This window comes from Pecten maximus, chromosome 12, assembly GCF_902652985.1.
Source record: "Pecten maximus chromosome 12, xPecMax1.1, whole genome shotgun sequence".
NCBI classification, from domain to species: domain Eukaryota; kingdom Metazoa; phylum Mollusca; class Bivalvia; order Pectinida; family Pectinidae; genus Pecten; species Pecten maximus.
Window position 1 is genome coordinate 35,352,753 of NC_047026.1, and position 55,979 is coordinate 35,408,731.

At 36.9% G+C, this 55,979-nt stretch overlaps 2 protein-coding genes across 5 annotated transcripts; one reads left to right on the plus strand and one right to left on the minus strand.

The window, feature by feature from the left end:
• The first annotated feature begins 3,094 nt into the window (after positions 1–3,094).
• LOC117339377 (solute carrier family 23 member 2-like) lies at positions 3,095–33,391 on the plus strand. Of its 4 annotated transcripts, none has more exons than XM_033900935.1 (12): positions 3,095–3,374; positions 20,283–20,489; positions 20,950–21,107; positions 21,680–21,801; positions 22,248–22,327; positions 22,772–22,953; positions 23,376–23,496; positions 25,329–25,485; positions 27,879–28,132; positions 28,570–28,843; positions 31,834–31,929; positions 32,367–33,391. In XM_033900935.1, the coding sequence occupies exons 1-12, from the start codon at positions 3,279–3,281 to the stop codon at positions 32,609–32,611; spliced, it is 1,992 nt and encodes a 663-aa protein (XP_033756826.1). In that variant the 5' UTR covers positions 3,095–3,278; the 3' UTR covers positions 32,612–33,391. The 4 variants fall into 4 exon arrangements, with proteins under 4 accessions (XP_033756826.1, XP_033756829.1, XP_033756827.1 ...); XM_033900938.1 differs by lacking the exon at positions 3,095–3,374 and adding an exon at positions 18,084–18,731 and having other exon boundaries at positions 32,367–32,771; XM_033900936.1 differs by lacking the exon at positions 3,095–3,374 and adding an exon at positions 18,836–19,271 and having other exon boundaries at positions 32,367–32,771.
• A 6,955-nt stretch (positions 33,392–40,346) lies between these two features.
• On the minus strand, positions 40,347–45,447 carry LOC117339864 (leucine-rich repeat-containing protein 57-like). Its single transcript, XM_033901572.1, has 3 exons — positions 45,302–45,447; positions 43,123–43,858; positions 40,347–42,119 (listed from the first exon to the last, which is right to left on the minus strand). Exons 2-3 carry the CDS (start codon positions 43,852–43,854, stop codon positions 41,796–41,798), a joined length of 1,056 nt encoding a protein of 351 aa, XP_033757463.1. The 5' UTR covers positions 43,855–43,858; positions 45,302–45,447; the 3' UTR covers positions 40,347–41,795.
• Positions 45,448–55,979: the final 10,532 nt, after the last annotated feature.

Genomic DNA, 55,979 nt, shown 5'->3' on the forward strand with positions numbered 1-55,979 from the left:
GTATATCTAACAATTCCACCACTGGTACCAGTGTTACGTTTGTATACCTAACACCTCCACCACTGGTACCAGTGTGACGTTTATATATCTAACAATTCCACCACTGGTACCAGTGTTTCGTTTGTATATCTAACACCTCCACCACTGGTACCAGTGTGACGTTTGTATATCTAACAATTCCACCACTGGTACCAGTGTTACGTTTGTATATCTAACACCTCCACCACTGGTACCAGTGTTACGTTTCTATATCTCACAGTTTGTATATCTAACACCTCCACCACTGGTACCAGTGTGACGTTTGTAAATCTAACACCTCCACCACTGGTACCAGTGTGACGTTTGTATATCTAACACCTCCACCGCTGGTACCAGTGTGACGTTTGTATATCTAACACCTCCACCACTGGTACCAGTGTTACGTTTGTATATCTAACACCTCCACCACTGGTACCAGTGTGACGTGTCTATATCTAACACCTCCACCACTGGTACCAGTGTGACGTTTCTATATCTCACAGTTTGTATATCTAACAATTCCACCACTGGTACCAGTGTTACGTTTCTATATCTAACACCTCCACCACTGGTACCAGTGTTACGTTTCTATATCTCACAGTTTGTATATCTAACAATTCCACCACTGGTACCAGTGTTACGTTTCTATATCTCACAGTTGTATTACACCGCTGCCACCCGTTCAAAATTAATTGAACAACAAGTTATGTAAGATTATATTTACACTTAATTTACAACATCATAACTCATGTAAATTCCTCAATTAATATCCAAGCACTCAACACCAGTCTCCAATCTTTCTATGACTTATTGTAAAAAGAATTTATATAAAAAATATATCATGAAATGAATATTGTTGGTTAATTTGTATAAAAATCAGCAGAAGACAGACATGAGGGATACACAGATGTACAGCTCATAGCGATGGGCTTAGAAGTGTTGTCGTCCAGCCAGACAGATCGTGTGTTAGTGTGTCCGTCGTAGACTGGCTAAACTGTCATATAGAGGTATAAAAACTGTCAATATGGATGTTTGTGATAACCAAAGTAGCTCAAAATAGCCATGTACGAGACAGCCATACAATGCAGAAAAAAGCAAGAGACCAAAGGTCACAGGACTCTCGAGTCATTCCCCGCAGAATTAGCTTTGTATTTCTATTAGATTTACGATTTATTCATTTGCGATATCAACTCTAAATTGTGTGGGTTATAAATATATATAGCCTGTTTCGATTTTCCCTGGACAAAATGATGTCGCAACTGAGTAAGAATCAACTTTAACATGAAACACTGTATTTTCAAATATCGGGGTTTAGCGGAAACAATACAACATTCTTACATGTACGTAGCTATGACATAAACGCGAGATGAAATTAAATACTCGAGATTTAACTGGAGAGGCTGAGAGACGGGACATGTTATTCCCTTCTTAGTGGATTAGCTGCAGGTAACTAGTGTATAAAGCAGTTATCAATCGCTTAATTTGGGTTAGAAAAAAAATACAATTCTCCAAAAGTTGATGTGCACGCATTGCTATTACTTGCCAGATGCTGAATTCTACGGGTTATAATTTTGCGGGAAATGTTACCACAAATTTCAAGTGTCTATAACTATCACATGTCTATAGGCTATAGGCCTGTGTGAAACCAAACAAAACACCAAATTAAATTTCAATGATCTGTTGAATTTTGCGGTATATAAATCTAAATATAGATTTAAACGATCATAATCAGCACACAAAGATAAGTGTAATAAATGACTTTAATATACGAGTAATACAAATAATGTTCTGATCACAATTCATTAGTTTATAGCTAAACCGCACCTTGCAGTTCTGTGAAATCTATCATTGAACCCGAACCGATTTTCTTTTATGCGTTATTTTATTATTAGAAGAAAAGAATGTATGTATACAGAAAATGTATATTACTAAGACCCACGTACATTTCCTTCTGATTCCGAGAGTTTCATTGGTAGTTACAGATCGGAAATAGCATTTTTGTACGTCCTATTAACAGCCAGGGTCATTTAAGGACGTACCTGGTTTTAGAGGTGGAGGAAAGCCGGAGTATCCGGAGAAAAATGCAGGATTATATCAACAGTTACATGCAAATAGGTATCAAGATGGAACCTATTACAGCTCATTTCGTTTTTTCAACTTAATTGTGGGAATAAATCCCATTTGTCAGTTTTCGTTAAATTATGAGGTTGATGCAACCGACCGTACCTCCTCTCATCCCTCTCACTTCTCATATACCTCTCACTCCTCTCGTCCCCCTCATTCTTCTGATCTCTCTCATTCCTCTCACCCCTCACACTCCTCTAAATCCTCTCATTCCTCTCACCCCTCACACTCCTCTAAATCCTCTCACTCCTCTCACCCCTCACACTCCTCTAAATCCTCTCACTCCTCTCACCCTCACACTCCTCTAAATCCTCTCACTCCTCTCACCCTCACACTCCTCTAAATCCTCTCATTCCTATCACCCCTCTCACCTCTTTCACCCCTCACACTCCTCTCACCTCTCACACTCATCTCACTCATCTAACCCCTCTCACTCCTCTCTCCCCTCATCCCTCTCAATCCTCTTACCCCTCTACCCTCCATCCCACTCATCCCTCTCACTCCTCTAATCCTAAGATTGTCAGCAATATCAATGAGTGTAGTAGGACTCGAGCACCATTTGCTAAAGCGTTGATTGTTTATCAACATCTGGATATCGCGAATATTGTAAGTTTTTCTTATTTCAATTTCCTAACGTCAATTTGTTATGTCCTTGGAAAGGTAATAATGGATTTTTGATTTGTCTCGGTAGTGATTATACTTACCAAATGATTTTATATAGTCCCACAGCATATTGTCTATGTATTGTCGTTATAGAGGAGGGGGAACAATATTAATCCATATTTCATAGATTAGAAATGATATTCACATTTTGTTTTTACTGAAGCTGAAGACGTTTACCCTTTCGGAACGCCTGGCATCCGTAAACCGTTTTTACTTTCAAGTGACTTAATATATTGAAGTGCATTTGTCACCTAGTGTTTGTTGTGTATTGGCTCAAGTGGCCAATCACTTAGCCCAAGTCTTCATATACCTTATGTCTGAACTATACACGCGAGCAGTTCATTACCTCCGGCGTAAGCTTCCCTTGACGCTCCAGAAGAAAATACCATCGCCAGGTATCACCGATCAGTTGACATACAAATACAGACAGACCTAGCTTTGTGCATACTAGTCTTCTGGAAACGTACTTGATAATGGAGCTAAGTGGACAAGAAGATATTAAAAAGGACAGTGACGATACTCGGATAGTTGGGAAGACAAATGAAGGCTTCGATAGCGATGTTGTTAAGGTAAGCGCATGCAGGGAATGTTAGGCCTTGTCACCACGCAATTTGTAATAACGACGCAATTTGTAATAAAAATCTCAAAGTCTTTTTGTCGTTATTACAAATTGCGTGGTGACAAGGCCTAGATAACCCAGGACTGTGTGCATCTGTAATGGGTTTTTTAGCAATCATTATAGTATGTTTCTTTTTTATATATATAAAGCTGTGCTTTCTAAACACTTTTGTGTTTATACCTGTTTTAGCGTGACAAGTATTTTGTTACGTAATGACCGTCTGGCCGAGTCGCGGCATAAGCGGTCACTATATCTGGTACCAATTGAGAAGTAACCATTTTTTTTTATAAAATGAACGAAATAAAACATATTAATGTATTATCGGATTTAGGAATGATCTGTAATTAGGTAATATATCGATAATACTGCTACTGATACAGCCAACAGTGAATATGAAAGTCCACTACACACATACATGGTATTTACTATGACCTGATTGAGCGAAAACGAACGTATGACAGGTCCTGTGTATGCATATGAATGAGGTAATATAAGGGGTTCCACACAAGGTACTTGTCTTATGAATATTATCTCGGGACTGTCGGGATAATATTGAGGGGAAATGGTGAACATCCTGTTGTGCTTAAATGTATGCTCATCCTCGCATAACAGCACATGTCTTGATACCAAACACACATGCATAATTGACCCATGTTTTAGTAGTTTCATATTATCTTGGCTGATCTTAATCGATCATTTGTAACTTAGAACAGTTATGATAACATCATGACATATTGACAGCTACCATGAGGTATGACGATTAATTGATTTGAAAAGTACTGCCGAGTTAACATGGGGTATGACGATTAATTGATTTGAGTAGTACTTCTGAGTTAACATGGGGTATGAAGTCTGGTTGATTAGAGTAATACCTCTGAGTTAACATGGAGTATGACGACTGATTGATTTGAGAACTTCAGAGTTACCATTGGGTATGAAGTCTAATTGATGTGAGCGGTACTTCAGAGTTACCACGGTGTATGACGTCTGATTGATTAGAGAAGTATTTCTGAGTTATCAGGGAGTATGACGGTGAATTGATATGAGCGGTACTTCTGTGTTACCTTGGGGTATGACGGTGAATTGATGTGAGCGGTACTTCTGAGTTACCTTGGGGTATGACGGTTAATTGATGTGAGCGGTACTTCTGAGTTACCTTGGGGTATGACGGTGAATTGATGTGAGCGGTACTTCTGAGTTACCTTGGGGTATGACGGTTAATTGATGTGAGCGGTACTTCTAGTTACCTTGGGGTATGACGGTTAATTGATGTGAGCGGTACTTCTGAGTTACCATGGGGTATGACGGTGAATTGATGTGAGCGGTACTTCTGAGTTACCTTGGGGTATGACGGTTAATTGATGTGAGCGGTACTTCTGAGTTACCTTGGGGTATGACGGTGAATTGATGTGAGCGGTACTTCTGAGTTACCATGGGGTATGACGGTGAATTGATGTGAGCGGTACTTCTGAGTTACCTTGGGGTATGACGGTGACTTGATGTGAGCGGTACTTCTGAGTTACCATGGGGTATGACGGTGAATTGATGTGAGCGGTACTTCTGAGTTATCATGGGGTATGACGGTTAATTGATATGAGCGGTACTTCTGGATGGGGTATGACGGTTAATTGATATGAGCGGTACTTTTGAGTTACCATGGGGTATGACGGTTAATTGATGTGAGCGGTACTTCTGAGTTACCTTGGGGTATGACGGTTAATTGATGTGAGCGGTACTTCTGAGTTACCTTGGGGTATGACGGTGAATTGATGTGAGCGGTTCTTCTGAGTTACCTTGGAGTATGACGGTTAATTGATGTGAGCGGTACTTCTGAGTTACCATGGGGTATGACGGTGAATTGATGTGAGCGGTACTTCTGAGTTACCTTGGGGTATGACGGTTAATTGATGTGAGCGGTACTTCTGGATGGGGTATGACGGTGAATTGATGTGAGCGGTACTTCTGAGTTACCTTGGGGAATGACGGTGAATTGATGTGAGCGGTACTTCTGAGTTACCTTGGGGTATGACGGTTAATTGATGTGAGCGGTACTTCTGTGTTACCATGGGGTATGACGGTGAATTGATGTGAGCGGTACTTCTGAGTTATCATGGGGTGTGACTGTTAATTGATGTGAGCGGTACTTCTGAGTTACCTTGGGGTATGACGGTTAATTGATATGAGTGGTACTTTTGAGTTACCTTGGGGTATGACGGTTAATTGATATGAGCGGTACTTCTGAGTTATCATGGGGTGTGACGGTTAATTGATATGAGCGGTACTTCTGGATGGTGTATGACGGTTAATTGATATGAGCGGTACTTTTGAGTTACCTTGGGGTATGATGGTTAATTGATTTGAGAAATATTTCTGAGTTATCATGGGGTGTGACGGTTAATTGATATGAGTGGTACTTCTGAGTTACCACGCAACGGTTGTATACACATCTAACATGGGGTTTTATGGCTAATTTATTTGGGTAGTATATGACGGCAACTTGACTTTATTCAAATTGTACACATGTAATATATCTACAGTACGATTTATTTTCTACATGTCAAAAAAATGTATCATAACTTTTGTTATTGCTGGTTTTATTTCGTTCGTTCTGAACTAATGTTCTTTAAACAAATGAATTACATTAACTGTGTCTGTGTAGACCTATATAACGACCGTTATATAATCATTATCCATGAATCCGAGGTTGGATCTCATTAATAAGTTGAAAATGCTGTTCTAGTAAAAGTCAATATGAACCTGTTTGTTCAAAGCATATATGCTTTGACGCAAGGTGATGTTTTAAAAAGTAATACATGTATGTAAATAGATTCACCTTAAAAAATATCTCTTAACCCTCAATTTGAATTAAAGATATTTGAATTTGAAAATACATATGTCACTAAATGGTTTGACGTCATACAAGCTTGTTCTGGGTGCATGTGATGCGGACATTTGTAAAATGAGACATGTTTACAATACTTTAAAATTGCTGTCAAAATGTCAAGTACAATTTTTAAGTTACACCTTGGTACGATGTCACGTGATTACAACAGGAACATTTCATTTTTTTTAAATAGTTGTCATTCAGGTTAATGTTAGTGTGATGTATACACGCAAATGATTGATTATTCCTTTCTTTTTATCGTTTGTTACTTTTATTATCCAACGTCTTCAGTATTTTATGATAATTTACATTTATATAAGATTTACTGATTTAAAAAGGTTGATTAAGTATTGCTTCTCTACGGAAGCGTATTAGGGCCACTATAAAAAAAAATTCGTACGTACGAATTAGTAATCCGTACGTACGAATTAGTATTCCGTACGTACGATTTAATATTTTTTTTGATATTGGCCCTAATACGCTGCCGTACTTCTCTGACACGTAATATTGATATAATATATCTATCATTCAATGTATGCTTTTTTGCATTTTCATATTCATATTCAAATATTTGATTGAACCAGAACGTGGGCCCATGAGGAGGCAGGTATACAGAGGATTGTACAAAACAACCATACATAACAAAAACATGTATACAATGTAAACAAAATGGATCTGACAACCTAGATATTATGCATACGCCATTCGGAGATATCCTCTAGTAGTGGACGCTCTGTTTGATGATGTTTATATGCATATAAAGAAATCGTCCTATAGCTTATCGGGGTCAAAACTGGGTGTATATAATTATAAGGGTACTGAAAGAGTGCAAGTTGTAAATTCTAGTAAAAATGCCTCATGGACTGGCTAAACGTTTTCTCTTTGAATTTATTTCTTTTGTCAAATGCATTAAAGGGGCATTTCTTCGTTCGGACATCAGAAACATGCACAATTTCTGTTGATGAAATATATGTCCGAACGATGTTAATATAAGTGTTTGTACCTACATATAATGAAATGTACGGGGAAAAGGCATTTCGTATACAAATACCGAATATCTTTGCGGTAATTAGTGATACTTCGGGTCGAATTAAGAATTTTCAGGACTTCATACTCGAAGAACTTTGGTTTATCTTGAGAGTAAAACTGCCGTATTAATGTAAAGATTATAACTTTTACTACCTGGAAAAATACACATTTTCCAGTAAGTTTAATTTTGACGATCTACACGTTATGCAAACGAAGCAATGTCCCTTTAATAATATACTTAGCAAAAGTTGTTAAAATAGTTTTATCTTCATTTGTGACCAGCCAGATAAAGTTAGAATCATCTAGAAAAGTAACTAGATTTGGATATCTTTTGAACAATGGCTGCATGAGGTCATTTCTAAGTTTCTAAGTCATAATATATACAGCTTGTTACGAAGTGGTGTTCATCTTTAACTAAGTTTGTAGAGCAGAGTATACCTAATCGCTTTGATCTTTCCAATAAGGGCTCTGTGTGCCGCCCTGTTTAAACCCTGAGGCAATATGTCAAAACCCTTAATTTACATAATGCCTGTATGTGTATGAAAATTTTAAATTTCAGGTAGGATTCCATTTTAAATAAATTGTAGGTATCAAGTTTGCCACTTTTGGAATCAATGTTATTTTTCTTGGTGGCACTCATGAACTCCGGAGTAATGTGATGTGAATGTGTTTGTTTAGCCTTTGGGCTGAGGATATGGTTTTTCGGCACGTTAAGCTGGTTTAATAGATAATAAACCGAGGAATACCGTGTTTGTATATGGTTATTATGTAACTGTCTGTTACAGGTATATGTATCATACAACAGACCCTCTGTGAGCTCCTCAAGTCTTTGATAATAGTTAATTATGAATAGAATTATAGTGAGATAAAGAGGAGAGTGGCTAGTTCCTGACATCACTGCGATATTACTCGTTTTGATTTATCTACACGTACTCCTATGCATATCAAATATTTGATATGCGATGCTTCTGAATTTGTTTTTCTGGAGATATTTTCACCAATAAAGTTGTTAGCTCCAGCACACGCAGCAGAATTTGTTTTGAACATTTGGACTCTAATGATATGACATTTTTGTCCTTTTTAAGTGACACAGCTTCGCTTCATAGTGTAATATGGCCTGGTTTCCTGCAAAACTACGACATAAATTTGTTTTACTATTTCGACTGTAAATTCCATACCGAGGCATCTCCCGTGTTTATGTTTTCTGCACCTCCTACACTCTTATGTATATTTTAATTATATGTATACAGTGCTAAAATAAATTATTCATCGCCGTTACAGGTGTTATGAAATAATTAGAATGATCATTTCAACCGGTATACTGACACCGTCCTCGGGATTATTAAAATGATTTTGATGTCATTATAGTGCGGACTATTGATACATGTATATACTTTACTGTCTGACAAATCGTGTAAGGTTCACATCAGGGAACTACAATGTAAACAAATAATGCATTATAAACGACAACACAGTTATAAAGATATCGGTTACATATGTAAATGTATGCTATGTCAAACATCGTATTAAAACAGAGACGTATATACCAACTAGCTCGTAATCCATTAAAATAATACTGTGCACGTACATACACTTGATCCATCAAGCGTGACGATCTCTTGTTAGCATAAGGTAATTTGAAATCATCAGTTACGTTGGTTAAAGTGAAGAGTATGGTAACAAACTGTCATATCATTCTACTATGCATGGTTGTATTTAGAAATAAAACTGTATTTAGATATCACAGAACAGTTACTTGTTAACTGGGGTCTAATTTGTGCGTGTCCTCATCCTACATCAATCAACTCATATTCCTAAATAATGCACCAATAAAATGGTAACGTAGTTACAGAACCTGCATAGCAAAGGTATCTGAATGGTATAGGGGCGAGTACCTGTATATGTACGTACATATGTGTACAATATAATTAAAATCTTGATGGTCATTCTCACTACGTTACATGAACATCTAACAACATTCCATAAGGGGTCATGTCGGGGTGACTTTTTGGATTAACCAATCAAATTACTACTTACAGAATCTTGGAAGTAAATTTTATATGTCCGAATTAGCATGACTAGCGTGCATAGCTTGCATACTCTGTCAATTTGTTTCAAGTCATTTCGTCCCACATAGCATATAGCTATATTTCAGATGCATGCTGTGACGAAATGTTTGCTTCGAGGACATCGACAAATTGACAATTCAACCTGAAAGTGAAATACACACATCTCTGAGGTCATCAGAACGTGACCCCTTATGGGATGTTGTTAGATGTTCAGGTAACGTAGTCAGACTGACCATTTAGATTTTAATTAGATTGATATGTGTAGGAAGTAGATGCAGAGACATATATACAGAGAGATTAGTAACATCGCTATTTCCCCGTACACATAGTGGCTCCCTTTATTCGTGACCACTCAAGCATATCCCTTATCGAGAGCGTCCTGTCTCCTATCAAACACACGCGAGCGCAGGTAAATCGGGCTATGCGCATGTGTGTATCGTAGTATTGGAACTTATTCGACATGTTCTGGTTAATCCGCCATTACGTCAGACCAAAACATCGTCATTTTAAATACACACAGAAAGCACATCGTTTTATTTTGGCCACTACAAAAGTTACCACATTAACCAAAAACTATCATACTTATGGGATATAGTCTTATTGATCATGCACATTGTTGCCATTTATCCGTATTTTCTAAAATCCATTGGGTCCTATTCGACATGTCCAAGTTTGTAAATAGCCGCCATTACGTCAGACCAAAACATCGTCAATTTTAAACGCACACAAAAAGCACATCGTTTTATTTTGGCCACTACAAAAGTTACCACATTAACCAAAAACTATCATACTTATGGGATATAGTCTTATTGATCATGCACATTGTTGCCATTTATCCGTATTTTCTAAAATCCATTGGGTCCTATTCGACATGTCCAAGTTTTGTAATTAAGCAGCCATTACGTCCGACCAAAACATCGTCAATTTTAAACGCACACAAAAAGCACATTGTTTTATCTAGGCCACTACAAAAGTTACCACATTAACCAAAAAAAAACTATCATACTTATGGAATGTGGTCTTGATTATCATGCACATTGTTGTCATTTATCCGTATTCTCGAAAACCCCATAGGGACTTTTCGAAAATTGGAGATTCCCGCCGATCTTTCCTGCGTTGTGCTTGACTTTCATACTCAAAATACAAACACTTGGACAGCAAATTGTGATATATTTCATATTGATGACACTTCTGCACTTTGATATTAATAAAATTAAAGCACATAATTGGATCTTGGTGATGATTTCAAATAGAAATTATCGATAATTATGTGTCTGGTTTTCAAGTTTTCTCCAATATGGCGTCTAGTGAAGACTGAACCGAGCGACCGCAAAGGATTGTGGGAAGGTCAGGGGCCACTATGTAAACACAAGGGCAAATAGAGAGCTACCAATCTCTCTGTATATATATATGTCTCTGGTAGATGGTAGGAAATCAGTGTCTTCCATACACAGTAACGAATGTCTATGGATGAAGGAAGTATAGTTAACACTTTTTCAATATGACCCTCTTTATGATTTTATCGCCTGGCCTCCGCCGTGATATACACCTCTCGTTGTGTAAATAAGTGTTTCTAATAGTAAACATATTAGTTCCTATCAACCTTGTTATAGTGAGAGTAGGGGCTAATATTGTTTCTATAAATACTAACCATAAGCAGACGCCTGTGATTGAATGAAAGTATCGTTCTGATAATTCAATACTAAAACCAGAGACATATATACATGTACGGACACGTGTAAACGAACTGAACGCGTTAAATATTCATTTAGGTATATTTTATATGTTTATACTATATCTTATTTTATTTCATAGTTACACTTTTAACAATATACATTATTTTTACACTAACTTTGACCCTATGGAGCCCGACCACGTGTATGTCCTATGTTAAATAGTTTAACATTACGGGCAAGATATTTAAAATGCAAATATATTAGTTTAATTTATTTTATCTATATTAAATAGCTAAAACATATTAAATAATGTATTTATATTATTTTAAGTTAAATTAACTTACCTTGAAGCACTGTGGCCGTAAAGCACACAGGCTTATACGTGATTCATTTTTAAATTATACACATTATTTACATTTAAATTCCGTTGAGTTAAAACAATAAACATTCGTATCACAAATAAAATAATTAGCCTAAGTTTGAACATTCACATACCCACGATGTTGAAACTTTACTTTAAGCATTTATTTCATGTACGAATTCCATTTTAAACTTATATTTTTAGAAGTGTTGTAATCGAAATCGTTATTGGTATGCAACGAAACCCGTGTCCTCGTAATAAAGGCTATGGACAGGGTGATGTAAGTCGTTACACGTTATATATGTTGTATACGGCCCGTAATAAAAGAAAAGTAGTAAGTTACATGTTATATAGGCCCGTTGAAATAGAACATTATTCAAATGTTACATGTTGTATACGGCCCTTTACACCAGTATAGTAGAAAATTAGTAAGAAGTTAAATAAATGTTATATGCGACTCGTTACAATAGAAAATCAGTGAGATGTAACATGGTGTATACGGCCCGTTACAATAGCAAATTGGCATGTTATAAACGGTCCGTTCAAGCAGAAAAATAGAATATTATATAAATGTTACATGTTATATATGGCCCGTTATAATAGACATTCAGTGAGATGTTACATGTTGTATACGGCCCGTTATAAAAGAAAATTACAGTGAAACCTCACTATTAAGAACACCTGGGGGTCCGGGTCAAAGTGCCGAGGTGGACCAATTTGAGCTAGACCATCAGGAACCGTAACTCTTAATTGACTGAACTCAGGTGCAAGTTGTATAGATTTGGCTAAATACATGCCATAGTCTTAACTTTAAATAAAAAGAAAGACAATTGTTTTTGTCTATCATTTCCTTTATTTTCTTCATAACCTTCTAAAACTGTCTTTCTTTTCAAGATGCTCTGACCTGTGTTTTGCCGACCCCAAACTGTTCAGCAAGTTGTCGTTGGCTACGACCATTGCTACATTGAATCAGTTCAATTTTCTTTTTTAGTGATAACTCGTTACGTTTACGTGATGTGGCCATCATGAGCAAATTATAATAACACCTATCTACAGACCCTATTCGGCATTGATACAAAAACATCGAGATCGCTGAAAAAACTTGCGCTTGACCAGAAAAAAAATCAAACGTTACTATGTTTATTTTACTCGCTTGTATGTAATCGGGTCTTAAAACCACCAACAGCCACAAATCAATTATTTGAATACCATAGTTAATAAGCAAATGTACGGTTATTACAATTTTCAAGGCAAGATAGATAATCTGATCACTTGTGTATTTGATCCGTCACAGCGCCACCAAGGAAGGGCGATCACCCGTAACGGTAAACAAAGGACTACAAACTAAAACCCGGCACATGTTGGCTTGTTACGAACAATGAAAGACTGGATGTTTATTTTACCTTCCGGTCAGTGCGAAGATTTCAAAAAGATTAATAGCCATTCTACTCACCTGTCAATATACTGGTCAGTAAACAAAAGATCGATAATTACGTATACACACGTCAATGGCCAGTTTGACACGCATTACCGTAAGCTGTTCACGGTTCGCTACACACCAGGTAATTTTTTAGACACGACCAACTGGTCGTAATTGTGGGGGTAATAAGCGTTAATTAGTATTCGTTGGGACTGCCCAAGGTGGTCGTAATACGGAATAGCAAAGTGGTCGTAATAGTGAAGCGACCAATACCAAGATATATAGAGAAAAAAATCGGGACTGAAAAAAAAGTGCCCGTAATAGCGGGGTGGTCGTAATTTTGAGGTGGTCGTAAGGTGAGGTACGTAGTAAGAAGTTACATGTTATAAACGGCCCGTTAAAATAGAACATTATATAATTGTGACATGTTATATAGGGCCCGTTTTAATAGAAAATTAGTGAGATGTTACATGTTGTATACGGCCCGTTATGATAGAACATTATTCAAATGTTACATGCTGTATACTGCCCGATATAATAGAAATTTAGTAAGAGGTTACATCAGCATCACATGTTATATACGGCCCGTTAAAACAGAACATTATATATGGTGACATGTTATATACGGCCCGTTATAATAGAAAATTAGTGAAATGTTACAAGTTGTTTACGGCCCGTTATATTAGAAATTTAGTGAGATGTTACATATTGTATACGGCCCGTTATAATAGAATATTGCTCAAATTTTACATGTTATATACAGGATGTTAAAACAGAACATAATATAATTGTGACATGTTGTATATGGCCCGTTATAATAGAAAATTAGTAAGAAGCTACTTGCTATATATGGCCCGTTAAAATAGAACATTATCAAGTGTCATATGTCATATACGGCCCATTATGAAAGAAAATTAGTAAGAATATGTATGTTATATACGGCCCGTTAAAACAGAACATAATATAATTGTGACATGTTGTATACGGCCCGTATAATAGAAAATTAGTAAGAAGTTACATGTTATATATCGCCCGTTAAAATAGATCATTATTCAAATGCCATATGCCATATGCGGTCCATTATAAAAGAAAATTAGTAAGAAGATACATGTTATATACAGCCCGTTAACACAGAACATTATATAATTATAACATGTTGTATACGGCCCGTTATAATAGAACATTATACCAAATGTTACATTTGCATTATCGTTGTCTTATTCGCATTAATTGCAGGCACGTGTTTACATTTGTTTATATATATTTCCTAAAAAGCGGTCTGATCCCGTTGAACCTGTGATATCACGATCTTGTATTGCTAATGTATATGTCTTTGTATATGTTGTAAAATCAGATTGGCTGAAACGCCAAAGGAATAAATGAATTAAATTTACCTAGAGTTAAGGATCCACTTCTTGGCATTGGGAGTCCTTTTATATCATCATTATCAAAACAAACTGCCCTACAGGTAAATTCAACATGTTAGAGATACACCTGTTAATTAAGATGTGGTATTTACCGGGCTATTATCTTAACGGTGTGTTCCCTGAACGCCTACATATTTAGAACAATAGGCAGAGACATCAAAGGGAGGGTAATTATAGTCTGTTTCATACATGTTCTATATTTACCAAGATATTTTACCTGTAGAAATCATTTGACAACTAAAGAAAACCAAAACACAAGCATATAAATTTAAAAAATTCTATAATATAGTATTAATCACATTGATATAGATAAGCTATACAAAAAGTAAGAACATTAGAATTCTGCAAGTTAATATATCTTTTCATAATTTGAAAACAACATTATCAGAATCTTTATTATAAATTGAGAACTACAATTATACACGTTAATGTAAATTTACACATTTTGATAGGAATAACATCATTAGAATCTTAATTATATAGAGCACTAGAAATGTACATGTATGCTAATTTAAAGATACACAGTTTGAAATATCAGTATTATAATCATAGAATATTACGTGTTAATATAATATCACATATTTTGGTAGGACTATTAGAATCTTACATTATGTTTATATCATATAATGTTATACAACGGACAAAATTGAAATCAATGAATATACACAGAAAACTGTAACAGGCATGCAAATACATGTATACATGTACACAGTTGGAACAAATCTACAAATTTATTATCACAGTGTAGTAAAATACAAATACGATAAAGCACTGTCCATGTTACATCAGTACAACCTTGTCCATGTTACATCAGTACAACCTTGTCCATGTTACATCAGTATAACCTTGTCCATGTTACATCAGTACAACCTTGTCCATGTTACATCAGTACAACCTTGTCCATGTTACGTCAGTACAACCTTGTCCATGTTACATCAGTACAACCTTGTCCATGTTACATCAGTACAACCTTGTCCATGTTACACCAGTACAACCTTGTCCATGTTACATCAGTACAACCTTGTCCATGTTACATCAGTACAACCTAAGTGAAGAAATTCAGAGGCTGCGTCGGTGTAGGATATTATATGGTTCTCCAGTCTCTGTTTCTGAAGGACAAGGCGAGTGTCAATGTTTCTGTATTTCCTGGGTCGAGGTCCAGCGCAACGTTGAAGTCTAGTTAAATCATTAGTAGCCTGGCTGTATGTCCTCGAATGTCCGTATAATTGTGAAGATGTTAGGATGTGTATGGTGTACAATCTTTTTGAGTTTCCTGTGCCAGGCTTCTAATTATAAGTGGTTGGTCGTCCTTCAGGTCCATGGTTGTCGTAGTGGTTCCCAACTGTCTCCCTCTATCCACTGGTCAACAACGTAGTCTGTGAATGGCGTAACGTCAATGTGTAGGTCAGCTTCCTGGATGTCCTCTTACGTCTTCTACTTGGTGTAGTGGTACAAGTGGCAATACAGCTGCGCGGCGAACCAGTCTCCTATAGTGTCGTCGTTGCGTTGGGTTAAATGGAAAAGCATCCCTTGATGTTGGTTTACCGGGAAGGCGGTGAAGAGGTCTGTCCTGATGTTAATGGTGTACATCTGTCTCATAACCTATTCCTAATAAAGTTAAAGTCTAACTGAGTATTAGCCAAAGATGGTAATAACGGTATGAGTGCAAACAGTGGAATGATAAGTCCTGATGATAATTTTGAAGTTTATATACTAGATACATTTACATACATGTACATGTAGCTTTGGTTTTAATATCCAAGTGTCACGCCATCCGCAGCCTGGGTTACATTAACACAGCTCATCATTTTTACTGATCTCAGTAAAGTGAGCGGTTTTTACTTAACAACATCATTATCTTCAGATATCAGGTATCAGAGAGGCGTTCAAATGAGAAAAAAAAACATTTTGATTATAACTTGTATTAAGGAAAAAAAGCAAAGTATTTGATATAATTTTTAGTTTGATGAAATTGATAGAATTATCAAAAGGTATTTTATGATATCAATTTCATTGAATTATTAATAAATATTAATTTCAATGAATTATCAATTAATATCAATTTCAACGAATCATTTATAAATACTAATTTGATAATTATTGATATTTAATAATTTGATAATTATCAAATTGTTTAAATAAGTATTGACAATTATCATGTGCATAGTTAATTCCAATATATTGTATTTTTGTGCAGTATATTCATTGAATATTGACATTTGATTTTGATGAGAAATTAAATGAAAATTACAGGTAACATACACAGGTAAAACACAGGTAACATAAGTGACTTCACCAGAACAGACTATAATTACTGTACAAACATAGCCAGTAGGGTGTTATTTCAAAATGTAGGCGTTCAGGGAATCAGCCATCTTAACACGCCTCTGTGACCGCGGCTTGCCGGTCTCTGGCCTTTGTGGTGTTGGCCACTCGACGGTTATAAAACGGACTCGGATGTATCTCAGTTCGTGTTTCTACGTGTAGATATTCATATAACATTATCATGACCAGTCCTAGGACAGGACTTTTTTTTATTGTTTATTCCACAGATCAACCGATTCCCGTCTCTGATATCGAAGGTGCATTGAGACTTTCCTATCTCCAATAATTTAGCTCGAGCTCTCCAACAAATGAAATGTAACCCAAAACCGATGAGTGGATGAGTCGGAACAGAATATCACAAATCGTGCAACATCGTTGCCTAAAATATTAGCATCTCTAGAATAAACTTTTAATAGACTATTAATGCAATGACTCAAATACGGTCTCTGGGCGAACCTCACACGTGAGGTCACTGTGCGGAATATATCCCTATATAGGCTATTAGAACCGGTAGATAATCAGTTTTGACGGTATGTATCGATACAGTTTTTGATAATGTTTCTCAATATTTATTTAACGGGTTTTACGTCTACTATTACAACTGACGACAAAACATGTGCACGTACGCTGACTTGTCGATCATTCTCACCAACCAATGGAATTAACGGACGCCTTTCTACAGTGTTTGATTGACAGAGTCAGAGATCACTGGAGTGTAACAAGCTTTAGTGTCTTGTCAATCATTCTCACTAACCAATGAAACTCACGGATGCCGTCAGATACCCCGTTTGATTGACAGACAGCTAAAACAGAATCATCTGCGTATGACGAGCTGCCGAGAAAATCAGCGGTTATGGCTGCCATGTTTATGCAAAACACCGCATAAAAAGTGTTGCATTCAATGAGTAATTTATGACTTAAAATATGATTGAATACAAATCATTGAAATCACAGTGGTGATAGAAACAGAAACCATAATTGGACCTGAATGCAAAGCACTCAATATACATGATAAATATAAAGACATTAAATGGTTATCATAAATCGGTACATTTAGGGAATGTATATAAACATTGTACATGTAAATTATATTGCAGAAAGGGCCGTTGTAATGTTTTAATTACATTCTGAATCCATTCTGCTTTTGATGCAATAATGTAATGTTTAATTCCTTTTTGTGTTTTCCGTTTAGATACCACATTAACGATATTACATGTATACAAGATACCCAGATAGGCAGTTATTAACAGCTCTTTTGTGTGTACACTTTAAAATAGATATACAAATAGTTGTCACAACATTCGATATTCCGCATATTTTAATATGGTCGGAGTCTGATAACATGATAAAACCGATGCTTAAAAGATAACGGAATAAGGATTCAAATGCCGAAGTTTAGATATTTTGATGAGATTTGGAAAAGCTGTTCTTATGTCGCAGTGGTATTTTCTATTTTCCCCAATTCAATGTCGTGTAATGAATGCAATATTTCTAAAATAAATGAATATTTTTTAAAAACGTGAATACGTCAATGGAGAATGCTGGATGGATGAAACAGCTTATGTTAAGTTACATTAAATATTAACGGCGCTTAATATATTGAGATTGTTTTTTAATGTTTATAATATGGCCATAATAACGCTATTGATGGACCAAGGGTCTAAAGCTTTAAATAAAACTTGAAATGTTCTTCAATTTCATCCGAATCATAAAGGCTTATCTACACCGCCAACATGAAACCATGCATAATTCTGATAAACGATACCGATACCACTACCGCTACCGAAAGACGAAGGGATATAACTCGTGTAGATCAGAAATGAACAGCAAACAACTTGTACCCACTGTATATCGTGGATCGACATGGACCACGGGCTTTAAAATGAAATGCATGTCCACCACGTATCGTGGATCGTCGTGGAACACGGTGTCTCGAGTTGAACTATGCCCACCACTAATCGCGGATCGTCACATACCGTGATGCCGAGTGGATACCGTATCAGTCAGCTGATGTCCACGATATATGACGGACCGTCGCGGAATGCCATATCCGGTGGGCGAGTGGGGTCCGCGCTGCCCACGTCCGTGACGGACGCGTGGAAACCGCAAAGTCCACGTAAGCTGTAGTGTACATACACGTGTATATATGTCAGAGACTGCTAAAACGATTCATTTGCATAATTACATAATTGTTATCTTTATTTGATTCCTAAAAATGAAACGTGGTTTGTCAAGTTGGTATTTCTTATAATCATAGGTTAAAAGTTATTGCAGAAAAGAGTTATGCAATTTTATAACAGTATTAGGAAAATTATGTACATGTATGCATTATACAGTATCATAATAATTGTGTCCTTGCCATTGGCGGAGTGCCTATTTATCGGATATAAGACAAAGTTTGAGATGATATTGAGATATCTGCAGTATTTTGTAACTAGGATAAGTACATGGTCAAACACATACCACGGGGAGGCGGTATTAGGACCAGTGTTTCACTCGTTATCACGATAATATTGACCTCTGTATGGACAGAGTCCGGTCCGTATTACGGGTGAGATTGTAAATACATTAGACATTTCCCACCCTAAACACGACCAGCATGGCGGAGTCTGACGAACTAACAGAAAATAAGGAAGCTCTGTTAGGAGAAGTAGCTGTAAGTGAACTCCTAATTGCTCTCTATATATTTAATGGTACCTCAGAACTGGTAGCTACTTATTTGATCGTTTATATACAAAGTAAAGCAATATTTGCTCACATCCAATTATTATATTGATATATATGCATTCAAGCATACCTTTGCCTCCTTGTCGTTATTTCGTTCCTCCTATATTTAGTTATATGCCGATGTTTCCAATGATATACATATATTGACATAAAGACCTTGTTTGGATGTATCTATACGATAGATAGTCGAGAAACTCCGTGCCCATAACGAGATTTGCACATGAGCATTTTTGCTTTTATATTTCACGTGCACGCTTTGCATACGAGTAATGAGCTGATGGATGGAGTTTCAAAATATCTACTTTTAAAATGAAGCGAAGATGATCATGATTGCATTATTTAATAGCTTTAATCATACAATATGTATTATAGATTTATAGATTTTTGCTAAATTGTTTAACAAAACACATTTATTTATGTGATGGTTAAATATATGTTCCACCGCATGTCCACTGTAGACATCGCACCATACTTACTTCTCTCGTCTATCGTGTCCCCTTCAGCAATACGTATATACAATTTTTGTATATCGTTATATCTGCTTGTTCCGACACTGGACTACTGCTATAAATTGTTGTTATTCTATGCTGTACAACTTGTGTAATGTGATTATGTATATCATGCATGCTCCAGGATGGAAATGGTCCTACTAATGCACGTGTTATCTAGAATAACCACCAAAATGCACAGTATGCACACGTGTCTTTCCCGCAGTTTGTTAATGGCCATACAAACGGAAACTCGACCTACATTTACAAAAGATTTCATACTTCATTTGCCTCCTCAGCCGTAAGTTACATGAGGTGTTATGGAGTTGATGGCTTCCCGTGTCATGAGTTAGTGATGGTAAGTCGATGTTAGCTTGTATATATGTTGAATTAGGAGTTGGACAGATCATTGATATATTCAACAATCATTGGCACTATCAATATCATTACAGGAGCTATCTCACCAAGATAAAACTCACGTCAATGGTCAATCAGGACGAAGACGAGTATCATATGCCTCCGACAAGAATCGGAAAGCGTCCCAGGAAAATGACCTCCCTAGTGTTGATTTAAAAGAAGAGGATGAAACGGCTCAGCCCTTTTTGTTTACCGTCAGTGAAACACCCCCATTACACATGCTCCTTCTAATAGGATTCCAGGTGAGATATTCACATTATTCATACAAATCGTTTGATGTGAGACGTCATACACACCTATGCTTTATTGAGGTGTCTCGTAATGGCTGTTTCTGTATGTTACAATGTCTATGTTTGTTCTGTAATGTATTTTATCTCTTGACGTGTTAAACATTACATCATTGTATATTTTGTAATTTATTTCAATGTCACCTTATAGGAGAGGCGCCCTGGTGTTGGCCGTAGATAAGTGACCTGCTCTTTACATCTTTGTAACCTATCATAACTAAAAAAAAAAAAAAAAAAAAGGTCGCACATTTTGTTTTTCGGTCGACCTGGACAATGCATTTTCTCTGTGGTAGCTGCTTTTTGATGTCTACAAATTATAGACCGTTGAAGATATATTTTTGTTATGCATTTGTGTTTATGATTTAATGTCTCGTAAGCGTTCAGAATGTTGAAGAAATTATTGATCAAATTACAGCATGCTCTACTCTCATTGTCCGGGTCACTCGCCGTCGTCCTTATCGCCGCTGACGTCATTTGTGCTAAAGATGACCCGGAGTTTATATCACAAATGCTAAGCTCCACGCTTTTCGTAAATGGTGTATCCACGATTCTGATGGTGACCATTGGAGCCAGGCAAGTACATTGTAACTGGGTTGTATGCAACGTTCTCAGATTGGTGGTATTTATAACGGGCCTGAATGAAGCGTCTGTTACAGGAGGGTTGACAACGGCGTATTGCCATTTTTGTATCATATATATAATTAGTGGGGTCCGGCTTGTGTTGATGTTTTTAGAGTAATGTGTCATTTACAACAAGCGAAGAATCTACAGAGTATTCAATAACAGTAATCAGTATAGTAGAATAATATAGCAGCACTCTGAAAAAACGAACAAACAATATCGGTTCCTCCTTTCATTAAATCATAATGGTAACAAAAAGAACTAGAAAATGCAATTAATGTTATGTTTTTTATATAGGTTACCATTGCACCAGACAAATAAATAATGTTATGTTTTATATATAGGTTACCATTGTGCCAGACAAACAATAATGTTATGTTTTATATAGGTTACCATTGTGCCAGACAAACAATAATGTTATGTTTTATATATAGGTTACCATTGTGCCAGACAAACAATAATGTTATGTTTTATATATAGGTTACCATTGTGCCAGACAAACAATAATGTTATGTTTTATATAGGTTACCATTGTACCAGGGAGCGTATGGAGGATACATAATTCCCTTACTCACACTAATGCAGATTGACCCTAATCGCTGTTCTATTACACGTCCGGCAGACACACCACTAAACTCCAGTTTAGGTAAGACGGATATAGTAGTAGCTTGTCGATAGAACGAATATTCATACCCTGCCTACACTGCTCTCCGACGACCATCTGTCAGAAATTGTCCGTCCGTTGTCCAGAGCTACGTTATCGCAGCTAGCTTGTCGATTGTTACGTACATATTCTACTGTAACTACATGTACAAATGTAGATTCACAGTTTTAAGTTTTTCCCCTTTTTTTCTTCTTGATTTCTGAACGTATTATTGAATTGACGAGATTGAAATTAAAATTGACGAGGCGTATGAGATATAAATGCAGAAATAACTTCAATATATTCATTTCACTGTTAAGGTATTATGTACAATTTTAAATAGTTTTGTAATAACGTTATTGATAGTTAACAATGATCAGGCATCGTTCATAAGTAGTTTTTCAAATGTTACCATTACATGCTGTGATTATAAGTTTAAACGTTTTCAGGGTTTAACTCCACAACCACACCGATATCGTTCAATGAAGAACAAGCAAAGAAAGATCTCATCATGTCATATTTCAACGAGGTAGATATAGTTATCTAAGACCATAATCGTGGCTTGGAAAATACAAACAGCAAAGCTATATGTGGTGTTTGGTCATTAAAATGAAGCTGGTATTCTTAATAGTTTCATAAATACTGCAGACTGGTTAACGTTGTATGTTCAAATGGCCATTCTGTACATCTCAACGGTGACGAGATGATGTAAGAATTGTTTACGTGTTAGATTTTAAGAGCATGGTAGCGATGTTATTGCTGTGGATCTCATTGAATTTGCTGTTGCTCGGCACCATACGTAAGGTCAAACTATCATCACGTTTATTGCGAGCATGTTGCAAAAAGTTGCATACTGTATAACATGAAATTTTCGTTAGTTATTTCCAAAATATTTTCTGAAAAATCGCAACCACAGACAGCGTCTGCATTGCTTATATACCCTTAATTATGTTTCATTTTGTATAATTTTTAGATACAAGGTTGCCTTATGATCGTTGGCGCTATTCACTTCCTGGTTGGCAGTACTGGCCTCGTGGGCGTATTGCTAAGATACGTTGGGCCAATCACTATTGTCCCCAGTATACTACTGCTGGGAATATACGTGGCCGAACCTGTCATGAGCTTTGTTGTCCCACACTGGGGGATGTCACTTCTGTAGGTTTTTCTCTGTACTTCTGTAATATGTTCACAAATCAAAAACAAACAAAAACGCACACTCGCTTTGTGACTATCCTTGACACTTACATGTATACGTTTAACTCAAGTTAATCTTAAAAATGGAATACATTTGTTCAAACTATTGCTTGCGTGCTGGATTTAGATCAGTGTTTAATATCGAATTTGGCTGGGGTGTTCGTTTAGATATGTTGTTAAGATAGGCTGCACCGTATGAAGTCAAACAAGGGGAACATTACAGACAATTAATCACACAATTTACAAACTATTTCATATTGAAAATGTCTGAGGGATGATCATATTTTTTTTCTGGTGAATCATTGTAATACAATGTACATATATTTTGATTTGTTAAAACATTGTTGTTTTTTTGTTTTACTTTTTTTTATGTTCATAAACAGGACATGCGCTATAGGATTTATTCTGGCTTTTTACCTGGCTAACTGGAAGATGCCTATAGCAATATGGACTAGAACAAAGGGTTTCCATATCATCCGCTACCCTTTTCATCAGATATACGCCGTGAGTGTAGCTACATTTCATGTTTGCTGTTTTATATTAGCCGGTCACGATTTCCACACTTGCAGCCTCTAACACTTATGAACAAGAACAAAAAAAATGAATGGCAAAGAATATATCAAATTAAACCCTAAATATCAAATCCAAATTCAAATATTTATTGAACCAGAAAGAGGGCCGACGAAGAGGCAAGTATACAAAGGATTGTACCAAACACACATATAACAAATATACAATGCAAACAAAATGGATCTGACAACCTAAATATCATACATGTACATACGCCATTCGGAGATACCCTCTAGTAGTGGATGCTCCTTGATCATGTTTATATTGCATTACGTATGGAATATATAAAAAACGCTTTGAAGTACAGCCTTACTAGGGTCAAAATCCTTTATTTACATAATGCCTGTCGGTGTCTGAAATATTTTTATTTCAGGTAAGGTTCCAATTAAAAACATTTTTATAATAAAATAGGTATCAAGTGGGTTGATGATATGGCTTTCCGCACGTTAAGCTGGTTTAATAGATAATAAACCGAGGAATACCGTGTTTGTATATGGTTATTATGTAACTGTCTGTTACAGGTATATGTATCATACAACAGACCCTCTGTGAGCTCCTCAAGTCTTTGATAATAATACATCAAGGATAAAATCATAGAGAAATATATCAGAAAGCGACCAGTTTCGGACATCACTATTACTCCTTTTGGTTTGTTTACTCGTGGAATGTATTTCAAATATTTGATATGCGATTTTACTTTATAAAAGCATCAACATCAATTCTCTTTTGATTTTGAAATACAAAGGCGGTTGTGATAATATAAAACAATTATGAGTTAAAGGGGGAATTTCAATCATCAAAAATGCCCTTATTAGACATGATGAAGAACCCTGGGCATAATATTGTATTTTTTTCAGTTCTTGGTTCCTGACTCAGTTTTCATGGTATAATACACTGACAATGTCAAGACACCTATCCTCTGACATCACTAAATAATTATGATAAAACAAGCAGGTATCATTTTGCTTCAAAATTACATCGTGTGTGACCAATACAGTCAATGTCGTGTATAAGCAGTTCATGTAAGTACATCAGGATCAATACCCTGTTAAAGTTTCTTTATTCTCACACTATTTTTACGTCTAAAACACTGTCATTGCACTAAATTATGATTACTCTAATAGGAAATTTTGAATATTGTTTGCTATTTATATACGTTGTGGATGTGATTATTTATTGATTTGCTAGTCTGCTGAGCGGGCTGAATATGTACGTTATCCCTATTACAGACATATTTTTCTGTTTTTAAGTTCTTTTATATAAACATTTCAACTGTGACATACATTGATTATATATTTGCAGGATAAAGAAAGATACAAAGGGAACTTGTATAGATACATGCTCTAAAGCATCGAATATTGATGTTAGGGTCATGTTGTGTTTACTTTCATTGTAGTACATGTATATTGTTATTAGTCCCCTGCCGTTTGAAAAATGGGGGGGGGGGGGGGGGGGGGGGGCTATAGGTTTACCCTCCGTCCGTCTGTCCGTCTGTCTGTCTGTCTGTCACGCAATAGTTGTCCGGACAACTCCTCCTAAAGTACTACTCCGATCTTAACGAAACTTGGTATACATGATCAGTATAACATGTAGTTGTGCATCCCACATTTGTTTTTTTCGAAAAACCATTTTTCAAAAATAAAATGGGAAATGAATAGGTGTACTTCTAGCTCAGGCAGGGGACTTTGTATTGCTGTTGCAATACTATCCATCCTTGTTTACTGTATATTCTGTATACCTTTTGACCCTGCTTTGTTTTTCCACAGATCCTAATAGCGATCGTCATCTCCTGGTTAATCAGCTTTATCATAACAGTGGCCGGTGGTTTTACGGACGATCCGACAGACAAAGGCTACCAGGCTAGAACGGACGCCAGACTTGACTCAGTCACTAATGCGAAATGGTTCTTCTTCCCTTATCCCGGTCAGTGTCTGTCAAACCTATATATAGCGAGTGATAGAATTGTTTCGTATTTTGTTTAATAGTGTTACATGATGATGACTTTATCAACAAATGTGATACAAATGGGTACCTGGTTGATACCGATTTAGTGCCTGTATGTAACTACAGTTTCAATAAGATCCACAAACTTAGACTGAAATGTAAATCTCGACACCATAAAACATCAGTGTATATATTTAACCAATGAATAGTGGTAGTAATGTTGTTATGGCAGCAAGATATATGGTGGCCGAATACCATTGGAGCCCGTTAGGGTTTCCATGCTGCATTTGCCCACCATACATCTTGCTACCATATCGACTGTAACAACATTAAAACCACTGTCCAATGCTTTTATTTACATTGCCTTTTTAAAACTGAACCAACAAACAAATTACGGCCTGTTTTTCTTTAAATGTCAAATAAAAAAGAGGCCCATGGGCCTTAACGGTCACCTGAGTTTTGAAGTATTTAAGTTAATTTGATTGATCCTTTTTGGCCCTTCAGCCCAGGGGGTCAGTCAGGACTAATATATCCATACCACCGAGCTGTCATCCCTTGCTGATAATGTTCACAAAGTTATAATGTATTCCAATAGAAATCAAATAAATGATAGTCAAAATTGTGATTTTCCAAAATAAACTATAGTAAAGTTTACCCCCTCCCTCCCTAGGGGCAAACATGAGACCCCAGGGTCACGAAATTCCCAAGTTGGTAAAGCACCTTAAGACCCTTCAATCTATAAAGAGTATTTTATTCTACCTTATTTACATGTAGGTCTTGAGAAGAAGATTTTTGAAATTTTCAGTCAATTTGACCCTTTTTAGCCCCGCCCATCAGCCCCTTGGGTTCAGTCAGGGCCAACATGTGCATACCATTAAATTGTCATCCCATGCTGATAATGTTAACCAAATTAGAATGAATTCCAATACAAATCTAACAATTAATAGTCAAAAATATGATTTCCTTATATAAACTATAGTAAAGTTTACCCCCTCCCCAGGGGCAAACGTGAGACCCCAGGGTCAAGAAATTTGGTAAAGCACCTTAAGACTCTTCCGTCTATGAAGAGTGTTTGATTCCACCATATCTGAGAATAGAGAGGACGATTTTGAAGTTTTAGTCAATTTAACCTATTTTGGCCCCCGTTCCTCCGGTCCCATGGGGGTGGGGACCATATAAGTCACCATTTTGGTTGACTTTTAGCCATAGAAGCTTCCTGCAAAATTTCATTGAATTTGGTTCAGCGGTTCTTGAGAAGAAGTCGAAAATGTAAATTGTTTACGGACGGACGACGGACAACGGACGACGCACGACGACCGACAAAAGTCGATTAGTATAGGTCACTTGAGCAAAGCACTGGTGACCTAAAATCAGCTGAAAAAAAAGTGCTTTGAAGATGAACATCAATACCAATACTTTTTGTTTCTTTTAACGTTTAGTTTCTTATATTTGACGATTGTGAAATGCCTATTTGCGTGACGTCATATTCGCGGAAAGCATAAGTGATGCTGACTGTAAAGTTGCATCATCTGGCTATTTGCAAACGGTCGTTTTTCCCCCGCTTTCAAATCATTTTTGACATAGAGAGCATGGGAAGAGTAACTTTTACATTTTTTTTTAATTTTGTGTACAAAAAGACAACTGAAATCCTATTCTTAACAAGTTGTCCTCTTATGGCATTATGCGCTGGTATCAAAAATTTGAAGAAAAAAACGTAGTTGATGAAATCATTTCAATTAAGCATTTACTGGACCGACTTTAACTGATAACATAAATATCACATTTCAATAAGTCTGCATAGTTCATATGGTAGAACCACCGCTTAGCAACCCGAATGTTCGGAGTTCAAATCTCCAAAATGTATCTTTTCATATTTTGCTATGTTTCCTTAATACCATTTATTTTTTCTTGGTCGTACATAAAAGATATTTTCAACATTAAATGCATATTGGATATAAAGTATTAAGTATAAAAGAAAATGTGGAGATTGAAAATTTTCAGTTGGATAAAAGAAAGAGTAAAATGGCTCATTTACCTTGTTCGTATCATTCAAAGCAAAATGTAAATGAACTGCAGCGTCGACAATAGACATACATGGATGGGTAGTGTAAAATTCCTAATTAATATGTCAGTTTACTTTATTTCATACTACATAATATTGATTGACTACATAATCCGTTCAGAACGCACAGCGCACCAATCACTGATGAAGAATCACTGGGATCACGAGGCATTTTACCTGTATTTTTAGCCAAGACTATCCCTGTATGTGGCCTGGGTCTTTTGTACTTTTATATATAGCATATATCACAATTCAAGTGATTCATTGGGATTTTAACTGAATTGGCAATAAGAATGTATTTTCACTGTAGGATTATATGGGAATCCATCCTTCAGCTCAACTGTCTTCGTCGGCTTTCTCATTGCGACCTTCATCTCTATCCTCGACTCTATCGGAGATTACTACGCATGCGCAGCCACATGTCGTGTTCCACCCCCGCCATCGTTTGCCGTTAATAGAGGCATAGCTGTTGAAGGGTTTTGTACCGTGCTGTCTGGGTTACTGGGCTGTCCCCAAGCAACAACCACATATGGAGCAAACATAGGGGCCATCGGCATCACGAGGGTATGTAAAAAAGCAATAGCAGCTGAAGTGATTTCCACTCGCATAAAATGTTAATTCCTAGTAAGCATGTACAATATCTGGTCATCTTTTAAAGATCTTGTACGTATTCACGCCTACCAATTAAAGCATGTTTTCATAACATTAATAACATCTTGTCATACTTAGATATCATGTCCAGTTTCATGGATGAAAGTGGGTCTTCATAACAGTAACACGACATCCTTTAGAGATCATGTTCATGTTTAGATATGTAGCGGAACTGGACCGGGTCGATCGTCGGCGACCAGGTAGCTCAATCGGTAGAGCATCCGGCTAGTGTTAGGAGGTCCCGGGTTCGAACCCCGGTATGGCCGTGCATTTTCCCACTCCTATTACAGATACATGTACACCTGTTAATCACGATTGATAAAATGCTATTTTGTTTTCTTCCGTCATAGGTATCCAGTCGCAGTGCTTTTATTATAACCGGTATAATCTACATCATCTTTGGGATAATAGGGAAGATCTCTGCCGTTTTTGTCACTATCCCCTACCCTGTCTTGGGAGGAGCACTAATCATCATGATGGGCATGTTTAACGGGGTTGTGTTATCCAATTTGGTCTCCGTGGATTTAACCTCTTCCAGGAATCTTGCTATAATGGGAGTCTCTATTCTGATGGGCCTTCTCGTCCCTCTCTGGGTAAAAAAATACCCGAATGACATTAGCACAGGTAAGACTTATACCCGAACGACATCAACACTCGTACACAAACGACATCAACACAGGTAAACTCATACCCGAACGACATCAACACAGGTAAGAATCATACCCGAACGACATCAACACAGGTAAGAATCATACCCGAACGACATCAACACAGGTAAGAATCATACCCGAACGACATCAACACAGGTAAGAATCATACCCGAACGACATCAACACAGGTAAAACTCATACCCGAACGACATCAACACAGGTAAAACTCATACCCGAACGACATCAACACAGGTAAAACTTATACCCGAACGACATCAACACAGGTAAAACTTATACCCGAACGACATCAACACAGGTAAAAACTCGTACACGAACGACATCAACACAGGTAAAACTCGTACCCAAACGACATAAACACAGGTAAAACTCATACCCGAACGACATCAACAAAGGTAAAACTTATACCCGAACGACATAAACACAAGTAAAAACTAATACCCGAACGACATCAACACAGGTAAAACTCACACCCGAACGACATCAACACAGGTAAAACTCATACCCGAATGACATCAACACAGGTAAGACTAAGGGAGGCGTTCATTTTTTTTATATTAATGATTTATACATTTTGGACCATTTTTAGCTCACCTGGTCCGAAGGACCAAGGTGAGCTTATGCCATACCGTGGCGTCCGCCGTCCGTCGTCCGTCGTCTGTCGTCCGTCGTACGTCCGTCCGTCAACAATTGACTTCTTCTTCATAACCACTGATCAGAATTTGACCAAATTTGGTCAGAAGCATCCCTATGGGTAGGGGACTCAAAATTGTACAAATGATGGGGCTGGCCCCCCAGGGGTCTGAGGGGCGGGGCCAAAAGGGGTCAATTTGGCTACATTGATATAAACGACTTCTCTGAAACCGAGCAAAGGATATTGCTCCAATTTGTCTGGAAGTATCACTATGGGGTGGGGATTCAAAATTGTACAAATGGTGGTGCTGACCCCCAGCGGCCTGAGGGGCGGGGCCAAAAGGGGTCAATTTGGCTATATTGATATAAACGACTTCTTCTCTGAAACCGAGCAAAGGATATTGCTCCTATTTGTCTGGAAGCATCACTATGGAGTGGGGATTCAAAATTGTACAAATGGTGGTGCTGACCCCCTAGGGGCCTGAGGGGCGAGGCAAAAATGGGTCAATATAGCTATATTGATATTAACGACTTCTTCTCTGGAACCGAGCAATGGATATCACTCATATTTGCCTGGTAGCATCACTTTGGGGTGGGGATTCAAAATTGTACAAATGATGGGACTGACCCCCTAGGGGCCTGAGGGGCGGGGCCAAAATGGGTCAATATAGCTATATTGATGATACCGACTTCTTCTCTGAAACCGAGCAATGGATATCGCTCATATTTGCCTGGTAGCATAACTTTGGGGTGGGGATTCAAAATTGTACAAATGATGGGGCTGACCCCCAGGGGCCGGAAGGGCGGGGCCAAATGTGGTCATTTGGGCTATATTTATAAAAACAACTTCTTCTCTGAAACCGAACAAACGATATTGCTCATATTTGCCTGGTAGCAACACTATGGGATGGGGATTCAAAATTGTACAAATGGTGTGGCTGACCCCCGGGGGGCCTGAGGGGCGGGGCCAAGAGGGGTCAATTTGGCTAAATTGATATGAACAACTTCTCATCTGAAACTAAGCAATATATATTGCTCAATTTTGACTGTGAGAATCCCTTTGGGGTTGGGTTTCAAAATTGTACAAATGGTGGGGTCTACCTCCCTGGGGGCTGTGGGGCGGGACCAAAAGGGGTCAATTTGGCTAAATTGATATAAACAACTTCTTCTCTGAAACTAAGCAATGGATATCACTCATATTTGCCTGGTAGCAACCCCCTAGAGTAGGGATTCAAAATTGTACAAATGACAGGACTGACCCCCAAGGGGCCTGAGGGGCGGCGTCAAAAGGGGTAAATTTGGCTGTATTGATATAAGCGACTTCTTCTCTGAAACCGAGCAAAGGATATTGCTCCTATTTGCCTGGAAGCAATCACTATGGGGTGGGGATTCAAAGTTGTACAAATAGTGGTTCTGACCCCCTAGGGGCCTGAGAGGCGAGGCAAAAATGGGTCAATATAGCTATATTGATATTAACGACTTTTTCTCTGAAACTAAGCAATGGATATCACTCATATTTGCCTGGTAGCAACCCCCTAGGGTAGGGATTCAAAATTGTACAAATGACAGGGCTGACCCCAGGGGACCTAAGAGGCGGGGCCAAAAGGGGTTATTTTGGCAAAATTGATATAAACAACGTTTTCTCTGAAAATAAGCAATGGATATCTTTAATATGTGACTGGTAGCATTCACTTTGGTTAAGGATTCAAAATTGTACAAATGATGGGGCCGACCCCCTGGAGGCTGAGGGGCTGGGCCAAAAGGGGTCAATTTGGCTAAATTGATATGAACAACTTCTCTGAAACAGCTCATATTTGAATATTAGCATCCTATTGGGGTAGAGATTCAAAATTGTATAAAGGAAGGAGCTATCTGACCCCCAGGGGGCAGAGGGCAGGGTCAAAAGGGGCCAATTGGTCTAAACAAGATCTTCTCTGAAACTAGGCAATGGATATCACTCACATTTGTGTGGTAGCATCCCTATGGGGTCGCGCCAAAAGTCAATTTCATTTCATGGATTAATGTACCTTTTGGCATTTTTAGTATTAAAATAAAACCAATGTACATGTACCCATATAAAATGCTTATGATATATATTGACATAGCAATACCAGCGACAAATATGCTTAAGCATCATTCTTGTTTCATATCTCATGAAACCAGGTGAGCGATACAGGCCCTCTGGGCCTCTTGTTTCGATATTTTCATATTTCATCTCCGCTCAAATTGATGATGTCAGGCTCATCTAAGACGAAAATATTGTGACTGTTTAATGACATAATCTAAAAATGTGCATTTTCTTGTTATCCACAGGGAACACTGAAGTGGATTTTATTTTGAAGGGACTTTTAGGAAATCCTAATTTTTCGGGAGCGATACTAGCTTGTTTTCTGGATAATACCGTACCAGGTATAGTAGCCTAGGATGTAACTAAATGGCGTATGGTATAGTTTACTACTGGAAAAGAAAACAATGTTGACCTGCAGGGCAGTGTGACTTTAACACTTGTGATTGCCATCAATTTTACAAAGTCAATATTCTGTCCTAGTTCTCTGTTACATCAAGAGTCACAATTATGAAACATTGCTGATAGAAATTAACTTTGGCCTTTAGCACCACTCACTAGTCCTAGAAAGACGAAACAGCTATATGATGCAGTTTAATTCGTGTTTTGCTATAGGGTATCCAGTTTATAATTTGTATTGAAATGTATATTAGACCTTTTCGTGTCTACTGAAAATTTCTTTCAGAAACGGTGTATTTGCTATTAAAGGATAATTCATGTAATCAGCATATTATCATAATTCATCATTTAGATTCAACGGTATTTTTCTGGTATGTAACAGGAACACTGGAGGAGCGAGGGATTGCCGCCTGGCAGAACCAGGGAGGGGACGAATCTGGGGCGACAATCGACTATGTAGAAGGGGAAGAACTGTATGAAACCTGGTTACCTAGGGCAATAAAAGAATGGAAAGGTCTTGAATACATCCCGTTTATGCCTACACCAAAGAAACGAAAACAGAGTCTGTCTGGACAGTGGGCACGCAGGAAGTCACTCATCGCTGGTGTATCTGATGTGATGGTTTAATCCTTAAAGTATACATACCATATGTACCGGAAAATCTTCGACACAAAGTAACAGACATACAGTTCCTGGTGTAATAAACTGAATCTCCTATATATACCAAGGGTTTACAACTATCTCAGTAGTAAGTGTATAGCAATTAATAAAGGTAATCAGTCTGTAATCCTGAAGTTTGTTAGTCGATTTACTAAATAAAACAAGGTTAATTTTGTAACCAGTATTATAATCTTCACTCTGTCAATTAGAATTATGTATTTTATAGAATACCGGTATTAGGAGTTTCGTTATATAATCAAAGTCACAAAAAATATGGTAATTTTACATGATATGAACCTTGTGTTAACTGCGCGAGAAACTCTTTTGCGAGGAAAGAAACATGTTGACTCTCGTTATTTACTACAAAACTCAATTATCAGTTCTAATCACTATTGATTCCATCACACAAAAATATTTTACATGAAGTCGGTCACGTGTTACTCACCTACATATGTAGTAGTACCAGTGCGAAACTCCTCTAGAATGCCCCCCTCCCCCGAAAAAAGGCATTCATTCTTAAACTATCAAATACTAAAGATAACAATGTGTTTTGATGTTGGTACATGTAGTTTCGATAGTAAAACCATATATGGTATTTCATTCAATAATCGTAATCGAGAAAATATTGTGAAGACACCGTAGATTTTGTATTTTTTAGAAGCTTGTCTTCTCAATCTAGAAACATATCATATGGATTTTGTGTAAAACTGTTAATGAAAATGTTTTACATTAAAAATGTTATGTTTATTATGATGTTGTTGTTGTTCTATTCTGTATACTAATTATGACACCATTTCAAAATCAATTGCATGGACACATTCACAACAAACAAGTGATATATCGTGGTAGTAAATTGATGGATAGTTAAAAGCTTTGATATCAAGTATTCAAACGCATAGGTAGGTGTTGATGTATAGAAAGACAGACAGACGCAGGCCGATTCTTTATTTTCTTCAAACTTTTATCTTTAATCCGAGTGTCAAGCTGGTTTCTTTTTTTTAAACGACCAGATGTCCGGACGCCAGGGGTTTAGGTGTCGGTATAGGAGGTACCGTAGCCGGAGGTTAGTAATTTTGTCCATTTGGGGTTGCATGAGGGTCAAACTCTGGATGACGTCGACAGGCGATGTCCCGGATACCAGATGTTGGGGAAGGGTGATCAACATAAGATGATTGACAAGGTAGACTTTGTACGGTTCTTGTAATCAACACAGCGTGACAGCGGGTAGTGTAGGACTCGAACTCTTACAGGGAGGTTTGGCTTCCTCGCGGACGATGACGTTTCGGACTTTAGTAGCGGGGAACCCCGTACGATAAGCGCGCTGGTGGTGTACAATAACTGGGATATGCTTCCCGAGGAATGTCTTGCTGTGGTAGCAGTGTACAGTAAAAATGCCAAATTCTGAAAAATATGGCACATGTTTTAGATATGTAAACATTGCCAGTTAACCTTACATATAACCTCTTATAAAGTATATATATTTGTAATCTGTACAACGTTTGCAATTTTAATAGAGCTCTGAAGGATAAGTAAACTGATATTTTCTGTGATTTTTAGAGCTGTGAATACCATGGTAACAGCTTAAAAAATTCTCAAAAATTGCAAAATATTATGATATTTGACCCAAAATGGCACAATTCTCTACAATTTTTTTTTTTCTGAAACCTATTTAAAATTAAATATCTCTATCCCAAAGACAGAATTAATCTTGTTTGGACATATGTTGTAAATTAAGTTTTCCCGCTATCTTACCTTTTCTGTGGGCTTCCATTTTTCGCTATAGGCAAAACTAAATTTCCTGTGTAAACACACGTTCGGAAAATCCGGATATTTAAAATCCGGAACCAATTTATTAATTTTTGTTTTAATAAATGTGAAGCCTGTATGTACTACTTCATACTGAATATACCAATTATAGTGTACATTTATTTATTCATTTTTTTATGCATATCATAATACAGGGGTTATTTGCTTAACAAAACAAATTGCCATGGCCAGGCTGTCTTACTGTGGTGTGCTACCTGTGTAAGGTAAAACGGCCAGATGTGTCAAAATCCGAACAACATATTGATCAAACTGGCGAACTTCAAAATCAACTCACTGTAAGAGGTGAGAGAAGCTTGGCGTATTTAGACCAACGTTCACTGTATCGCATGTGACGATTCCGTATCACCTCCTCGCGAACAGCCAGAGTATCTAGCCAAGTGATGCGTGGTTTGTTCCGACCATGTGGCATATACAAATTATCTATCTGTATAAAGTCTCGTGTAGGAAGACTGAACACACACGTAGCAGGAGATATATCTGTGTCTGTCAGGTTTGTTAAGATACTGGAGAATGTCTAGTGTTGCGTGTTCAGGCGCTTCACCGTCTCGACTCCCATTCTAACGGCAGTTACTAAGTGGAAAAGCTTCAGATGAGTCTAAGTCGAACTCCCTACTCCCAAGTTCCTCAGGAATCGACGTGTGGCCTCAGAGTCAACTCGAGTCCACCATCTGATGCTAGTTCATCAGGGATGCTTAAAGTTACAGACAGTCTGTCAAGCCATTGGAGCCATCGAATGCTTTCTCCACTATCGATCGTTTATAATAACTTAGAATAACGATCAACTCTAAACAGTGTAAAAACCATATATTGGATTGTTTATTCAAGAGTGATCAATGGCGTCGGTGATACACTTGGGCAAGACGGAGAAATGCAGTTGCTGTGGTTGTAAGAGGCGGGTACGGAGGTAATAGCAGGCGTTATACCAGGCTAGATTGACGCGCCAGGTGTTGGAGTCATAGATGTCACTCCTTGGTATGCCAAATTTAGAGAGGCAGGGCTTTCTTACCGATATGATGATGGCTATTCTGTCTTTCTAAAGTACCATACCATCAACCGTTTGTCATCGCGGAATGGGAAATATTCTTGTACGAGCCTCAGCAGCTCATGACGGGTTTTTGGCATACCGGCCTCTATCAAAGCGATTAAAACCTGCATGTTGTCGTCGTTGATAATGACAGTAACACCTCCCAGGTGATGCATCGTAAATTGATCGTATTCAGTGTTGAAGAGGCTGACGCAACGACATCTTACTCTACAAATGCTAGTCAACTCTCATTAGACCAAAGTTGGCGATGCCAACGGTGGAAGAGCATTGTACTACGATGTCGTCCTCGAGAGCAAGTTACTCGGGCTCAAAAATAACGTATGCAAGGCATGTGTAGCATTCGAAACCGGTAACGTAGTTTTTTCTCCTTACCGAATTCTTACACACAAAAGAATGTTGTTGTTATTGTCATTGCAGTAAATGCCATATGACAGTGTCCAATGGGATTGAGTATATTATAGGACAAGTGTTCATTTCTTTGCATCCCACTTTTAACTTCTAAGTTCTAAAACAAATTCTGGAAAATTTGTAAAAAATAATTTATTTGGAATTACAGGTGCATGTACTTGACCACGTGCCTTAACGGTCACCCTGAGTTTTTATACATTTTGGCATAATTAATTCCAGTGACCTGAATTTGAGGTCAACGCCTCAGCATGCTAAAAGCCCAATATCAGGACTCTAGGTATCTTGCTTAGAGAGAAGATTTTGTTGAAAGATCATGGAATGAAAGGTCATGGTCATTAATTTGAAGGATCTTGTAAGCATTTCACCCAAGCATGATACAGGCCCAAAATGAGGTATCTAGGGCTCTAGGTTAGTGAGAAGTTGTTTAAAGATTTTTTGCATATTTATCCCTGTGACCTTGATTGAAAGGTCAAGGTCATTCATTTGAACAGTCTTGATAGTTATTCATCCCAGCATGCTACAGACACAAAGAAGAAGATTTTAGCATATTTAACCCCTGTAACCTTTATTAAAGGCTAAAGTCATTCATTTGAACTATCGCCTTAGTCCTTCACCCAAGCATGCTACAGACTTGGTATCAAGTCTCCAGGCCTCTTGGTTAGTGGGAAGAGAGGGGTGATGGACGACGCAAAACAGACAACTACGGACAAAAGGCTATTGAAATAGGTCACTTCGTTTCAGGTGACCTAAAAAGACAACCATTCAAACACAGTTTCACGCATATCAATATATAAACAGCACTGTTGATTATTACAAATGCACATATTTTGAGATTTCAGATTTTAGCAATTTGCAAGCTCAAATTTTAGTGTTTTGTGAGCTCATGTTTTAGTGTTTTGCGAGCTTGGATTTTAACCCACCATATCATGTAACAAAGGATCAACAAAAAGATCAAATAGTGCCACTCATGCACGCTGAAACACAACTATAGCTAAATTATGTACATTCAAAGTATTACAATTCGCTGACCTATTTCTATAAAAACAAGGGCCCAATGGGCCCGAATCGCTCACCTGCAATGCAGTGATCTTTTCATATATGGATCTTTCAGTTATTTGAAGGCATGCTACAGGGCCAATATAATGTCTCTCGGCACTTTGGCTATTCAGAAGTCATTTAAAGATTTAAGCATACTTGACCGACGTGACCTTGAATGTGAGTCAGGGTCATTCATTTGAACAAACTTGTAAGCCCTTCACCCCAGCATGCTACAGACCCAATATCAACTCGCTGGGACTCTTGGCTATTGAGAAGTCGTTTAAAGAGTTTAGCCTTTTTGACTCCTATGAAGGTCAAGGTCATTCATTTGAACAAACGTCGGTATCCTTCACCCCAGCATGCCACATGCCAAATATTAGGTCTCTGGGACTCTTGGTTATTGAGAAGAAGTCGTTAAAGGGTTTTAGCTTTTTTGTCGCCTGTGACCTTGAATGAAGGTCAAGGGCATTCATTTGAACAAACTTGGTAGCCCTTCACCCGAGCATGCTACAGACCAAATATCAACTCCCTGGAACTCTTGGTTATTGAGAAGAAGTCGTTTAAAGATTTCAACCTATTCGATCGCTATGACCTTGACTTTCTTTCAAGGTCATTCATTTGAACACACTTGGAAGCACTTCACCCCAGCATGCTACAGTCCAAATATCAACTCCCTGGGACTATTGGTTATTAAGAGGAAGTAATTTAAAGATTTCAGCCTATTTGATCCCTATGACCTTGAATGAAAGTCAAGGTCATTCATTTGAACAAACTTGGTAGCCCTTCATCCCAGTAGCTACAGCCCCAATATCAACTCCCTGGGACTCTTGATTATTGAGAAGTCGTTTAAAGGTTTTAGCCTGTTAAACCCTGTGACCTTGAATGAAGGTCAATGTCATTCATTTGAACAAACTTGGTAGTCCTTTGCCCGAGCATGCTACAGACACAATATCAACTCCCTGAGACTCTTGTAAATTGAGAAGTCGTTTAAAGTTTTCAGCCTATTCGATCCCTATGACCTTAAATGAAGGTCAAGGTCATTCATTTGAACAAGCTTGGTAGCAATTCACCCCAGCATGCTACAGACTAAATATCAACTCCCTGGTAGGACTTGGTTATTAAGAAGAAGTCGTTTAAAGATTTAAGCCTATTTGATCCCTGTGAACTTGAATGAAGGTCAAGGTCATTCATTTGAACAAACTTGGAAGCCCTTTATGCCAGCATGCTTCCAACCTAATATCAACTCCCTGGGACACTCGGTTATTGAGAAGAAGTCGTTTAAAGGTTTTAGCCTTTTTGTCCCCTGTGACTTTGAATGAAGGTCAAGGTCATTCATTTGAACAAACTTGGTAGTCCTTTGCCCCAGCATGCTACAGACACAATATCAACGTCTGAGACTCTTGTAAATTGAGAAGAAGTCGTTTAAAAGTTTTCAGCCTATACGATCCCTATGACCTTAAATGAAGGTCAAGGTCATTCATTTGAACAAGCTTGGTAGCAATTCACCCCAGCATGCTACAGACTAAATATCAACTCCCTGGTAGGACTTGGTTATTAAGAAGAAGTCGTTTAAAGATTTAAGCCTATTTGATCCCTGTGAACTTGAATGAAGGTCAAGGTCATTCATTTGAACAAACTTGGTAGCCCCTTATGTCAGCATGCTTCCAACCTAATATCAACTCCCTGGGACACTCGGTTATTGAGAAGAAGTCGTTTAAAGGTTTTAGCCTTTTTGTCCGCTGTGACCTTGAATGAAGGTCAAAGTCATTCATTTGAACAAACTTGGTAGCACTTCATCCCAGCTTGCTACATCCCCAATATCAACCCCCTGGGTCTCTTGGTTATTGAGAAGAAGTCGTTTAAAGATTTTAGCATTTTTTAACCATGTGACCTTGAAGGTCATTCATTTGAACAAGCTTGGTAGCACTTCACCCGAGCATGCTACAGACCCAATATCAACTCCCTAGGACTCTTGGTTATTGAGAAGAAGTAACTTTAAAATGTCAGCCTATTTGATCCGTGACCTTGAATAAAGGTCAAGGTCATTCATTTGAACAAACTTAGTAGCCCTTCATCCAAGCATGCTACAGCCCCAATATCAACCCCGTGGGCCTCTTGGTTATTGAGAAGAAGTCGTTTTAAGATCTTAGCATTTTTTAACTGTGACCTTGAATGAAGGTCAAGGTCATTCATTTGAAGAAATTTAGGATCCCTTTATCCCAGCATGCTACAGACCAAATATTAGGTCTCTGTGACTGTTGGTTATTGAGAAGAAATTGTTTGAAGATTTAAGCCTTTTTGACCCTTGTGACCTTGAATGAAGGTCAACTTTGTTCATTTGAACAAACTTGGTAGCCCTTTACCCCAGCATGCCACAGGCCCAATATTAGGTCTCTGGGCCTTTTGGTTATTGAGAAGAAGTTGTTTAAATGGAAAAGTTGAAGCCGGACGGTCGGCTGGACTGACCCTGGACGCCGCGCCACGACATAAGCTCACTTACCCTTCGGTTAAGTGAGCTAAAAATTCATGTATCATACATCCCCCACAAAATACTGTTTTAAAACATGCCAAGTAATGCATTCATTTAATCATATACACTGATATAAAATACTGAAGGCAAATCATTTCAAGTCACACATGTCATCTGAGCATCTTAGTACTGCTATCACTTTTTTACACATACACAAGGCACTTCTCATTATGATAAGAAAAGGACAGGGGAAATTATATATCAACTTATAATCGTAAGTATGTATAGTTGATGACAGATAAAATCCATCAATCATAAGCATAATCATTTTGCAGTCTTAATTATACTTGTATATTGTACTCATTATGCTTATTTGAAACTATAGCAGTTAAAAATAATAATATACATGTACTTTTACATTTCTATAGTAGTCTCCTGTTTTGTTTAAGTTTCTTATGAACATTAACGTATTGGTATGAACTAATATCTGAAATAATTTGTTGTAAAATACATTGTCAATGTTTTTTAATCCTCAAACATAGAGTACTTTCAATAAATTGCAAGTGAATTGTAAGTAGATAGCTACATATATATCATTTGGTTTGGAAAGTTTCTCTGACAAATTCAATCAAGTAGTAGCTGGAAGATAGAGTCAGTCGTTTTCCTAGACTTTACTACTGCAATTGATATGAATATTTCATCCAAAGATATAATTAATGCATAAAAAGAAGTCAACACCTTTCCCTTTCTTTTATTCTCCTTTGTATTTGATTTATAACCAGGATGGTTGTGATTTTTGACCACTATTGTTACTTGTTTGATTTTCTCAATCCACACATTTGTTAACAGTTAATGTACCTATATCTCTACTTATCTGCCCCACCCCCCCCCCCCCCCCCCCCCGCCCTCCCCCTCAAAAAAAAAAAAAGAAAAAAAAAGAAAAAGAAATGGTGGAATTCTCTAACTTCATGGATGATCCAAAATATAAAAAATATATCCTATCAGTCTTAAGCAGTGACCGTATTATTGACAATTTCCGTTTCAAAAAATTGAAGACATGTCTTTTTGTCTTATTACATAGATGTCAACTGACTTTAAGTATTTATTCAGCCATCTCAATCTGCCATGTGACCCTGTCAATTTAATGTATGGTCACAATTTTGTACAACTTAATTGCCTATGATATTATAAATTGGTTTCGTATATTGTTAACCATCCTATCAACAGCTATGGTTATTAAATCAATCACAGTTATATATATTTGTGTGTGAGTAATGCTGAACACATTGAGCATAAATACAACAAAAATTGACGGATCGTAAAATTGGTAACGGTACACAACATCAATGTGTGATGACTGCATCTGACTGATGGTTCACACAATTTGGATTAAAACTGCACAAAGAGTTATCCAGACAGGATTAAAGGCATACACATAACTGCCACAAAGATAGGGGGAAATCTGAGAAAGAAGTCTAGAAGCACAACTGAAGTGTGTGACTACATCCACGGAGTTTCACAAAGTTTTGATGAAAATGTACATCATGTGGGTAGAGTTCAAATCATGTACACAGATAGACAGACAAAAACCTGATTCCAGCTGATATACCCTACACTTTCATTGCATTACCCCCATAATTTTGTTGTATAAAAACTATTGAAAATATAGTCAAAGGAAATCACATCTGTAGATCATGATTATAATGTCTATTAAGTTTCGAAGACATTGGTTAAATACTGTGAGGGCGTCTCAGCTGGACTAGATTAAAAAACTGAAATAAACAAATAAAACTGTCTTCCTTTTTCAAAGATTTCAAATCAATCTGTTGCTCTGGAAAAACAACTGCATATGTTGATTATACGCCAACCAAGTTTAAAATGAATGTCTGATTGAGGGTATCTCTGGAAAACAAACATTTACACCAGAGGGAACTCGTACCATAATATGTGCGCCTATCAAATTCATTTTCTAACAGACACATAAAATCAAGAAATAGTCTTAACTCTGTAAAAAACAAGGCATGTGATAAATTTCATTAGGATTCAGCACTCCATCATCTGGTGATGCCAATAGGTCATCTGACAAAATCTAGAAATAGCTAAATACACTGAATGTCACCATGAGTTATTTCCCCTGTTTTTAAAAAGTACAAGTTCAATGGGGACTAGTCATAAGACATATCCTGTAGGATTTCTCATCCAGAAATCTTAAATAAGCCACAGAGTATATTTATGAATAGCCAAAAGATATCTTGTGGAATAATGTATTTGGAAAATACATGTATGTACTTGTATATCACAATTTCAAAGAATTTATAGAAAATAGCTATAGCTTAGTATTGCACAGAAAAACTTTAACCTGATCAACACACTGTATTTTCAAGTTTTATATCATTATTTTCTGATTTCTCTCTGACAGATGTTTCTGCCTTATTTTCTTCATTTCCATCTGTTTCATCTTCATATGCTTTCACTTTCTCATCATTGTTATTGTCTTTGGGAACTTGTTGGTTTTCCTCTTCATTTTCATCTTCTTCACTTCCCTCCTCCTCTTCTTCCTCCTCCTCATCTTCCTCCTCATCTTCCTCGAGTGTTGAATCATCTTCATCTTCCTCTTCTTCAGCCACCTCATTTGCAAGTTCTTTCATTTCCTTTTTACTGTCGCCGACAATTATATACTCCAAACCCTGTATGAGAAATTTCATTGAATGTAAAATAGTGTATGCTTGAACAGTGCATGATAAACTTTCCAAGGGTTTATTTGACAGAAAGGAAAATGTATGTTTTCTTTTCTTCTCTCACCAAAATTTAATAACTTTTTTAACACTAAGACAAATTTTGACAAAAATTGCAAATTTGTTTGATAATGTACCTGTTTATACATACAAAAAGGTACTAATTTTTTTATTTAATAACAACATTATATTATTATTTTATTAAATTTCACTTCAGAAAATAAATTTCGTGGTAAGGAACACTCGTTCATTAGTCAGATAGAAATTATATTATATACCAGACAGAGAATTTGACCATTGAATATTACAAAAGAGTACCCAGCATATCACCTTGAAATCCATAAAAATTTGATTATATTATCTACCATCAGTTAATAAAATGTTATGGCCCAAACAAATAGACTTGACCTCAATATGACTATAACCTAAGTATAGATCATATATATACAGTTAACTTTAGACCCAAAACTTGTTTAACGATACAAAAAGCATATGTCCATTGTAATCAATGACCTTCCTTCAGTGAATACCACAATAAATTTGACTTCTAACCCCAATATGACATCTAACCCCAATATGGACCAAAACCTGATAAACTGTACGTACAAATCATCTTGCCATCCCCAATACATACAGGTAGATCTGTGAAATTTCAACGACTTACATAGTCATACCAAAATACCAAAAACTGTTGTCTGAAGTCATCACAGATGAACAAATAACCTTTGATCTCAAGGTGATAGACAAATTGCTGTACCACATGATGTATTTCATTAAATTATTTATACATGAGTAGGAAAGGTATGGCTCTGACAAGCTTCTTGGATAAATTGACAACTGGACAGACAAACTGGCAGGTGTACCGACAGTAAATTGGATTACAAAGTTGATCTTATGATACTATAATGTTAATAACAAATGAAATTTAAAGTGATTAAACTTTATAGATACCAACCTTCCAATGAGCAGGCTTTTCAATAATACAGGTATCCCTCAGATCAAACTTGGTTAGTTTAGACAGAGCCAAAATTGTATCATCATCCACACTCATCACAAGATTGCCCTTCATCATAAGATTTGTCAGAGATTCAAGTTCTAGTACAAATACTGGAATGTCTTGGAACTGATTGTGATCTAGATTGAGATAAGCTAAATTTGACAATTTTTTCAGTTTTACAGGTAACTGATCAAATTTATTTTCAGCTAAACATAACCACATCAAATTTGAAAGACTTTCAAATCCATCGGGAACTTCTGAAATGAAATTTTCTTTCACACTTAATTTCCTGAGTTGTTTTAATCTACAAACACTTTCCGTCAGGTTTGTGAGCTGACATCCTGCAAGCCAAAGTTGAGTCAGTGAACACAAGTCTCCTATTTCGTCTCCCAGAACTCCAAGAGGGTTGTACGACAAATTCAGGTATGTTAGGTTCTTAAGTGATTTCATTCCTGATGGTAACATTGTCAGTCGATTATTATTTAGCACCAGCTCTTCTAAAAGAAGTAATTTGGTCACCTCAGACGGAGGCATCAGGATTTCATTGTTATTTAGCATCAGTTTCCGCAGGTTTAGAAGTTTTTGTATATTACTTGATACAACTTTTATATTACGGTGACTCAGATTTAAAACCTCTTTATGATTTTCTTCGGCTTTCTGAATGATTTCTTCAATTAGTAACAAATCCATGTTCCTGTAATAATCAAAAGAAAACATAATGCATGTCTATAGTATCATAAAAAATCATGTCAAGCACAACATCTGATATAATTACATACTATGCTATCTAATGCTATAAACATACAGCAGAACTATAATTGTACATGGCATATACACTTAGTAAATTATATAAACAGGTCATATTACCTTATACTAATCACTCTTGTCTGCTCAGATAGAGAGGTCTAACTGTTAGAGGAGACCAAAGTAACCCAGAGGAAGCCTACATGGTTTGACAGCACCCAGTGTTCGAAAGTAAAGGTGGTCCGATGGCCCGAGGCTATAGAAAACCTGGCCGGTCTATGTAAAATTTCTAAATGTTGGCCCGAATGGCTATGAAAAGTTTGAGTCCTGACATACATTTTAATTCATGTTAACAACATTCCTATATTTTCTGACAAACAATCATATGAAATCAGAGTTTACAATCAAGGTGTTTTTACTGAGAATAGCGCGTTATTGGCTTCAAACATTTAAGTGAGTATGAACTTGATGATGCAAGCTTTTGCGTGATGCAGTTATGCTACTTTAAACAATATATGTTTACAAAATAGGTCTATCGAAAAATAACTTGGGCTAAGGGATTTAAATTTTCTGTAGACCAATTGTCTAAGGAATTTTCATACATACTTTCAAACACTGAGCACCCATACCTTTTCATGTCTGATCAGGGAATCACTGGTGATGATAGTATTGGATATTAAATTAGATATTTCTTTACCATGTTAAAATGCTAACTGCTTCAGTAGTGAAATTATGAGTAATTTTGATATAGTATTAGCTGATTTTCTCTGACCCCAACACCAGATGATAGACATTATGATGGACAGACGGCTGTCAGAGTTTCTTCTCACCCAAACACCAGACGATAGACATTATGATTGCCAGGTACAGTATAGCATGTGTTTTTTTTATGTGGTATGAGAGTTTCTATTGTAGCAGAAAAGTACATGTATTCGACACTTTAAGATTCTTGTCCACTACAACTAACACTTGTTGTAACAGGGTACGTTAACTATGTATATCTATATATATATATACATGTATTAAGGTGACTATTCAACTGTATGCAGTATTGCAAATGAAAACGTATTCCTGCTGAGCACTCCGACAGCGATCGCACCAAATTTTCTGTTTTTCCTGGTAATATTTTCCTATGAACAGCTGATTGTATGTCAAGAGAGGGGGGTACAAATACTATAGCGGGGTACGTTTATAATGGTCAGAAAAAGTATCCGGATACTTTGATGATTGGAGATACAAGTTTGATATAGCACCGGGTCAAACTGAGTGTTTTTATTTGCCTACCGGCGATAGCCTACTGACACTGCTACTGTACGTACCGAAAAGCATTCAGCTTATCGGTTTCGATTCATGACAGAGGGAAGAAAATAAGTTTGTTTGTTGATCCCGTTACCTTCAGTATTTCCACGTTTTTCATTATCATGGCGATGTCTGGCTGTGAACTTGACTTATTATCATCACTGTGTTTTTTTATATTGAAAAATAACATTGAAAGTGGAAACTGAGCGTCACAAATACCATGAGAACTGAATTCCGCTTGAGATTCCTCTAGACTTATCATAGGCAACTACCAGTTCATACATTCGGAATTCAAAATTTCTTACCGCTCGGTACAGAAGAGTTCCAAATTGTGGAGAACACTTGTACGCTGTCCCAAACTCAGTCCTTATCGCACCCGGTCGACAACACTAGGTAAATGAAACTATATAACAACCGCTGCATAATAAATGTTGTTGTCCACTAGGGGAAATACATGTCGGCTCAGATAAAATGATAATTTTATAAAAGTATAAATGCAAAATGATAGTTTAGAGAGCTTGGTACAGTACATTTGTACAGAGACATATATACAGAGAGATTAGTAACATCGCTATTTCCCCGTACACATAGTGGCTCCCTTTATTCGTGACCACTCAAGCATATCCCTTATCGAGAGCGTCCTGTCTCCTATCAAACACACGCGAGCGCAGGTAAATCGGGCTATGCGCATGTGTGTATCGTAGTATTGGAACTTATTCGACATGTTCTGGTTAATCCGCCATTACGTCCGACCAAAACATCGTCAATTTTAAACGCACACAAAAAGCACATTGTTTTATGTAGGCCACTTCAAAAGCTACCACATTAACCAAAAACTATCATACTTATGGAATGTGGTCTTGATTATCATGCACATTGTTGTCATTTGTCCGTATTCTCGAAAACCCCATAGAGACTTTTCGAAAATTGGAGATTCCCTCCGATCTTTCCTGCGTTGTGCTTGACTTTCATACTCAAAATACAAACACTTGGGTACAATTGTATGTATTGACCAATGATCTGCTCTCTAGGGTGACGCTAAAATATGCCGGTTCTCTACATTTTATTCTACTTTATATGAACACAATTCTTTCATTCGCCCTATATACATATATGTACATGTACTTCTGTGCAAAATATACAAATTTATGTCAATTTTGCTATCTCATTACTTTACTTAAACTTTTTTGCATAGATTCTATATGACTTTTATGTTTTAAGTTCAAACTCATGTCTTTCTTATTTGAAATCCTATATTAAACAATTTTTAGTTCAAGCACTAGCTATATTGCATAAATGTTTTTTATGATTTCACCAATTGCCGTACATGTTTTATTATACTCTAGGGTAGGGTACACTACGTTATACAGTACCTGACGTATGTCGACCCTAAGGACAACCTGCATCAACCTACCCATGGATACTTCAATTGATTAAACGTGCATCTCGCGGCATCTGGCCATTGGTATCACAAATCAACGAGGAACGTTCAACAATTCATATCCACAATGTCAAGAACAAACCTCTATGTAGCCCGATTTTCCTCTGGCCTCGACACCATGCATATATATGTCTGGTGTCAGGGCTAGAGGAAACTCGGGCTAAACATGGTGTCAGAGCTAGAGGAAACTCGGGCTAACCTCTATGAAGAAAGGATCTGATGCCATCATCACTTTAAATGTACCCAAGTACCTACGAGCTGGGATGACAATGTACCGCCTCGACTCTGGGAACATTGCAGCCAGTGGAAATACAGTGCAGAAAGAAAATGTTATCATACGTCAATTACATTATGTTATTCATTTTGATGTAAATTTGTTTTCATAGTTGTGATATTGTTTATAGTAGAAATATAATCTGAAATAAAGAATAGTGTTTAATATTTAGTGTCGGTCCAGTCGTGTCGATTCTGTAAATGTAAGAATTACTTCCCTTGAAACAGACTTGAAATCGCGAAGGACATATATTATCAATGTTTCTTACAAAGACACATTATGATTTTATGAAACTTATTATATCATGTATAGTACACTAACAACGAGGAAAAGCAATTGGTTTTATAAATATAATTTTTTTTTATTTTACGTATGGCGTATTTTAGTGCAATACAGTGCTTTCAGCTGGCTGTGCAATTTTCTTACAAAGTACATTTATTAATGAAAATTAAACAAGTAACTTTGAAAGAGGTACTGAGAGTATACCAATGATAAAAAGTGAAGAAATCGCTTACATTATGATATTGCCTGCGAAAACTCCTATGGCGTAATTTTCCCTGTGGTGAATTTTTGTGTGGCTGCTCGAGCTCTCTATAAGCATTTATAATATTTTTATTACACTGCTGATATTTACTTTCATTCACTCTGATGGATTTATGTGTACACTATGCCAATTTTACGACCTCCTTACTTTATTAGAACTATTATGTATATGACTTTTAAGTACTAAGTTCAAACTCGTGTCTCAAAAGTCTTTTGTATGATATGCAAGACTTTCCTAATTGAAATCTTGTCTTAAACTAATGTCCACACCCAATACAACTTACACTTTCTGTATCTGTGATCACCTCGACTGCTGATTTATACTCGGAGTTGATGTTGTTTACTAGGACGGCCCATATACGTCTTGATAATAAACACTTCAGCAGCTCGTTTTCTCAGAGTTTTCCTGAAGATACGTTGTCAGCATCATGTGCCAGATACGTCCCCTACTTAAAATTTGAGCAGTACGGTGTGCTAGATAAAGTACACAACTGCTTAAGATGATTTCTAGCTCAGAGGAAATGAAGCTTATACTTGGATGTATCGGATCACAAGAGGGACAGGTACAGTTCCCTCTGGAGCATCTCAAGTAACTGTACTAGGACAACTAATATCACCAAACCAAACCATTCAACGATCACAAAACCTATCAAATATTGAAAGAAGCGCAGATTGGGATTGATATTTAACGCATAAAAATACTACGTCATATCCATAAGGAAAATGTCGTCAACATTTTACAACTTAAATAACCACAATTTAGAAGAGGTACAAAAAGAATAAAAACATACATAGGACATTAAATGATCTCAAATGGAACACTCATATCAGCAATACGGCACGGAAAACTTTTAAGCTTTATAAGAAGAAATTAAAAAATGCTGCCCAAAAGAGTGCAAAAACAAAACACACCAAAAAACAACATACTTCATTGTAGTATGTCATTCGTTAGATCAGATAAGGATTATGATAGTATTATCTGGAAACATTATCTAAAATCAGACATAAATGTATACCGCAGCCAGCCTATACTACTAACTGGAGATTTTAAAAGTCAGGATCTATGAAGGATGCGTTACAGAAATACTGCAACACCAGAGACATTAGCATACCAACTTTACAAAACATGCAGAAGGAAATCCCAAACTTAACATCTGACTACAGTATATAGACGCACCAGTGCAGTATACATAATCATAAGCAGTATAGCGGTACTAAGAAAAGAACAAGTTTAAAACCACACGGTCAGGACTATCTAAGGGCTTTTTTAGGCAAGTTCGAGCTGAATCCCGCAGGTGGACATTTACACGTTTGGCATGTGCTTTTCAGGAGTGTCCATGGCGGCAAACTTGGACCGACCCAAAAAAAGCACAACAGTTGATCAGGAGGGCCTAAGGCTCATTTCATTCAAGTTTGATCTGAATGCCACTGATGGAACCTTAGAAGAAGTCTGAACATTGTTTTTCAAGATGGTGGTCATCTTGGATTTTTGACGGACCTGCAACATTTGATAAGAACAATCTCATGATCATTCCAGGCAATAACTAAATCCTACTTGTTGAAAAGGCAAACTGTTACAAATATCATTTTCAAAATGACGGCTATGTTGGTTCCGAAACGACCCGGAAAATAAGAACTCTTGATCAGGACCATTTCAGTAGCATTCATGGCAAGTTTGAGCTAAATTCCAACAATGGAACTTGATCTTACGTAAAGTTTACGGACGGTGCACGGTGGACAACGACAAACGAAACACGATAGGCCCTCCTGGCACTTCGGATTATATGACCTAATTAAACAATAGAAAACATCCTAATAATTTTTCGTACGCTGAGACCATGCTTTAATGCTGAAGGCATTATATCTATAAAAACATTTATGCTTAGGACTATTTTATTACTGAATAGCTGGTTATTACATTTCCATATCCCAAAATGAATCTAACACAAATATTCAGATAGGCTCCAAATCTTTTGTTTTATTCATAAGACGTGAAATTGCTGTAAATCCGTATTTGGCATATTAACGGTTGTCTATTAAAATACTACAGTTATATAAATCATATACATAAATACATTGTCACAGCCATCGACGAGTGATGGAACAATTGACACATACAGGCTTAAAGAGTCATTTCATATATAAAACACATACGCATGTATCCTGAACTGAATATAGGAACAAATTTATTAATCTTCTTATCTTTGATTAACAATATAAGATTTCATCCAAATTTTCGAATCTGCACTTTTAACACCAATGCGTAAAACAGCATTTGTTGAAGTCTGACTGATTCTGATTAACGTATGGAATCTACGATATTTCCTCACAACACATAGTCTCTTTAATTGATACAGAGACATATATACAGAGAGATTGGCAGCTCTCTATTTGCCCTTGTGTTTACATAGTGGCACCTGACCTTCCCACAATCCTTTGCGGTCGCTCGGTTCAGTCTTCACTAGACGCCATATTGGGGAAAACTTGAAAACCAGACACATAATTATCGATAATTTCTATTTGAAATCATCACCAAGATCCAATTATGTGCTTTAATTTTATTAATATCAAAGTGCAGAAGTGTCATCAATATGAAATATATCACAATTTGCTGTCCAAGTGTTTGTATTTTGAGTATGAAAGTCAAGCACAACGCAGGAAAGATCGGCGGGAATCTCCATTTTTCGAAAAGTCCCTATGGGGTTTTCGAGATTACGGATAAATGACAACAATGTGCATGATAATCAAGACCACATTCCATAAGTATGATAGTTTTTGGTTAATGTGGTAACTTTTGTAGTGGCTTAGATAAAACAATGTGCTTTTCGTGTGCGTTTAAAATTGACGATGTTTTGGTCTGACGTAATGGCGGCTTAATTACAAACTTGGACATGTCGAATAGGACCCAATGGATTTTCGAAAATACGGATAAATGACAACAATATGCATGATCAATAAGACTATATCCCATAAGTTTGATAGTTTTTGGTTAATGTGGTAACTTTTGTAGTGGCCAAAATAAAACGATGTGCTTTTTGTGTGCGTTTAAAATTGACGATGTTTTGGTCTGACGTAATGGCGGCTATTTACAAACTTGGACATGTCGAATAGGACCCAATGGATTTTTCGAAAATACGGATAAATGGCAACAATGTGCATGATCAATAAGACTATATCCCATAAGTATGATAGTTTTTGGTTAATGTGGTAACTTTTGTAGTGGCCAAAATAAAACGATGTGCTTTTTGTGTGCGTTTAAAATTGACGATGTTTTGGTCTGACGTAATGGCGGCTATTTACAAACTTGGACATGTCGAATAGGACCCGATGGATTTTTCGAAAATACGGATAAATGGCAACAATGTGCATGATCAATAAGACTATATCCCATAAGTATGATAGTTTTTGGTTAATGTGGTAACTTTTGTAGTGGCCTAAATAAAACGATGTGCTTTTTGTGTGCGTTTAAAATTGACGATGTTTTGGTCTGACGTAATGGCGGCTTAATTACAAACTTGGACATGTCGAATAGGACCCAATGGATTTTCGAAAATACGGATAAATGACAACAATATGCATGATCAATAAGACTATATCCCATAAGTTTGATAGTTTTTGGTTAATGTGGTAACTTTTGTAGTGGCCAAAATAAAACGATGTGCTTTTTGTGTGCGTTTAAAATTGACGATGTTTTGGTCTGACGTAATGGCGGCTATTTACAAACTTGGACATGTCGAATAGGACCCAATGGATTTTCGAAAATACGGATAAATGACAACAATATGCATGATCAATAAGACTATATCCCATAAGTTTGATAGTTTTTGGTTAATGTGGTAACTTTTGTAGTGGCCAAAATAAAACGATGTGCCTTCTGTGTGTATTTAAAATGACGATGTTTTGGTCTGACGTAATGGCGGATTAACCAGAACATGTCGAATAAGTTCCAATACTACGATACACACATGCGCATAGCCCGATTTACCTGCGCTCGCGTGTGTTTGATAGGAGACAGGACGCTCTCGATAAGGGATATGCTTGAGTGGTCACGAATAAAGGGAGCCACTATGTGTACGGGGAAATAGCGATGTTACTAATCTCTCTGTATATATGTCTCTGATTGATATAGCTATATACTGTTTGATGTGTAGGAAACAGGTGAATCACTAGCTCCTCCCCTCAATATCCAGTAGTTATTCGTAGTTATATTCTACAATTGTATTTTCAATTTTTTTTTATAATTTTGTTACAGCTTATAATGTTTTTATACTGTGGTGAATCATAAAATTTTTCTTGATATTATATTATATTGATCCTTACTACTTTGCTTTGAAATTGAATGGCGCTGATTTTATCGCGTATTGCTTTACACGGAGATAAGTGCCTTTACTATGTAGCTAGATTTACAAGTATTTTGTATTTCAGTAATCAATTTAATTTCAGCATACAAAAATCAATACACTGACAGTTTCTGAATGCTTGTAAACAAATCCTCCTAAACACTTGAGTACTGGTCAGAATTTGGCCGATTACACTGACACTACAGTCGTAACTTGAGGTATACCATGTACTTTATATTACTGCCATGTTTAACACCTTCCCTGAAGCTGTGGATCATACCCTGACTTTGTAAATATGCTGTACAAAGCTTTTCACCTGTAATGTGTATCGTATTTCGTAATTGTCTTTAAAACCACCCTTTCGCTGTAGATATTGAAAGTAAACAAGATCCTGAACATTCTTCTTCATTTTCCGCTTTAACGATTCTAAGCCAGGGTTGTTTATTTTTAGTACACCACAACGTCCAAAGTTAATGACCAAGAACTGATTTAAAGTGTACCCTGAACGAAAAACGATAATCAAATATGTTATTCTTTGTAACCACCAAAGAAGAATGTCGCAAACCGCATCAAAATCGGTTGGCCGAGTGCCGAGATATCGCACATCGAAGTACGCGATTTTCACCTATCGGTCGACTGCTAATCAGCGTATCGGTCATGATCAGTCACGCTGATTTGGAACTCTTCAGTCTATGACGTCACAGGTTGAACGGAGTGACTGTTATGGTGGCCAGTAGCATAGAGGACAGTGTGAACAGAAGCAGCACAAACATGTCTGAATACGATCTGGACGTGAGATATTGCCGACAAGAAGTCGGAATCCAACAATATAAGTTTGAGTTTAAAAAAAAAAGAAAAAAAATAGTGAAATTGACTCTGAAAATGACCGCTTGGTTAACACAGACTGGTGTAATAATCGGTCGATCACCAATAAATGTATATTAGTTATGTGTTTACCATTTCTTACTCATTACCAAAGAAAGGAACACAGTATCAACATTTTTAACTAAAATAATGTGCCATTTCATTCGCAAATTAATATTCAAATAAACATACCAACAATACAACAGTTCTGGATACTCTGGTTTGTGAGAAAAGACGAACACACGTACAGTAAATTTATGTGTTATATAGTCTATATTCTATACAAAACCCGCTTCTAGTCATGAAGGACACTTAATTTAGAAAGTGATATATTATAATCATCATGATCTTCAATAGACTAAATCTCTCCCGTATGAATACCAGTGTTGAAGTCTACAACAAACTTCTACATATACCGATTTTATCCTTTTTTTTACATGCCATGGTCTCAGGGATTAAGGACGATTAAATGCCTGAGAAAGATATAATTTACATGTACATGTATATACGATCGTTGTCATTGAAATTAGATATAATTGATACTTTCTGCACAGGTATAAAGCATAGGTACTTATTAAAACCATCATTTTAGCTCCGTTTTTTATGATAAAACACATACAACTTATTTCATCGTGACTAATCATTATTAATACTAAAACTTATAAACTCGCAATGATTTTCGTGTATGATTTTTTTCAAATTTTATGTAGTTTTTGCTATTATTTTTTTAATTGTGTCATTATTATGAAGTGATCGAGATCCTTGTGGTTTTGCTTTCCATTCGTGTCGCAAGTCATATCTTCACTTAAAAAGGGACTTTTAAAAGATGTATAAACATGTTTGAATGGGTTAGTATACCACTAAACAATTACCAGGTGTGAAATTACGGTCCACAAGCTCGTCACACCTGTCACTGCACCACAGGTGTCTGTGATTTCTGGTGTTCTAATCGACACACGCCGATAATTGCTTCTGAGTTCACGTGTTTGGTTTCTGTGCACTTCAAAAAAGTTCCGAAGACATGCTTTTACAGGTTGTACATAAATTGAGCTTGAATTTTATTAAAAATTGCGTTTATGCTATAGTGAATACATTTTCAAGTTTTTGAAATCAAACATGTTATTGTTGGAATGCAGTGAGTTTCGTTTTCCTTACAAACGAAAAAATTCATATCTCAAAGGTTTGTCTATAGAATAATTAACCTAAGTTACCTCATTCATATATATACCCATGATGTTGAAAATTTACTCTACGATTCTTGTCTGGGAGTTAATAATCTTTCATGGACACGTTTTATCAATTGCGGACAATTACCCAAAAATCACAAATAACGGTATCATTGCTGTTTTGGCTAATAAAAAATTCAAAATGATAAGCATTTATTTCACATCTTGTATGAATTGCATATTAAACTTGCAGTGGCGTAGGAAGCGGGGGGGCAGGGGGGGGCAATTGCCCCCCCCCACTTTTTTCAGTGGGGGGTCAAACATATCTTTTTGCCCCCCCACTTTTTGACATCCAAAATCTAAAAAAAGGGGATAAAACGCGAATTTATATATTCATTTCGATAAATATCTGTATATTTCCGAACTGATAATGTTTTCTTGAAGGCAACGATAAAAACTTTATCTTGTACATCCGGAACATTCCGACTTTTATACTAGTATATCAATCCTCAGACCTGTGCAACAGCCTGGTAAGTCAATATTTATATCTTTATAAGAAATTTTGCTCAACTTCATCACATAGATTCAATAAGTTGATGATAATTTGTGAAGTTAATTGAGTTCATAATGAGAAAAAAGACAGAAACACAACATGAAGAAGAATGCGCGGTTTTAACGTGAATAGAGTGATACTTATTACCGACAGGTACGAGGAAATACAAAAAAAAAAATCGACTCGCGCCTACGGCGCTCGCTTTATCACTAAATTACTGACCCCCCTTTCGATTGCAGATCTACAGGGGGGCTTCGCCACCCTGTGACCCGCTGGGCGGCCCCCAGACCTATCGCAAAAAGGAAAAAAAATCGGCTCGCGCCTACGGCGCTCGCATGATCACTTAATTACTGGACCCCCCTTTCGAAAACTCCTGGATCCGCGCCTGATCCCGAATTATTGGAAATGTACTATATTCATTTTCCGCGGAGGGCTTAGACCCCCTTGACCCCATATCAGGGCGCTGCCCTGGACCCGCTGGGCGGCCCCTCGGACCCCGCAAAAAAAACATTGTCTCGCGCCTACGGCGCTCGCATTATTACTAAATTACTGGACCCCCACGCCCTGGGCGGGCCTGGTGATTCATGTTTTGCTATATTTAATATATATATTCTGATTTGCGTAAATAACTTATTTTGTACTACATAAATTATCAAAACTATCATGGGATGTTGAAATGATAATTATTGGCTAATTTTGCGGAGATGGCATACGATTTGTTTAGTGTGTAAAATTTAAGGTTAAAAAAAAATTTGCCCCCCCACTTTTTGACGACTTCCTACGCCACTGACTTGTATTACTTGAAGTATTATAACCGAAATCAATACTGGTACATTTGTATGTAACAAACCGGTCATGCCCTCATAATAAAGGCTATATGATCGATGTAAGTCATTTTAAACGGCCCGTTATTCAAATGTCATACCTGTTACAACGACTCGTTAAAATAAAAAAAATAAAAAATAATTAAATATACATGTTATATTCGACCTGTTATAATATATACGACCAGCTGATATATAGAAAATAAATAAGATGATACACGTTGTATTTGGCCCGTTAGAATAGAAAATTAGTAAGATGTTACATGTTGTATATGGCTCGTTATGAGAGAAAATGGCCCGTTTAAAAAGAAAATTATATGTCCTTGGTTTCGGTAGCACTTGTTATAAACTAATTCACAAATATACCTCAGAGAGTTTATTCAGCACTTTCATTTTTGTTGTCTTATTCGCATTAATTACAGGCACGTGTTCACGTTTGTTTCTATATATTTCCTATATGGCCGCTCCGATCGTGTTCAACCTGTGACGTCACAGGTCAGAGGTCACCAAAACGAGGTATTCGAGAAAAATCGCAATTACTCGGTAATGGGTCGGCCGATTTTGATGCGGTTTTCTGCATTCTTGTTTATTAATCAATACCAATAATATATTAAAATATAATTTTTCGTTCAGGGTACACTTTAATGTTAAGCGAATTATACCAATTTGATATTTGAGACTTGGTTAGCTAGTGATTAATGTAAGGAACGCTAGTGATTTATGATAGGAACGCTAGTGATTAATGTAAGGACCGCTAGTGATTAATG

Excerpts from the sequence above, each read along its gene's own strand:
- LOC117339377 (XM_033900935.1), top strand. The coding sequence starts at position 3,279 with ATGGAGCTAAGTGGACAAGAAGATATTAAAAAGGACAGTGACGATACT. Across the intron at positions 20,490-20,949 it reads TCCTTCTAATAGGATTCCAG|CATGCTCTACTCTCATTGTC; the intron begins GTGAGATATTCA and ends ATCAAATTACAG. Across the intron at positions 31,930-32,366 it reads TCTGGATAATACCGTACCAG|GAACACTGGAGGAGCGAGGG; the intron begins GTATAGTAGCCT and ends GGTATGTAACAG.
- LOC117339864 (XM_033901572.1), bottom strand. The coding sequence starts at position 43,854 with ATGGATTTGTTACTAATTGAAGAAATCATTCAGAAAGCCGAAGAAAAT. Across the intron at positions 42,120-43,122 it reads AAAAGCCTGCTCATTGGAAG|GGTTTGGAGTATATAATTGT; the intron begins GTTGGTATCTAT and ends TTTCTCATACAG.